The sequence below is a fragment of the Hyperolius riggenbachi genome, chromosome 5, assembly GCF_040937935.1.
Source record: "Hyperolius riggenbachi isolate aHypRig1 chromosome 5, aHypRig1.pri, whole genome shotgun sequence".
Classification (NCBI taxonomy): Eukaryota; Metazoa; Chordata; class Amphibia; order Anura; family Hyperoliidae; genus Hyperolius; species Hyperolius riggenbachi.
In genome coordinates, this window is record NC_090650.1 from 130223145 (window position 1) to 130295233 (window position 72089).

Below are 72089 nucleotides of genomic sequence, written 5' to 3' on the forward strand. Positions count from 1 at the left end.
TACCAATATATTTCAAAATACTGTGTATAGATATAGGAAGTGATTTGATGCGAAAAGCAAAATAATTATGGTAAACGTGAGTATCCTGAATCATTTACAACGTGTCAGTTTGGTGCCTCTTTAGGGGCTGATGCTCTAAAATCTGGTGAAGTTGCCGTGTGCTCCCTGCAATATTACCACGGTAACGCACAAGGCGCTAATGGATTAATGGGCGGTCCTTCTACTGCGCTCCTAATGGTAAAATTGCTGTGCGCTCCCTGCACAATTACCTCTGAGCTCAGATCACACTGCTGTCCATGCACCTAACCCTGCCATAGGAATGATCCAGTCCTGTGCTGCTGGAGCTATGAAGTCTACCCCACACACTTTCCATGACATGAGGTGTACACATGGGGGATAGAATTGCACCTCTGTTCTCTTTTTTGCTGGAGTAATGTGAAGGACTGGGATGGTCGTAGTCAGCCAACTTAGCTACGCTAGAACTACGCGTAGTTTTACGCAATCATGCTTCGCCAAACTATGGCTTTGAAATCAAATATTCGCTTCGTATGCATTTCGTAGACTACGTGTTAAAATTCGCAATTACGCGTAGTGCGAAGCGTAGTGTATGTGGATGCTTATGCCCGTATGCAGAAAATGTTACGCATTAATTCCACTTGAAATGCTTATACTGGTAACTCTTCTATGCGTACATTACCCTTTCCAATGCGTAAATTTGTAAGCATACAATCGCACGCGGAAAATTAGATGCGAGTAACGCAATACACATGTTAACTACGCATAGAGGGCATAAGCCACGCGTAGCAGTACTGCGCTACGCGTAAATTTGTAAGCGTAGTTTTGAAACTTCACCTACGAACTACGATGCGTAGATGCGAACTACGATGCGTAAATTCGCACTGGCGTCGTTTCTGCTAATCCGCGGTGAAGGATACATCAGTTGTCATGCTTTGTCATGTGATGTGAAGCTCCACGACCCCTTAATGGACAACTGAAGTAAGAGGTATACGGAGGCTGTCATGTTTATTTCCTTTTAAACAATACCAGTTGCCTGGCAGCCCTGCTGGTCTGTTTGGCTGCAGAAGTGTCTGAATAACACCAGAAACAAGCATGCAGCTAATCTGTCAGATCTGATAATAGTGTCACCTGATCTGCTGCATGCTTGTTCAGGGTCTATGGATGAAATTATTAGAGGCCAAGGGTCAGCAAGGCTGCCAGGCAACTGGTATTGCTTAAAAGGAAATAAACATGGCAGCCTCCATATACCTCGCTCTTCAGTTGTCCTTTAAAAAGACCACTATTACGAAACTCGTAAAATGTAAAATCTATGTCAACACATACAAATAAGAAGTACGTTTCTCCCAAATTAAAATGAGCCATTAAAAAATCCTTTTCAGGGAGTGTCTTTATAAAGGCAATGCTGAGAATCCTCCATAAGGATATGGACTAGTCCAAATCATGTCAGTTCTGTCAGATTTCTGCTACTAACCGTAAGTGACAGCAACATAGTAGAAAAGTAATTTATAGCTCATCGTGCTTCTTATTTATGTGTTTACATGTATTTTACATTTTCAAATTGTATTGTGAGAATGGTCCTTTAAGAAGAATCAGAGGATAGCTGTCATGTTCCATCTCCCTGTTGTGTGAAGAGGAATGTGTGTGAAGAGGAATGTGCAGTGTGTGTGGATCCACAGACCGAAGATGAATGAAATTTATATTGTTCTGAGCTACATGATAATTGTGGGACTGAGGGCTGGAACCCACAGGAGCGCTTTTGGCAGCGTTTTGGCAGCACTGCGATACGCTAGCAGTTTGCCAAAACGCTGGGCTAATGTTAATGGATGGGGCAACTTTCACAGGAGCGTTTGCGTTTCCCAGAAACGCAAACGCAGGACCTGCAGCATTTTGGGAGCGTTAGCGCTTCAATGTAAAGTATTGAAACGCTAGCAGAAACGCTCAGCAAAACCTAAACTGAGCGGTTTTGCTAGCGTTTTGCGGCTAAGCACACTGTAACAAAATGAAAAATAATTCACAGGACCAATCAGGATAAAAACGCAAAACGCAAAACGCTAGGCACCCGCTGGGGAAAAAAATACAATGTTGCAAAACACGACCAAAAACGCGCATGAATCCGCTTGCAAACCGCTCAGACAAAACGCTAGCGGTTGCGTTTGCGGTTTTCAGTGGGTTCCAGGCCTCACAGTGGAAGGTGACTGCAAGGCGTAATGAGCAGCAGCTGCTGACAGTTTGCGGCCATATTGTGTGTGCCGGGTTCGGTTGGGCCTTACCATCGAATGACTCGCCTCACCCTCAAGGGATTATGGGACTGGTCAGTGGACATCATAGGAACAGTGCTAGAAGGTTTATTTACACGGGATGTTTCTGATATTGTATTGTGGAGCGCCAACCAAAAAAGAACAGCTGTAACCTGCTATAAAAAAAAGTAAGATACTCCCCTCAGAAGAGGGAAGACTCTGGATCCCTAATAGCCTTCACGCCCCTCTGTATCCCCTCGTTCCACTGCCGGGGCCTTGGTCAAATCTCCCGCTGGCTGCTGCTTCAGGTCTTCTAGTACGGAGCTGCTTGTCTTTGGAAGTACTTGGAGACCTGAGTACTTCAGTGGCCCTCCGAGGATACCCAAAGGCCTCGTCCACATTAAAGTTGAAAACTGGAACGGAGGGCGGCGGCAGTGGAACGAGGGGACATAGAGAGGAGCGGGAAGGCTCTAAGGCAGGGGTGGCAAACTCCAGTACAAAGTGCGCAGAATTAAACACTGGGACCAAGTTGTGGGCCAACTTCAATGTCTAATGGCCACTGCTTTAGCCGTGTCCGTGTTCTACGTTCTCCCCATGTCTGTGTGAGTTTCCTCCAGGCACTCTGGTTTTTGCCCACATCCCAAAAACATACAGGATTAATAAATTGGCTTCCCCCTAAATTGGTCCAGGACTACGATACAGGCACTACACGAATAATACATACTAGCCGACCCGCGTCGTAGCATACGCCGCATCTTCGATCTATCTAATAGAGTACGTGCCTCAACCTTGAAGCAAGAAGAATAAAGGTGGGTACACACATCAGATAAAAGTGCAAAAAAATGTCCACAATAATCCGCATGGAAATTCAGTCTATGCAGACGTTTATACGGAAAAATATCCGCAATAATGCGCAAGAAACTTCTCTGAATGCAGACGCTAATGCCCTTATGCGGAAGATGTCGGCAATAATACGCAAGTAACGCGAAAATGACTGGCATGAGGCGAAAATTAACGCGAAAAAATTAGATGGAAAATTTGCCTGTCAAAACGAAATTAGGCGAAAATTCTGTAAAAATTTTCGCTCATCACTGGAATGCAGCAGGGCGACCGCTTTATTGTTTTTTTGACCCTGCATATAGTTTGGAATGCAAAAGCAAATTTGCGTGAGCATTGCCTCATGAATAGCCAATTAGGCCAGATTTGCAAAGCCAGACTTGCTAGGGTAGGTCTCTTTTCCACGGACAGTTGATAGGCAGTAAAATGCCTCTCAAACTCTTACAACTGCTCACTACTGCCTGGTAACAGCTTGCTGCTGCCTGGTAACAGCTTGCTGCTGCCTGGTAACAGCTTGCTGCTGCCTGGTAACAGCTTGCTGCTGCCTGGTAACAGCTTGCTGCTGCCTGGTAACAGCTTGCTGCTGCCTGGTAACAGCTTGCTGCTGCCTGGTAACAGCTTGCTGCTGCCTGGTAACAGCTTGCTGCTGCCTGGTAACAGCTTGCTGCTGCCTGGTAACAGCTTGCTGCTGCCTGGTAACAGCTTGCTGCTGCCTGGTAACAGCTTGCTGCTGCCTGGTAACAGCTTGCTGCTGCCTGGTAACAGCTTGCTGCTGCCTGGTAACAGCTTGCTGCTGCCTGGTAACAGCTTGCTGCTGCCTGGTAACAGCTTGCTGCTGCCTGGTAACAGCTTGCTGCTGCCTGGTAACTGCTTGCTGCTGCCTGGTAACTGCTTGCTGCTGCCTGGTAACTGCTTGCTGCTGCCTGGTAACTGCTTGCTGCTGCCTGGTAACTGCTTACTGCTGCCTGGTAACTGCTTACTGCTGCCTGGTAACTGCAGACTGCTGCCTGGTAACTGCTTACTGCTGCCTGGTAACTGCTTACTGCTGCCTGGTAACTGCTTACTGCTGCCTGGTAACTGCTTACTGCTGCCTGGTAACTGCTTACTGCTGCCTGGTAACTGCTTACTGCTGCCTGGTAACTGCTTACTGCTGCCTGGTAACTGCTTACTGCTGCCTGGTAACTGCTTACTGCTGCCTGGTAACTGCTCACTGCTGCCTGGTAACTGCTCACTGCTGCCTGGTAACTGCTTGCTGAGCACACAGCTCAACAGTCCGTGGAAAATAGGCCTTAAACTTGGTGTTTGATCACGCATAAATTTTCTCATGCAAAGTACTTCTTCTTCTTGCTCGAAGGTTGAGGCACTTACTCTATTATATATATACATATACATAGACAGTGAGCTCCTCTGAGGGACAGTTAAGTGACAAGATCATATACTCTGTACAGCGCTGTGAAACATGTCGGTGCTATATAAACACTAATGCCTTAGAATTATGCCGTCTCTACCCAGCAGTTACCTTGTTTTGATGATTAAACCCCCTATTGTATTGTGATTACTTAGCTAGACTGTCATTAGCTTAGACTTCAGTATTCCCCACTAGTGGTGTAGCTAAAGAGCTGTGGGCCCCGATGCAAGTTTTACATGGGGCCCCCCCAAACACTCTATACGTAACAATTGATATGTCACACCATTTTACTGCAGTGTTTTACTTCAGCTTACATCTGGAAATATGCCTGAAGAAGGGGACTAGATCCCAGAAAGCTTGCATCATTTAACTCTATTAGTTAGCCATTAAAAGGTATTATTTCTTACAAACCGTTGTTTTTTTTCTACCTATATAATTTGTTTGGCTAACACGGTACAGAAACTTTTTTGCTACTATGTCACACCAAAACCCGCCAATGGACACTACAGTGTCAGAGGTGCAAGAAGGGAATGGTAAGCAGTGTGTTTATGATTACTACTATTTAAAGTATCCATAGAAGTGATTATTACGAGCACAAGACCAATAGAGAGCTAATACTGCAGTTGAGGGAGGGCCCCTCTTGCCCAAGGGCCCCGATGCGGTAGCAACCTCTGCACCCCCTATTGCTACGCCCCTGTTCCCCACACTCAGATTATACACACGCTTTCTCACAGCCCCCTCCGATAGAACCGTCTCCTGGTATTTACAGTATTTACATGTGCAAAAACTAACATTCTCACAGTACGGCCACACGAGGAGCGCCGCACACAAGTTCAATGGACATTCTGACAGTACGGCCACAAGGGGGAGCTCCGCACACAAGTTCACTGGACATTTTCCCAGTAACGTCCACAAGGGGGAGCTCCGCACACAATGCTGCCTGCTTACATACCATTCCAGGATACTCGGTGGGATGCTCCTAGTCTCGTCCCCCTCGGCTGTGTACAGCAGAGACACACCGACCTCCTCCAGCCTTTTGTCGCTTGAGCGCTGCTTCCTGTGCCCGCGGAGATCGTGTTTCCGTCCCGCAGGTGATGCAGATGCCTCGCGCTGGTGACGTGGAGCTATGCGATTAAGCACACCTTGCCAGTGCTGTATATACTATACTGTAATATATATGTTATATCTATTAATAAAAGATTAAATCTAGGCACAGCATATACTGTCAGGCTGTATAACGGTAAGCACAGCTTTAATACAAGGTTTTCACACTGGTTTCTTCAACTAGATGTTCAAGTATTACTGTACATGTTTGCTAGCCTTGCAACACATAGCTGTCTCTTGCAGCATTTCATAGCTCCCGCCTCCCAACTATCCCTGTTTTGGAGGGACAGTACCTCTTTGGAGGACTCTGTCCCTCTTTCTTCCTCATTTGTCCCTCTTTCATGACTGATGTATACATCTACAGTGGGTTGCAAAAGTATTCGGCCCCCTTGAAGGTTTTCCACATTTTGTCATATTTCTGCAACAAACATATATCAATTTTATTGGAATTCTATGCGAAAGACCAATACAAAGTGGTGTACACGTGAGAAGTGGAACGAAAATCATATATGATTCCAAACATTTTTTACAAATAAAAAACTGCAAAGTGAGGTGTGCGTAATTATTCAGCCCCCTTTTGGTCTGAGTGCAGTCAGTTGCCCATAGACATTGCCTGTGCTAATGACTAAACAGAGTGCACCTGTGTGTAATCTAATGTCAGTAAAAATACAGCTGCTCTGTGACGGCCTCAGAGGTTGTCTAAGGGCTGGAACCCACAAGAGCGTTTTTTTGAGCATTTTGGCAGCGCTGCGATATGCTAGCGTTTTGCCAAAACGCTCAGCTGATGTTAATGGATGGGGCAACTTCCACAGGAGCGTTTGCGTTTCCCAGAAACGCAAACGCAGGACATGCAGCATTTTGGGAGCGTTAGCGCTTCAATGTAAAGTATTGAAACGCTAGCAGAAACGCTCAGCAAAACTTAAACTGAGCGGTTTTGCTAGCGTTTTGCGGTTCAGCACACTGTAACAAAATTAAAAATAATTCACAGGACCAATCAGGATAAAAACGCAAAACGCAAAACGCTACACAACCGCTGAGCAAAAAAATACAATGTTGCAAAACGCGACCGCAAACGCGCATGAATCCGCTTGCAAACCGCTCAGACAAAACTCTAGCGGTAGCGTTTTGCGTTTGCTGTTTTCAGTGGGTTCAAGGCCTTAGAGAATATTTGGAGCAACAACACCATGAAGTCCAAAGAACACACCAGACAGGTCAGGTATAAAGTTATTGAGAAATGTATAGCAGGCTTAGGCTACAAAAATATTTCCAAAGCCTTGAACATCCCACAGTGCACTGTTCAAGCAATCATTCAGAAATAGAAGGAGTATAGCACAACTGTAAACCTACCAAGACAAGGCCATCCACCTAAACTCACAGGTCGAACAAGGAGAGCGCTGATCAGAAATGCAGTCAAGAGGCCCATGGTGACTCTGGACGAGTTGCAGAGATCTACAGCTTAGATGGGGGAATCTGTCCATAGGACAACTATTAGTCGTGCACTGTACAAAGTTGGCCTTTATGGAAGAGTGGCAAGAAGAAAGCCATTGTTAACAGAAAAGCATAAGGGCTTGACTCCACTAGTGCGGCGTGCGTCTCGCAAACGCACGCCGCACTGAGCCGGTGGGCGGGATCGCAGGCGAATCCCATGAGCTGTGCCATGCACGGCTATGGGATTCGCAGCCTCCGCGGCGAATTCTACGGGGGGTTCCGGGCGAATCGCTCCCGCAAGCGATTCCACCGCGGCGCCGTCATCCCCTATGGCAGAGTTTCCCCGTGCGAATCATGTGCGGGGAAACTGCAGAATCGCCGGCGAAACCGCCCTAGTGGAAACGGGCCCTAAGAAGTCCTGTTTGCAGTTTGCCACAAGCCATGTGGGGGACACAGCAAACATGTGGAAGACGGTGCTCTGGTCAGATGAGACCAAAATGGAACTTTTTGGCCAAAATGCAAATCAGAACGCCAGGCAGGTTAAAACAAAACATATCTATGTGTTAGAATGGCCCAGTCAAAGTCCAGATCTAAATCCAGTCGAGAATCTGTGGCAAGATCTGAAAACTGCTGTTCACAAACGCTGTCCATCTTATCTGACTGAGCTGGAGCTGTTTTGCAAAGTAGAATGGGCAAGGATTTCAGTCTCTAGATGTGCAAAGCTGGTAGAAACATACCCTAAAAGACTGGCAGCTGTAATTGCAGCAAAGGGTGGTTCTACAAAGTATTGACTCAGGGGGCTGAATAATTACGCACACCCCACTTTGCAGTTATTTTTTTTTTTTTTTTAATGTTTGGAATCATGTATGATTTTCATTCCACTTCTCACCACTTTGTATTGGTCTTTCATGTGGAATTCCAATAAAATTGATTCATGTTTGTGGCAGTAATATGACAAAATGTGGAAAACTTCAAGGGGGTCAAATACTTTTGCAAACCGCTGTATGTAATCATACTTCTTATTTTCAAATGTTAATATGAAGGAAAATGAACCAGGATAGAAAGTACCAGTGTGGTTTAAATCAGGGGTCCCCAACCTTTTCCGGCCCGGGGACCACTTTCTGACCAAATTTTTCTCCGGGGACCAGGTGGGGGTGTGGGGTAAATGTGCGCGAGCTAGTGGACGGGGGGGGGGGGGGGGGCTGGGGGCGGCGGCATAGCTAGCATAGTTGCCCCAGTATAGGGAGTTTAGTTGCCCCAGTATGGCTAGTATAGTGCCCCAGTATAGCTAGTATAGTGCCCCAGTATAACTACGATAGTGACCAGTACAGCGAGTATAGTACCCAGTATAGCTAATATAGTGCACAGTATATAGCTAGTATAGTGCCCAGTATAGCTAGTATAGTGCCTAGTATGGGTAGGTAGTGCCCACCCCCCGGATCCAACCCCCCCCCCCTCCCCCGTCCACCCGCGGCTGCCGCTCCTGTTACCTTATGAACTGGCGGCCGCTTGTTCTCTTAGATTCCCCGTAGCCGCTCTCCTCTTAGCAGCATCTTGTATTACAGCAGCGCGTATTGCGGCTGCTGTAAGGAAGGGAAGGAAGCGGGGCAGTGGCTTCCTGTAGCCGCGATATGCATCGCTGTTAATATGGGAACCGCCGTGCCACTTCCCTCCTTACAGCATAATAATACGAGATGCTGCTAAGAGGAGAGCGGCTACGGGGGAATATAAGAGAACAAGCGGCCCCCAGCTCATAAGGTAACATTAGCGGCGGCTGCGGGGGGAGAGGGGCAAGATGACAGACCCGCCGCAGCCCGGTGCAAAACTGCCAACGGACCAGCAGTGGGTGGTTGGGGACCCCTGGTTTAAATTATAAAATAACATATTTTTCTTTTTAAATCGATATAGTATGATCGACTAGGGGTGTGCCTAGGGCGTGATTAAGGGTGTGGCAGGGGTGTGGCTTTAGTGTCCCTATTTCTTATCTCAAAAAGTTGGAAGGTATGGCCAGGGCCTGTTCGTGGGGCCGGTTACAATTTCTGGGGCACCAACACAGGTGTCCATTTAAATATCTGAATGGTCGCCTATGGCAGCACCCAAATGTCCTATTTCAGTCTCCCACATAGGTAGCCAGAGAGCCCTGTTTATGTGGCAAGAGAGAGCCCTGAATACACCGCACAGCCAGTGGCGTACCTAGGGCATTTGACACCCGGTACTGGGTATTACAAGACCCCCCCCCCCAAAAAAAAGTAAAGGGGCAAAAAACGGGTGGGGATGTAACAAAAAACAATGGGCGTGGCCGTGACCGGATGAGGGCGGAGCTAACTGTAATTTAACGTGAACCCAGGGTGAGAGTGATATGGAGGCTGCTATATTTATTTCCTTTTGCCTGCCAGCCCTGCTGATCTATTTGGCTGCAGTAGTGAACTGAATCACACCAGAAACAAGCATGCTTGTTCAGGGTCTTGAAAGAATTAGAGGCAGAGGACCAGCACGGCAGCCAGGCAACTGGTATTGTTTAAAAGGAGATAAATATGGCAGCCTCACTATTATTCTCACCTCGGGTTCCCTTTAAAAGTGCAACGCAAAGACAGTGGACCCAAGTTTTGGTGACCCTTTCCCTAGAAAATTCACATACTTGTCCAGGTTTTCTCAAGAAAATACACGTAATGTGTGCAGATTTGCCCAGAAAATACATGCAATCACGTCGGCAGATTTGCCCAGAAAATACATGCAATCATGTCGGCAGATTTGCCCAGAAAATACATGCAATCATGTCGGCAGATTTGCCCAGAAAATACCCCCCCCCCCCCCCCCCCGGACACCAGAAAATAAACGCAATGGGCAACATGTCAGCACAAAATAAACGCAATGCGGGCAACATGTCAGTATAAAATAAATGCAATGCGGGCAACATGTCAGTACAAAATTAACGCAATGCGGGCAAACATTTCACCAGAAAAGAAACACAATGCGAGCAAACATTTCACCAGAAAATTTACGCAATGCGGGCAAACATTTCACCTGGAAAAGAAACGCAATGCGGGCAACCATTTCACCAGAAAATTTACGCAATGCGGGCAAACATTTCACCTGGAAAAGAAACGCAATGCGGGCAACCATTTCACCAGAAAATTTACGCAATGCGGGCAACCATTTCACCAAAAAATTTACGCAATGCGGGCAAACATTTCACCTGGAAAAGAAACGCAATGCGGGCAACCATTTCACCAGAAAATTTACGCAATGCGGGCAACCATTTCACCAGAAAATTTACGCAATGCGGGCAACCATTTCACCAGAAAAGAAACGCAATGCGGGCAAACATTTCACCAGAAAAGAAACGCAATGCGGGCAAACATTTCACCAGAAAAGAAACGCAATGCGGGCAAACATTTCACCAGAAAAGAAACGCAATGCAGGCAAACATGTCAGTACTAAATAAACGCAATGCGGGCAACATGTCAGTATAAAATAAATGCAATGCGGGCAACATGTCAGTACAAAATAAACGCAATGCGGGCAAACATGTCAGTACAAAATAAACGCAATGCGGGCAAACATGTCAGTAGAAAATAAACGCAATGCGGGCAAACATTTCACCCGGAAAAGAAACGCAAAGCGGGCAAACATTTCAACTGGAAAAAAAACGCAATGCGGGCAAACATTTCACCTGGAAAAAAAACGCAATGCGGGCAAACATTTCACCTGGAAAAGAAACGCAATGCGGGCAAACATTTCACCAGAAAATTTACGCAATGCGGGCAACCATTTCACCAGAAAATTTACGCAATGCGGGCAACCATTTCACCAGAAAAGAAACGCAATGCGGGCAAACATTTCACCAGAAAAGAAACGCAATGCGGACGAACATGTCAGTACAAAATAAACGCAATGCGGGCAACATGTCAGTACAAAATTAATGCAATGCGGGCAAACATTTCACCAGAAAATAAACGCAATGCGGGCAAACATTTCACCAGAAAAGAAACACAATGCGGGCAAACATTTCACCAGAAAACATGTCAGTACAAAGAAAAGAAAGCATTTACTCACCTGGCAGAAGTCTCTGGCCTCTGGCGCGCTGCTCCCGGTACCATCTTGCTCCTGATCTTCTCTCCCACGCTGACAGGGCTACGGCAAGATGGCGCCCGAAGCCCTGTACTGGAGACACAAATAGTTTCCAGTACAGGGCTCCGGCAGCCATCTTGCCGTAGCCCTGCTCGCCTGCCGGTGTCGGAACTCCGGAAGACAGTTAGGCTGGAGCGGGGCTGCGGGTAATGAACTGGCACGGCGTCTATAGACGCCGCTGCCAGTTCATGAGTATAGAGTGGCCAGATTCCCGAGGCCGGGACGTCCCGCTAGTGAAAGCGGGACGTTTCCCGGGACCTCATGCAGCCTGGGACAGCGGACCCCAAATCCTGGACGTGTCCCGGGCAGTCCGGGACGTCTGGTCACTCTAAATCTAATTGTATCGTCTCCATCCTACCTCACTGTGTAATTCCTGCTACCGGCCGCTAGGGGGAGCTCCGGGATATAACTGCTTGTTCCTTTCCGGAGCTTCTGCCGAAGAATGTCGGGGCTGGGAGCTCCTGCCCATCGGGGATACAGAGAGAGAGACGCCGCACGTCTGTCGCTGCTGCTGCCGCCGCTCCGTCTGTGACAAGAATGAGTGCAGGGGTGACATCATAGAAGAGCTATTGTGACGCAGGTGGGCAGCTCGAGCACCGCTGAGGAAGGCACCTGCAGTGACACGTGACCACGCCCCTCTGCTGTTGCTGTGCCATGCTAGTGGATGGAGGTGACGTCATGGCAGCTATTGTGACGTGCGTGTGCAGGTGGGCAGCTCGAGTCGAGCACCGCTGAGGATGGCACCTGCAGTGACACGTGACCACGCCCCTCTGCTATTGCTATGCCATGCTAGTGGATGGAGGTGAGGCATTATGTGCAATATGGAAAGGTGAGGGAGCGTGTGCTGCGCTGTATATACTGCTGTGCATGCATCATGCAGTTATGTACTCAGTGACCTGCATATGCCTATCCACACATTTAAGCTTGGGACACATCCAATTTTGATTGGCCAATTTTATCACTGCCATGTCGTATGAGAGGCTTACTTGCACAAGCTGGTCTCAGTATTTAAAGTCTCACTCTACATTGAGGTGGTAACAGTCTCTAGCAATTGGCCAATCAATGTTGGATGTGTGTCTGCACCCTAAGTTACTTTCCCTCTATCTGCAATGCTGGGGTTATGTGATATACAGGGCTCGGCTGTCTAGAGTACTCTGGCCCGCCCCTTAGCATGTGGCTGCTCCTCCCCTCCTTAGTGCTGTCACACTGGGCAGCTCCGCCCCCTGATCTACCATGCAATAGAGCAGAAGCTGTCACCATGTTAGCCACAGCTTGGCACTGAAACACTGGCCTGCCCGTCAATATGTCGCTGCTCCTCCCCTCCTCAATGCTGCTGGTGCACCCAGAGAAGCATATAGTAACGTCTGTAGATGTAAGGCCTGTACACACTGAAAATCACCATCTGCTCAGCCTGCCATGTGCTGCAGCAGCGCCCCTGATCACATGCAGCTCTGTTTGTAGCCACCTGCATCTATATACAGCCGCTCTGTCCTTACTGTGATCTTCTGGGCTGTGTATAACCTGAGGTCTGTGTATGGGGCGATGCTGAACAATATTATGGTGCCGTTAGGGAAGATGAGGAGTGTTGCTGGCAGTGTGTAGGGCTGGATCATATTCCACAAGGTGACTGCTATGACTTCTATACACTGAAGCTACATACACACATGCGAGAATTGTTGTGATGACGGAAGGGCTTTAATTGGTGGGTGGGCTAGTAGAAAGCATTGCGAATGGTCGTGCTTGGGTATCGGGGGTCGTACGGATCTTTAACGATGCCCGAGCAATAGCGATCTGCAGCCTCTGTACACACATAATGATCGGCAGTTGAAACCGTCATTATCGGCTGTTTCAGATGCATGTGTGTACGTGTAAACCCAGCCATAAAGTGACCCTAAGGGCTGGGACCCACTGGCGTTTTTGGCAGTGTTTTGGGATCACTGACAATCGACAGCGATTCCAAAAAAACTTTGTCACTGTACCTAAATGGGGCTGAACCCACTAATGCGATTGTGATAAGAGTTAATCGCAATCGCAGGGCAGGCAGCATTTTGAGTGTGTTTGAGCTCAGTGCTAAGTATAGAAACACTGCAAAATCGCTTTGAAAATGAATTTTGCAGCAATTTGGGGGCGAGCATTTGTAAATTTAAATAAAAGGCTTTCCTCCGTAGCCCTGCCCCCTAATGGAAGAGGTCATAGGTGTTTCTCTAGGACCAATCAGAGAAGCTTCTGTGACATCTTCTGCTAGGGGGCGGGGCTATGGGTGGAAGCTGGACATCGAGACACCCAGTAAGTATAATTAACTTTATTTAAATTATAAACGCTCAGCCCCCAAATCGCTGTAAAATTTCTTTTTGAAAACTGTTTTGCAGCACTTCTATACATAACATCAGGGCAGTTTCTAGGCTAAAATGCACCCAGGGCGAGAGTCTAAAAATTGTGCCCCCCATCTGCCGTGGATCCAGGTATAGGTGTCAACAGTATAGGTTAGCCAGGTCTAGTTGCCCTCAGTATAGGTAGCCAACTATAGGTCCCCCCCAGTGTAGGTAGCCAGGCATAGGTGCTCCAGTATAATTGCCCCCAGTATAGGTTAGCCAGGTATGTGCCTCCGGTATAGGTATCCAGTATAGTTGCCCCATTATAGGTTAGATAGGCAGTTGCCCCTGGTATAGGTTAGATAAGTAGGTGCCCCAGTACAGGTTAGCTAGGTGGGTGCCTCTAATATACATAGCCATAATAGTTGCCCCCAGCATAGGTTAGATAGGTAGGTGACCCCAGTATAGGTTAGTTAGGTATGTGCCTCCAATATAGGTAGCCAGTATAGTTGCCACCAGTATAGGCTAGCTAGGTAGGTGCCCCCAGTATAGGCTAGCTAGGTAGGTGCCCGCAGTATAGGCTAGCTAGGTAGGTGCCCGCAGTATAGGTTAGATAAGTAGGTGTCCCCAGTATAGGTTATATAGGTAGGTGCCCCAGTATAGTTTAGATAGGTAGCTTCCCCCAGTATACATTAGATAGGTAGGTTCCCCCAGTATGGGTTGAATAGGAAGGTTCCCCCAGTATAGGTAGGTGCCCCAGTGTAGGTTAGATAGGTAGGTTCCCCCAGTATAGGTTAGATAGGTAGGTTCCCCCTAGTATAGGTTATATAGGTAGGTGCCCCAAGTGTATAGTCTAGATAGGTAGCTGCCCCCCAGTATAGGTAGGTAGGTGCCCCCCTCATAATGGGGGAGCCGCAGCCGTGTGGAGGGCAGCCCGACCTCTCCCTCCCTTCCTCACCCCGGGCCGCCCTCCGTGCACCCCCTTCGACTGCAGAGTAATTAGCGCAGGAAAACGCTGTATACAGCTACTCACCTCCCTGGTTCCAAGCGCCTGCTCACTCACAGTTGGTCTTCTCCTCTCTGCACAGACACTGATACACCCGCTGAACAGGAAGCAGCGTGTGTATCAGCGTCTATGCAGAAAGGAGAAGACCGGCGGTGAGTGAGAGGCGATTGGAACCAGGGAGGTGAGTAGTTGTATACAGCGCTTCCCTGCGCATTACTCTGCAGTCTGGAGGGGGAGCACGGAGGGCGGCCCAGGGAGAGGAAGGGAGGGAGATGTCGAGCTGCCCTCCCCACGGCTGCGGCTCCCCCCTCCATTACAGCGCCCCCCTCCCTCTGCGCTCAGAGCTGCCGCACGGCCCCTAGAAACGGACCTGCATAGCATTGATTGCCCAAAATGCTGCATGTCATGCGATTGTGATTAATCGCAATCGCACTAGTGGGTTCCCCACCATTTAAATACATTGGCAAATGTTTTTTTTTTTTTTTTTCAATCGTCAGCGATCTAAAAACGCTGCCAATATCGCCCTAGTGGGTTCTAGCCGTAGACATGGTCCAAAAGCCTTGTGCACACACCTAATTTTCAATTTATCATCCACCCTCTAATAGGATTAGCACTGTCCAAAGTTCTCATTGAGGTTTGGGAACACACTAGGCGATGCGTGAAAGGTTGCGTTTTGCTGCATATGCGTTAGTGTGTTTTATTAGTGTTTTGAGTGCATTAGCGTTTTGCACATGAGTTTTTCTTGCGTTTTACTTTGCTTACATAGAAAAGCGCGTAACTAACTGCGGGTGTCCTGTGAAGTATTGTTATCGAGATAATTCACTTGCGGCCGCTACGCTGTTCATTTACATAGTTGTAACTATGTAAGTTAACATAGTAGCGGCTGCAAATGAAGTATCGCGGTAACGATACTGCACAAGACCACCTGCAGTTAGTTACGGGCCCTAGGCAAAGCGGGCGCTCCTTCACATTAACCTCCCTAGCGGTATGGACAGATATATCCGTCCATAAAAACATGCTGTGAACAGTATAAACGTGCATACACATCAATACTCTCCTGCACTGCCTACTATTCCCTTGCTTGACACATTTTTGCACGTTACAGGAAAAAAAAAGTTTTAAAAATAAATGTTATCACTTTTTTGCACAGAAATCCTGGGAAAAATTGAACGCCAGGGTTAAAGAAAATCTGTAATGAAAAAAATTCCACTGGGGGGTATTCACCTCAGTAGGGGGAAGCCTCCGGATCCTATTGAGGCTTCCCCCGTCCTCCTCGGCCCTACGGCGGCGGCGAAATTCTCCTGGAGCGGCGGCGATGTAAATATTTACCTCTTGGCTCCAGCGCAGGCGCAGTATCCGCTCTTCCCACGGAGATAGGCGGAAATAGCTGATCTCCGTCGGACCGCTCTCCTGCGCCTGCGCAGTACAGCGGACCCAAAGGAGATTGGCTATTTCCGCCTATCTCCGTCAGAAGAGCCGCAACAGCGCCCCCGCTGGAGCCAGAAAAGGTAAATATTGCGCAGCAGGACAAATTATCGCCTGTGCGTTCCAGGGGCTGCAACGAGACCGCTGTGGGACACAGGAGGATGGGGTAAGCCTCTATAGAGCCCAGAGGCTTCCCCCTACTGAGGTGAGTACCCCCAGGGGAACTTTTTTCGTACAGGTTTTCTTTAAGCTGCACTGCTAAGGAGCGCAGCTTGATGAATCCGGCCCAAGGGTACACAGAGCTTGTGCCACAGTAAGCGCTTAGCTTCTGATTGGAGGAAGCTAGCGGAGGCTGGGAGCGGCGGGGGGAGCCTGTAATGGAGGAGAACAATGATGGACAAGCTACAGGTGAATACAGGTCCTATTTAGAATTAAAAATTCCGCCTTGGGTTCTCTGTAAAAACAGATTTTGAAAATCTAGTTCCACTTTCATGCTTTCCTTTGCACTGACTGATATAACTGTCTGGTTGCTATGGGCAGCATCTCTGCACTGACTGACATAACTGACACGGTTGCTATGGGCACCATCTCTGCACTGACTGATGTAACTGATGCAGCTGCTATGGGCAGCATCTCTGCACTGTCACTGACTGATATAACTGACACGGTTGCTATGGGCAGCATCTCTGCACTGACTGATATAACTGACACGGTTGCTATGGGCAGCATCTCTGCACTGGCACTGACTGATATAACTGATGCGGTTGCTATGGGCAGCATCTCTGCACTGGCTGATATAACTGACACGGTTGCTATGGGCAGCATCTCTGCATTGGCACTGACTGATATAACTGATGCGGTTGCTATGGGCAGCATCTTACCTTGCATTTGCTGCACCGCCACTGCACCGCATGCATCATGTTCCCATATGGTAGATTAGATAAAGTAGCAGTATGGGCTGCTGGCTGGCGGGGAGAGCACACCTGTCTGCTCAGTGAGAGGTGCCCTGCAGCCATACTACAGAGGCAGTATCGGGAAGCTTGGAAGGCTCCCACCTGTAGTGTCGGGGTTGGTGTGAGCAGCACAGGCAGCTTGCTGTGGACAGTACTTCTTCCCTGCAGTGACCTGCGCCACCAACACAGGCCTACCCTGCAGTCACTGATGTACCCAGCAGTCAACTTGCTTTGATGATAAAACCCCCTATTGTACTGTGTTTACCTAAGCAGCCTGCCATGTGCAGCAGCAGAGCCCCCTGATCACGTGCAGCTCTGTCTGCAGCCACCTGTATCCATATACAGCAGCCCTGTCCCTTCCAGCAGCCTAACTACTGTATTCCCCAGACTCACAATATACACACAGGCTCTCACAGCCCCAGGGCCGGTTTAAGCAACATGGGGCCCCGGGGCAAAGGAAAATTAGGGGCCTCCTACCCCCCTTGCCCTTCCCAGCATAGTCAGCCCCCAGGCTTGTAGTAAACTACACCCACGCTATTTGGCCAATCACATCGCTTAGTGCTGTAAGAGAGTACTGTGATTGGAGAACTGCTCCCCATGAGGAATTGTGCTGGGTTCCCTGAAGTAGACTAGAGCCAAGGATTGTAGTTAGCCAATAAATAGTATCATCCTGATTCAAAGCATAACCACACCTCCCAACTTTTTGAGATGGGAAAGAGGGACACTTAAGCCACGCCCCTGCCACACCCTTCATCACGCCCAAATCACACCCCCTAGTCATGCATACCCTAAAGATTTCATGAGAAAAATAGGTTGTTTTATAATTCAAACCCCGCCCCACCCCCGATTTGGAATGATCACACAGCACCCGACAATTTACTCTGCTTCATTTAATGTTCTCACATGACATGCTGCAGCTCAACACAATAGCACACTGGCTGGCTGGGAGTCTGTGCCAAACAGACTGCTAGCCACTCCATTCCTCCTCAGGAAGGTACACACAGTACAAAAATGCTGCCCCTGAAATCTCTGCGCTTGATGCAAATGTTTCACCTTGCTTCATGAAAGAACCGGCCCTGGGTATGGCATTTAATGTGTAAAACCTCCAGTCCTTCGCAGACTGATAGAGCAGATAGGATAACTGTAACAGTTCCTAGTGAGAGTCGTAATGGAGCAAGAGAGACAATGTGGACTCTCTGTGCAAACTGGTGTTCTGTGTGCTAAACTGCGAACAATCAGCATGTGTCCTGCTACAGCGAAGTGGGTAAAAAGGGCACCCGCTGTGCCGTGAAGTACAGGGCACCTTTATACGCGGCAATGATAAAATAGCAACTAGCCCCAAATTTCCAGCTATTGCGGCTAATCGCAGCTTGGCGGCAGGGGTGGGAGGGTGTTAAGGATTAGGCTCCGCTAGGGGAGGTGGTTAATGGTTAGGCACCAGGGTAAAGGGTTAAGGGTACAGGGCACCCCTATGGGTGGGGATGGGTACACAAGATAGGCTGCTGTCATTGGAATGTATCGATAAATAACGGCTCGGTCGAGAATTGTGTATACAAAGTGTCCTAATCATGGTAAAAAAGAGATTATTGTCCATGTAGACCGATCTGTCCCGGAGGATTGGTTTAGACGGGTGTGGCAAATGTCACACTTCTGGGTCCTCATCTTCGCACTTCTGGTAATGATCCAATTGGCAGACCATTGTCATGCCGTTACTGAATTAAAATGTGCGTCAACAACATTCACTCATCACTAACCGTCGGGGATTGCTCGTTTTCCGCACACATGCTAGACTGTGTCCTTTGGGAAACTAGCTTTAGAGTACAGCAACATTAAAAGGAACTGTACTGAAAATATTGTAATTAAGGTGCCCATAAACGGTACAATTTTTTCACCCAATGCAATCTTTTGATGTGATTTTATTGATCGAGTTGTATAGAAAAGTCGCCGTTTATGAAGGCAATCAATAAGGAACGATTCTTTGGTTGATTGTTGAGTAGGATAAAATTCGATCCAAAAGTTGGATTTTATGATCGAATTTTAAAACAGAATCGTTCAGTAAATGTGAACAATCGATAATTAATTCGTTAAAATCGCATTGAAATATTGTATTTGGTGAAAAAATTGTACCGTTAATGGGTACCTTTAGTAAAATAGCTTATTACGTACAATATAACTTTATAAATTATCTGGTCAGTGTTTGCCCATTTTAAAAATCTTTCCTCAGCCCTATTTGCATTCTGAAATGTATCACAGGTAGAGACATCTTTACTGCTGTCAGGTGCTTCTCTGCAGAATGCTTGTTTACCGACAGTCCCATCAGTGAAAATGATACTTAAGGAGAGTCTGAAGAGAGAATAAATCTTGCTTCAGACCTCATAGATAGCAGGGGCACATGTGCCCCTGCTAAACCGCCGCTATCGCGCCGCTAAACAGGGGTTCCTTCACCCCCAAATCCCCTAGTTTCAGCGGAGGAGCGCTTCCTGGTTGGGGCAGGGCTAACCGCCGCAGCCCTGCCCCACGCACGTCTGTCAGCGCGTATCTCCGCCTCTCCCCCGCCCCTCTCAGTCTTCCTTCACTGAGAGGGGCGGGGGAGAGGCGGCGATGCGCCGCTGATAGACGCGACTGGAGGCAGGGCTGCAGCCGTTAGCCCTGCCTCCAGGAGCGACCAAGTGTCGTAGTGGGGGGTTTGGGGGTGAAGGGACCCCCGTTTAGCGGCGCTATAGCGGAGGTTTAGCAGGGGCACACGTGCCCCTGCTAACTATGAGCTCTGAAGCGAGATTTATTCTCGCTTCAGAGTCTCTTTAAGTGGGAGGAGAATTCTGTATCTGCCTCCCTGGGAGTAGAATTCTGCATATTTAAATAGACTAGGCTGTGACATCATTGGGAGGGCAGGGCTACATACCAATATACTGCAAAATATACAGATATAGGAAGTGAGTCTGATGCTGAAATCAGGATAATGAATGTAAACGTGACTGTCCTGAATAATTGACGTGTCACACTGCTGTCCATGCACCTGACCCTGCCATAGGAATGAATCAGCCCTGTGCTGCTGGAGCCATATAGTCTAATCCCCCCCACCCCACCCCATACACTTTCCTTGCACATGGAGAATAGAATTCTCTTCCCTTTGATGCTGGAGAAATGTGAAGGATACATCAGTTTCCATGCTTTGTTATGTGATGTGCAGCTCCACGACCCCTTAAAGGACCACTATCGCGAAAATCGTAATATTTAAAATACATGTCAACACATACAAATATGAAGTACGTTTCTCCAAAATTAAAATGAGCTATAAAAAAATCCTTTTCAGGGAGTGTCTTTATAAAGGCCATGCTAAGAATCCTCCATGAGGATATGGACTAGTCCAAAAGCTGTCAGTTCTGTCAGATTTCTGCTACTAACTTTAAGTGACAGCAACATAGTAGAAATGTAATTTATAGTTCATTTTACTCTGGGAGAAACATGCTTTTTATTTATGTGTTTACATGTATTTTACATTTTACATTTTTTTTGCGATAATGATCCTTTAACTGCTTGCCGACCGCATCACACCGATGGGCGTGGCCGCAGCGGCAGCCCCAGGACCACCTAACGCCAATCAGCGTAAAGTCCTGGGGCAGCAGTTTGCAGGAGATCGCGCTCAGGCTGCGCGTGCATCTCCTGCTCGGGGGGCGGAGCTCCGCCCCTCCTTCAGTCTCCGAGCGGCGATCGCCACTCAGGAGACTATTAGACGGCGAAACCACTGTCTAACTACACGCACAGCGCTGCATTCTGCAGCAGCTCTGTACTGGGGACAGCTGTGTGACATGTCTGTCCCCTCCAGGGGATCAGAGGTGATCAGCTGACATAGGCTGAAGCCTATGACAGCTGATCACAGTGATTGGCTGGCGGGGAGAGGGAGGGTGGGCCTAGGGTAATACAAATGAAAAAAATTAGTAAAATGTATTTAAAAAATAATGAACAATAATATATATATATATATACATATATATATATATATATATATATATATATATATATATATATATATATATATATATATATATATAAATTAAACACACGGGGAGAGATCAGTCCCCACCAACAGAGAGCTTTGTTGGTGGGGAGAAAAGGGGGAGGAATCACCTGTGTGGGGTGTTGTGTGGCCCTGCAGCTTGGCCTTAAAGCTGCAGTGGCCCATTTTACATAAAATGGCCTGGTCACTAGGGGGGTTTAACACTGCAGTCCTCAAGAGGTTAAGAAGAATCAGAGGATAGCTGTCATGTTCCATCTCCCTGTTGGGCCTGTGTGTGAAGAGGAATGTGCAGCGTGTGTTGATCCACAGACCGAAGATGAATACAATTTATATTGTTCTGAGCTACATAATAATTGTGGATTTGACAGCGGGAGGTGACTGCAAGGCATAATGAGCAGCAGCTGCTGACAGTTTGTGGCCATATTGTGTGTACCGGGTTTGGTTGGGCCTTACTATCGAACGACTCGCCTCACCCTTAAGGGATTATGGGACTGGTCAGTGGACATCATAGGAACAGTGCTAGAAGGTTTATTTACACAGAATGTTTCTGATATTGTATTGTGGAGCGCCAACCAAAAAAGGACAGCTGTAACCTGCTATAAAAAAAGTAAGATACTCCCCTCAGAAGAGGGAAGACTCTGGATCCCTAATAGCCTTCCTGTTCCTCTCGGTGTCCCCTCGTTCCACTGCCGAGGCCCGTGTTAAAATCTCCCGTCGGCTGCTTCTTCAGTTCTTCTAGTACGGAGCTGCCCGTCTTTGGAAGTACTTGGAGAACCGAGCATTTCAGTGGCCTTAGAGGATGCCCAAAGGCCTCTTCGACATTAAAGTTGAAGACTGGAACGGGGGCCAGCGTCAGTGGAACAAGGGGAAGTAGAGATGAACGGGAAGGCTCCAAGGCAGCGGTGGCAAACTCAAATACAAAGTGGGACAAAATTAAACACTGGGACCAAGTTGTGGGCCAACCTCAATGTCTAGTGGCCACCTTCCTGCCTTATAAAGTTACTTGGTGTCTAGTGGCCCCCTCCCTTTTCAAGCCGGAAGGAGGAAGTGCGGTAATGAGTCGTGCAACGCGTCCCATAGGTCGCGTGCAAGTGGTGGAAGACGCATAGAGGCCGACGGACTTCTGGGTAAGTAACCCCCGTCTCTTGTGGTCACACCTGAGGCAATCGAGCCTCATTTTAATTTCAAATTCAAGTAGTTGAATACATGAAAGCCCCTCCCTGCTTACCAGGGCTGTGGATTTGGTACAAAAATCATCTGACTTTATGAAACCACCAACTTTGACACCAACTCTGAATGCAGGTACCCAAAATTGCTCCGACTCCACGGCCCTGGTTCTTTCTGTGTTCCTCTTTGTTCTAAGTAAACTTGTACTACCTGATGGTGGTGTATGATTTGTCTCTGCACGTTTTCTTCAGTAAAGAGCTCTAACTTGTTATACTGGGTGCCTATCTGTATGTACCGACCACTCTGCTCCATCATACAAATGGTAGCCAGCAGGAGTGGGGCATATGGCGTTAAGACTAGGTAGTCCGGTCTTGATGATCATGTCCTGTCTCCTTTTCCTGTTCGAATCTCTGAAAACTGAGGGTAATCTATTGGTCACTTTTGGTCTACTAAATAAGAAGATGTCTGTATGCATGCAGCTAGATAAGTCATTAGTGGTAGCATACATCCAGCACCAAGGTGACATTTATGGCCTGATACAAAAACTAAACCTTTTTATTGGGTTAATTCAGATCTATTTTTCACCTTTTTGCTACTTTTCCTATTGCAAAGTGCTAAAATGTTCATTAAAGAAGAGATGAAAAAGGATATTCTAGGAAAAAAAATCAGGAGAAAAAAATGAATTGAATTAATGTTAATAATAATCTGGATCTTTACAGGTGTGGCTAGATTTGGACCTTGGACTCAATACACAGAAGGTACAAGTATCTACTTTGTCCACTCTCACCGACGTCTGTCCAGTGTCCACTTAGGTAAGTATAGTAAGCTGTTAAGTGTGATTTTTGCAAGTGCGGCCACACCTGTGAAGTAGCATGAAGAGGAGTATAGCCCAGAACTTCAATCCAAAAAGCTCTTGTCGTATTTCTTTGGGGGTTACTGATCGACAACAGGGGTCTGGAGGACCTCTTCTTTGTTAAGTTTGTGTTTTTTGACCCAAGGTTAGCTTTAGGTGCACACCATAGAAATTCCTGTCAGATCAAATCGATCGTTTCTGTCATGTATGATCTGCTTCCAATCTAGAACAGGATCGATTTTGTGCACTAATGAAATTAAATTTGAGAAAATAAATAAAATAACAGACTGCGCTAAAAAGATTATTTAATAAGATCAGAAATATAAAAATTATTCAGTTGATCAATATTTGATTGCCTGAAAAATTATGTGTATATATATATATACAAGGTAATAAATGTCCATAAAAACAAATAAAACAAAATCAAGTGCACCCCTTAAGGATTGAAAGTGCAGAGAGCAAGCTGATTTTCACTGGCCAATGAAATATTCACAGTAGGTTACTTGTAATAGATCCAAGGAATAGTTTCCAGTTGCATAAACTAATAGTGAAGCTTAGTATTGCACTGATAATGGGTTCTGGGACTGATATCCCATACGAAGTGATAGCAGGCTGCTTGATACAAATGTTAATGCATCCTCATGCGAATGTCTCAAATGTTATAAGTGACGTAGAAACAAACATTGTATATCATGATACGTCTCACCGTTCCAATTCCGTATGCGTGTAGTGGAATGCTGTTGCGGGGAGCCGCTCAATCTCACCCGCCCCGGCCGGCAGCTAAGTGAGAGAGTCTGGACGAATGTTAGCGTCGGGCTGGATTAGCCCGGCTCCCTTATCTGGCGAAGGCAGTGTTGGGTGAGACCTTTGTCCGGAGATGAAGCTTCCGTGTAGTCCAAGCGGTGCTAGCAGCCGCGTAGTTTCACCACGCCTCCTTCCCCTCTAGTGTGTGACGTCACAATTGCAGCCACTGCTGACGTTTCGGGAGGAACGCCTCCCTTTCTCAAAGCTGGGCTGCAGAGGGGATCGGAGACTCTTCTTATGTAGCTTTCCCCGCATACTGTTCTTAATCAAATGCATATAGATCCAAATCCTTATTCAGTCCATGAGGTATCAAGGAATTAAGATTAAATATCCACATAGTCTCTCTCCGGGACATTTCTAATAGGTAGTCCCCACCTATCCAGGGTTTACTGACTTGTTCTATTGCGCAATATTTCGTTCCCTTAAAGGAACATCCATGTGATATCCTATAGTGCTCTGAGAGGGGATGTTTTTTATTCCCTTTTATAATATTTGTACAGTGCTCACTGAGTCTTTCTTTCAGAGCACGCTTTGTTCTTCCCACGTAGTGTTTTTGGCAGGGACAGGTTAGCAAATAGATGACTCCCTTTGTGTCGCAGTTAGTGACATCTTTAATCTTGAAAATTTCTTTATTTGTCATTGCTGTAATGTCATAGACCCTTTCCACAGGTAAATTCGACTCCCGACAGGCCCTACAGAATCCACATTTCTTAAAGTACCCATTGTTCTTCCTCATTCTAATTGGTTTTATAGTGGGCGCTAATATATTGCCCAGATTTTTTGTTCTCCTAAAAATCATTCTAGGGTTCTCAGGTAAAATGGAGGTCAGTAAAGGATCCTCCCGTAACAGGTTCCAGTACTTCCCCACTATATTCCTGACTTTAGGGGCCTGTGAGGAGTACTGCATTATTAGATTGGGTTGTTGGCCAATTAAATCAGGTTGTTTGACTTTATTTTCTAATAATTTACATCTCTCTGTGTTTTTGGCCCTTTCCATAGCCTCCACAATCAGTTCCTCAGGATATCCTTTGAGTTCAAACCTATCTTGTAGAGTCTCTGCTTCTACTTCAAAGTCTGTTATCTTAGAGCAGTTCCTCCTGAGCCTTTTTATATTTCTGATCTTATTAAATAATCTTTTTAGCGCAGTCTGTTATTTTATTTATTTTCTTCAATACTAAGGAAGTGGGATCCCTTAACAGAATTTGCAGCATAGTGGGTAGGCGCAGCACTATTTGACTTTTTGTTTTTCTAATCTTATCCCCTATTAGTGTATGCAGCCTACTATGGAGATAGAAGTACCCACCAGCAGCAATCTGTGGCAGTACAGAGAAGATAGATTGCAGCGACTAGAAAAGTTTTTTAATCATGACACAACTAAGCCTGTTAATCCTTTTGAAAACGATGTTATTAAATCGCACTGTCGATCGCTGGAAAAAAAGCTCACTCAGGAAACAAAGAACCTATGGGAGATATATACTCTCGAAAGATATAGACTACATGATAAATGTCCACCTGGCTTGGAGGTCAAAAAAGCATTGTCCTTTGATTTACAATCCGAATCAGCACAATTAGAATGGGACCGGATGTTTCATGGCTTCTCCATACAGGTCATGGAGTTTATAATGGAATTAAGAAAAATTGATGTAATGAAAAGTGGAGAGGACATCAGACAATTGTACAATAAGCTGGAACCCTTTCGAAACAATGATTTCTATAAGAACTTAGAGACTAACATACAAGTGAGATTAACAAATATGGAGGATGATATAATTAAACGAAAAATAAGGAAATTCGAAAGGGATGGCCTATATGGGGAAAAGAATCAATTGCCCAAACGAACATATCCCGATGATGACATAATATTAGGTCTGGAAGAGGTATCCTCTATTGAGAATTTGTCACTAGAAGTCTTAGACCAAAGTCCACCCGCGGTAACATCTGACAATTCTAATCCCTCTTCTACTGAGAATATAGTCCCCACCATTTCAACTGTATCTAACGGGGTCCCCTCTAACTATAGCACCATCTCATCACCACCCAAATCTTCCAATGAGGCTCCTGGGACCAATTATAGGGCAGAATTAGATGATAGACCAAACAACCCCCAGGTGGGTGGGCAGATTGACACAGGCTCAGTGACAGTCCTAGTCAAGGAGTCTGTGACTATCAGATCAGCAGACACCATCATTTCCAGATCCCCCACCCACGATCCCCTCGTGTCCTCTAGGGAAGATACTATAGAAACAATCCTTCATAACAAGAGTGAGACCCCCGTATCCAAAACGATTAATTTAACTAATCCAAGGACAACTGGGATACCTTCTATAGCCACTGCAGCAACAAGCAGTCAATCTAATATAGCTTCTTCTGACCCCCCTGATCAATATAGGACAGCCATGCATTTTGGTGTTAATACACCAATATGTACCATAGAAACTAATGAAGATCAGAGGAGGCAAGAGGAGGTAGGATCCTGTATAGATATTCCTACATCAAATAGATTTAATGTACTGGGGGCCAACCCAAAATCCAATGTGCATTTTTTAGACTACCGTACAGCATTAACCTTTGGGATGCCAAATTTTCAAAGGGAAACAAGAAGTGCAACAAAACAACAGTGACAGAAAAAAAACCCGCCAGACAAATTACAACAACAGAGGATAGAGCATTATATCAAGGACAAAAGACAAAGTGCAGGCCAAGAGGGCGGAGGGGAAGGGGGCTATCCAAGAAATCGCAAAAAATAGAGAACCCCACTCACGTTGCTTTACCCATGGGGGAGGGGGGAATATTCAATCTCAGTCACAGACCCCTCTCCTTAGTGGAGCATGGGGTATTATCAAGGGGCATCAAGTTTGCCCCAGGCAGCAAGCTCAACAAATTTGAGGCCTTCATAAGCGTTAAGAAGTTTATGAGGAAATTATGTCTCAAAAAACACTTCTTGAAGAAAACAGAAAAACAGTTAATTGAAAATTCCACACAAATAGATATCTATAAACACTCAGGGCTGAAATGCAAGTCTAAATTCAACCCAATCCAGGAAGCTAGTAAAGCAATGAATTCCTTTGAGACTCTGGTCTTGGAAGATATTAAAAAACTTAAAACTCATTTCGTAGACAATTTATCCCCACAAGAAAGACAGGCAATGAGAAATTTACAGAATGACAATACTATTGTTATTAGGCCGGCTGATAAGGGGGGAGGTGTAGTTTTACAGGACATTGAGCAGTATCATCGTGAAGCAACACGACAATTACATAATGTGGATACCTATCTACCATTATCGATGGACCCCACTCAAAAATTTCTTAAAAGATTAAAGGTCATGTTGGAGGAGGCTAAAACCATAGGGATCATCAATGAGGATGAATATGCCTACCTATATGAGATGAATCCCAGAATCCCTGTGTATTACCATCTTCCGAAAATACACAAGGGACTGGTAGATCCACCAGGGAGACCAATCATATCGGGGATCGGCTCCATAACATCAAATTTATCCCATTATGTCGATATATACCTGCAAGAGTTAGTTAAGAATACTCCAAGTTACATTAAGGATACAGGTCATTTCTTAAGGATACTTGATAATTACACCTGGAAGGATGGAGATTGGCTTTGTACGATTGATGTGAGTTCCCTATACACTGTGATTCCTCATGACAAGGGAATTGAAGCTGTAAAGTTTTTTATGCAGGAAGCGCAGAGTTTATTGGAAGACCAGATTCATTTTGTTCTAGAGAGTATACACTTCATTTTGAAGCATAACTATTTCAATTATGAGGGTCAGTACTTCCTCCAGAGCACCGGGACGGCGATGGGGACACGGTTTGCCCCCTCCTTTGCAAACCTGTATATGTCCCACTGGGAACATTTCCAATTATATGGCCCAGTGGGCCCCGGGGCCTCCTTGGTGCTCTGGAGGAGATTTATAGATGACGCCTTTTTTATATGGCGGGGGAGTAAATCTAGCCTTGACACATTTATTGGGTGGATCAATAATAATAATTATAATTTGAAATTCACAAGTGAGTACAGTCAGCAACAAGTCAATTTCCTGGATTTGACAATATATAGGGAAGAAGGGCGGTTATTAACAAAAACCTATCTGAAACCAGTGGACACTAACAGCTTCATCAATGTGGATAGCTGTCACCACTTTAGATGGCTCATGAATATCCCAGGTGGCCAATTTTTAAGGCTCAGGAGGAACTGCTCTAAGATAACAGACTTTGAAGTAGAAGCAGAGACTCTACAAGATAGGTTTGAACTCAAAGGATATCCTGAGGAACTGATTGTGGAGGCTATGGAAAGGGCCAAAAACACAGAGAGATGTAAATTATTAGAAAATAAAGTCAAACAACCTGATTTAATTGGCCAACAACCCAATCTAATAATGCAGTACTCCTCACAGGCCCCTAAAGTCAGGAATATAGTGGGGAAGTACTGGAACCTGTTACGGGAGGATCCTTTACTGACCTCCATTTTACCTGAGAACCCTAGAATGATTTTTAGGAGAACAAAAAATCTGGGCAATATATTAGCGCCCACTATAAAACCAATTAGAATGAGGAAGAACAATGGGTACTTTAAGAAATGTGGATTCTGTAGGGCCTGTCGGGAGTCGAATTTACCTGTGGAAAGGGTCTATGACATTACAGCAATGACAAATAAAGAAATTTTCAAGATTAAAGATGTCACTAACTGCGACACAAAGGGAGTCATCTATTTGCTAACCTGTCCCTGCCAAAAACACTACGTGGGAAGAACAAAGCGTGCTCTGAAAGAAAGACTCAGTGAGCACTGTACAAATATTATAAAAGGGAATAAAAAACATCCCCTCTCAGAGCACTATAGGATATCACATGGATGTTCCTTTAAGGGAACGAAATATTGCGCAATAGAACAAGTCAGTAAACCCTGGATAGGTGGGGACTACCTATTAGAAATGTCCCGGAGAGAGACTATGTGGATATTTAATCTTAATTCCTTGATACCTCATGGACTGAATAAGGATTTGGATCTATATGCATTTGATTAAGAACAGTATGCGGGGAAAGCTACATAAGAAGAGTCTCCGATCCCCTCTGCAGCCCAGCTTTGAGAAAGGGAGGCGTTCCTCCCGAAACGTCAGCAGTGGCTGCAATTGTGACGTCACACACTAGAGGGGAAGGAGGCGTGGTGAAACTACGCGGCTGCTAGCACCGCTTGGACTACACGGAAGCTTCATCTCCGGACAAAGGTCTCACCCAACACTGCCTTCGCCAGATAAGGGAGCCGGGCTAATCCAGCCCGACGCTAACATTCGTCCAGACTCTCTCACTTAGCTGCCGGCCGGGGCGGGTGAGATTGAGCGGCTCCCCGCAACAGCATTCCACTACACGCATACGGAATTGGAACGGTGAGACGTATCATGATATACAATGTTTGTTTCTACGTCACTTATAACATTTGAGACATTCGCATGAGGATGCATTAACATTTGTATCAAGCAGCCTGCTATCACTTCGTATGGGATATCAGTCCCAGAACCCATTATCAGTGCAATACTAAGCTTCACTATTAGTTTATGCAACTGGAAACTATTCCTTGGATCTATTACAAGTAACCTACTGTGAATATTTCATTGGCCAGTGAAAATCAGCTTGCTCTCTGCACTTTCAATCCTTAAGGGGTGCACTTGATTTTGTTTTATTTGTTTTTATGGACATTTATTACCTTGTATATATATATATACACATAATTTTTCAGGCAATCAAATATTGATCAACTGAATAATTTTTATATTTCTGATCTTATTAAATAATCTTTTTAGCGCAGTCTGTTATTTTATTTATTTTCTTCAATACTAAGGAAGTGGGATCCCTTAACAGAATTTGCAGCATAGTGGGTAGGCGCAGCACTATTTGACTTTTTGTTTTTCTAAAATTAAATTTGATACTGTTGTCGATTGGGAGCAGATCGGATATGACAGAAATTATCAATTCGACACATCGATCTAATGGGAAATTGCATGTTGTGTAATAATAATAATTCCAACATTTGTATAGTGCTTTCCTCCTGTGAGGCTCAAAGCGCTTGAGAGGCGCTCAAGAGGCCACCCTGCAGTGTTAGGGAGTCTTGTGCCTAAGAACTCCCTACTGAATAGGCGCTGGCTTACTAAATAGAAAGAGCCGAGATTTGAAGCCAGGTCTTTTATGTCAGAGGCAGAGCCCTTAACTACTTCACCTTCAAGGGGTTTTCCCCTTAAAAAAAACCAGAGCAATTTTCACCTGTTAGTGCTCATTTGGCTATAACTTTATTACTACTTATCACAACGAAACAATCCATATCTTAAAGTTTTTTCTATAGTGCAATGTATGGCGCCAATATTTTATTTGGAAATAAAGGTGCATTTTTTTTTCAGTTTTGGGTCCATTACAAATTATAAGCCCATAATTTACAAAGTAACAGAAATAAACCTTCTTGACATACAGTACATATTAAAAAAAAGTTCAGTCCCTAAAGTAACTATTTATGTTTTGTTTTTTTTATTGTATAGTGTTGTATTTATTTTTTTACAACATTTTTTTTTGGGGGTAACTATTGGGGACTGTGGGAGGTAAGGGGTTCATTTTAAATGTTAGAGAGAACCTGAGGCGGGGTTCTGAGAATAAAATCCCCATACAGAGGCTGGGTCTGTCTATAGAGCCCAGCCTCTGTTGCTATATAGTTTGCCCCTAAGCTCCCCCTGCGCTACGCAATACCCCCCTAAAACACAGCCGTGCTGCTGACACGAAGCTTGTCAGAGCACGCTGTGTTTTCCTCTCTCCTGTCAGTCTCGCCGCTCCCCGCCTCCTGCATCGCTCCAGTCCCCGCCCGCATCCCTTCCCTCCCCGCCGATGCAGGAGGCGAGGGGAGCGGCGAGAGAGACAGGAGCGAGGTAAACACAGCGCGGCTGTGATTTACGTGGTATTGTAGAGTGCAGGGGGCGATTAGGGGCAATCTATATAGCAACAGAGGCTGGGCTCTATAGACAGACCCAGCCTCTGTATGGGGATTTTATTCCCAGAACCCTGCCTAGGGTGCTCTTTAAAAAAAAATGTCTTAATTAAAAAAAAAAATTTTGTAGATGTAATTTTACTTTTTGGTCACAAGATGTCCCCATGCATCACTTTCCTATGCGTAGTCTTACTACACAAAGTAATGCATGGACGTGTAAGTATTTTTTGTGAATGACGGCACCATCTCATTGTGGTCATTCACATGGGGACTTAGATCAATGAATGGGAACTGTGTTGGTGCCTGAATCACACCTGAAGCAAGCATGCAGCTAATCTTGTCAGAAACCACAATCGGTCTTTTAGGCTGCTTCCACACAGGGACGTTACAGGCACACGTTAGTGCAGCCTGTAACGCTCCCCAACTCACAGCAATACAAAGTCAATGGGGCTGTTCACACTGCCCACGTTGCGTTACATGTAACGCTGCACGTTATTCAGAACGTGCAGCATACTATAGCATTCCATAGGCTTAAGCCGCGTTAGACTGTTTGCACATGTTCAGTGTTGGGGCGGAGAGGAGGCGGGGAGAGGCTGCTATGTAGCCGCGCACATGGCTACTCAATATGCACTGCACTGGTGGCCGCTGATTGGCTGGCGGTACCACGTGAAAACACTCCACATCACGTGGTACCGCCGGCCAATCAGCGCCACTCTCACTGCCCTAATGCAGAAAGAGGCGCTTAACGCGGCTCACTCAACATCCTCTACCGGCAGGCATTGCGTTAGGGGACGTTATGCGACCATAACGTCCACTATAACGCAACGTCCCGGTGTGTAACTAGCCTAAAGATATGAAACAAAGCAAAGATAATGACCTTTTGAACTGTCCTGCAGTAAAACCTTATCTCACGTTGTCTCTCACTGTTTCTTGGTTTTCTATGTGCTTCACAAAAACAGGACTGTATTCAACCTAGTGGGTCGAATAGCTCAGAAAAGCTCTTTTGCATAGATAACTGACTTGTTTAACTCTTCCTTAACTGGAAAACAACATGAGACCTTTTTCTATGCTACTAATGTTCTATTTCTTAGCTGTACTACACATACAATTTGTGATCTCATAAGTTTATTTTCTCTTCAGGTTAATTTTAATCAGGGAAAGGGTTACAGTTGGGAGCAGATATGGAGCAAATTATCTTGGCTAGGGATGGTCAATGAAATTCAAATAATTCGGAGTTGATGCAAATGTTATGGCCATTTTGTATAGCTTGAAAATGAAGCAATCCAATTCCACCTTGGCAGGATTCATTTCGTCCATCTTCAAACTGCATACATTTACATATAGCATTAGCATTATACGGAATTATTATCTCATAGACCAGTGCTGTCCAACTTCGCGGGCATGGAGGGCCGTTTTGTTTTCAGACCACATGGTGGAGGGCCGGCAGTCCGACACAGTCCCCTCACCCCCCGGGAAAAAGAAATATATATATATATATATATATATATATATATATATATATATATATATATCAGCAGATTTCACCACAAAATGCAAATGGAGTGATAGCAGATTCCCCACAAAATGCACTCAGATTGGCTGCAGATTTACCCACAAAATACATTCAGATTGGCTGCAGATTTACCCACAAAATACATTGAAATTGGCTGCAGATTTACCCACAAAATACATTCAGATTGGCTTCAGATTTACCCATAAAATACATTCAGATTGGCTGCAGATTTGCCCATAAAATACATTCAGATTGGCTGCAGATTTACCCACAAAATACATTCAGATTGGCTGCAGATTTACCCACAAAATATATTCAGATTGGCTGCAGATGTACCCACAAAAGACATTCAGATTGGCTGCAGATGTACCCACAAAATACATTCAGATACCCACAAAATACATTCAGATTGGCTGCAGATGTACCCACTAAATACATTCAGATTGGCTGCAGATTTACCCAGGGCTGTGGAGTCGGTACAAAAATCTTCCAACTCCGACTCCTCAGTTTATGAAACCACGACTCCAACTCCCACTCCGGGTAACCAAAATGGCCCGACTCCTCGACCACAAAATTCACTCAGATGTGCCCACAAAAATGCACTGATTGGCTGCAGTTGTGCCCACAAAATTCACTCAGATGTGCCCACAAAATGCACTGATTGGCCGCAGTTGTGCCCACAAAATTCACTCGGAGTGGCCGTAGAGCTAAAATATTTACACCCCCTCGTTGTCCCCGTGCTGCCGCCTGTTTTTAAAACCCTTTCCCCCATGCTGCGGCCTATAAATATTTACAGCCTCCCCCCTCTTTGTCCCCCGTGCTACCGCCTCTAATTCACCTCAGATCGGCAGCGGCGGGCAGGAGATCAGAGCCAGTCAGACCGGCGTATAGCAGCCGCGCGGTGAATTTGAATGGAGGATGTGACATCATCGGTCACGTCCAGCACTTAAAGTCCCTCGTGCGGCTGCCATGCGCTGGTGTGGCTGGTCCCTATCTTCTGCCGCCTCCGATCTGAGGGGTGTTAGAGGTGGCAGCACGGGGGACAAAGAGGGGGGGGGGGGCTGTAAATGATTATAGGCTGCAGCATGGGGGAAAGGGTTTAAAAAAAAAATAAATAAAAGTTGCGCTGCCACAGCATGGAGCAGGAGGCCTGGCGGGCTGACAGCACTGTCATAGACCATCCATAGTCTCGACACGGATTGACCAATGAAATTGAGCGGCTACATGAAATGACCATTACATTTGAATTCAACATGTAAACTGATTAACAGTGCCAGCAATGATGGCCTTGTAGCTTTTTTTGTGCAGAGCAGAAGATTGGAGATGAGGTTGGGTAACGTGGCCATCTTTGGGGCAGTCCTGTTCTGCCTGCTGTGGACGGAGGAGGTCCAGGCTGGGTCCAGCAGACATGCAGAAGAATGCGGTAAGAACTTCACTTATATATTACTATTTTTCTAATGACAGAAATTCCAAAGTAGAGGTCTCGCATATATGCTCAGTATTAGGGGCCCTTGTCCGCAGGCGGCTGACCTGCAAGCTCAGTGAGCAGTTGCCAGGCAGCAGTGAGAACCACCCTTTTTTAAAATCGCTCCATAAATCACTCAGCGCTTGCGATTGTAATGTGAACAAGGCCTAAGGGAATATCGCCTACAGCCAGGCAGAAGTCCTGAGCCTTCAGTCCAGCTATTTCCAGTAACCAGTAAGGACAGAGGATAGGTCAGTGCAATCCTCCCCAGGGCTGAATGTGTACCAGGAATGGCCAGTGAGTTTCTTAACCACCTCGGCGTTCTGATTCCCAAGGATTTCTGTGCAAAAAGCGGTACATTTAATTTTCAGCACCTTTTTTCCTGTAACTTACCAAAATGAGCCAAGCAAGAGTTTAGTATACATTCTGAGTATAATAAAAGTGTCAAACACTAATTCTTGTCAAAAATAAAATAAAATGTATTAATAACTAACTGAAATACCTTGCATTTTTCCTCAATGCAGAAATATAAAGAAAATGCAGAAATAAATAAATCAATGCAGAAATAAATAAATGAAGGCAGAAACAAAATTATACAGGGTTCAAGTGTACCTTAGAACACTTCTTTAGTGTGGTAGATCTTGAAGCATGGTAATGCGCAAAGTGGCACGTCACAATCTGGGCAGTAAGTGCGGGTCTCCTTCCGCATCTTTTTGCCATCCTTGTCCTTCTTATTGCAGCAAACAACGCACCTTCTTGTAGGGTTTGCTTTCTGTGGGGTCGGTGGCAAGTACTCCACAAAGTGTCTCCCTGAAAGCCGTGCCGGATTCACGACATATGATGCCCTGCGCCCCGGTCTAGATGTTGACTCTGGTGGGGGGTACTTCGTGCAGATTGCTTCCGTCAGCTGCCAGACAAAGTCATGGTGGGGTACAGGCCTTACACAGCTTTTCTTGTAGAGCACATAGCCATTCCACAAACACTGCTCAAGTAAGTGGCGGAAATTTTTTTTATAATATTTCCGCTGCTGCTTGCGGACAGCCGGATAGAAAGTCATGGCTCCATCAGCCCTGTCCACACCCCCCATAGTGTTATTGTAATCCAGTATGGCTTTGGGTTTATCCACCTCCTGTTTACTCCTGTTGGTGGTGCGGACAGTCTCGGCATTATGAATAGTGCTGAGGACACAGACATCACGTTTGTCCTTCCACCTTAGAGCCATCATTTTGCCTTTCTGCCAGGCAACGACCTCCCCCTTTTTCAGCTTCCTGGCAGAAAAGGCCGGCGGCAGATTCCGACGGTTAGCCCTCAAGGTACCATAGGCATCGGTTTTATGCTGGACCAGGTAATCAAAAAGTTCAGGGGAGCTGTAGAAATTGTCTGTCGTCAGGCAGTACCCCTGATCCAGCAATGGCTCAATTAGGGTTAGGACAGAGGAGGTGGCACACCCAAACTGGCTGAACTGAGGGGCAAATTTGGTGCCTTTGCCCGTGTAAATTACAGAGTTCCAGATGTACCCGGAGTTGGCCTCACAGAGCATATACGACTTCACCCCAAAGCGTACCCTTTTTGAGGCAATAAATTGCACCCAGCTCAGTCTCCCCTTATATGCCATGAGGCTTTCGTCAACCGTGATGTCGCGATCTGGAACATACACAGCCTTGAAGTTCGCAACAATCATCTGGTATATGTCCCAAATTTTTTTCAGCTTGGGTGCGGGATGGGTGGCCTCATCAAACTCCTCGTTGTTTCCGAAGTGCAAATACTTCATGATGAGGGTATACCGTGGCTCGGACATAACAGATCCAAAGAAGGGCGTACTGAGGATCTTATTAGTGGTCCAGTACCACTTCTGCAGCGGCTTACCAACAACTCCCTGGAGGATGACGAGCCCCAGGAACACCCAGATGTCGTTGGTGGTCACAGGTTCCCACTTCCTGCTCCGCGAGAACCTGGGTAGAGAAGATCCCTGCTGATGTTGCGCTGCATAGCGATTCGTCTCCTCAACGATCTTGCGGATGACGTCATCAGTCAGGAAGAGCTCCAGAAAGGACAGCGGACTCTCGTCGCACGCGATCTTCTGCCCGGGTGCCCCTGTGAAGGGGAACCTGGGTGGCGGAGCTTGAGTGGGGCTCCCCAGCTCACACCAGGTGCGTGCGACCGTCACTGGCTCCTCGGCTTCCTCATCACTGGTCTCCGTCTCCGAAGACAGGTTACCGGGAACCTCGCTGTCTGTCGATTCCTCTAGGAGCTCGTCTTCGCTGTCGCTTGCCTCGAGGACATCCAACAACTCCTCGTCACGCACACGCCTCCGGGAGGACGAGGCCATGACCCCAAGCAGGGTACGGGGTCACGAGCAGCGACAAAAAAAAAAAAAAAAAACAGCAAAAGCAAACGCACAGGGATCACAGCGTCTTGAAAAAGACGGAAAGCAATACGCAATCTGACAGTAATATGAACGAAGCTAAGGCTGGAAAAAAGCAGTAATCGCACAGAAATCGCACAGAAATCACAGATGATAGCTGAAAACAGACTAACACTGGACGCTGAGGACTCTGAAAGAGGGAGAGCCAGTAACTGTTCAGGGCTTTTATTGAGAGCTGACAGGTGTTTGTGTTTGTGCAAACAACTTTTTGAAATACAGTAGCATGATTGGATTACATAGAGTTTGTTTCCCTATGTAATCCAATGATGCAGTCGCCGCGACGGACACTAGGGGGCGCAGGAGCCGACGTCAAAGGAAGTGGCTGGGCTACGCCATCTTCCCTGACTGCTGCCGGATCTCCGTAGGCTTGCGGAGAGAAGAGGGGAGCGGGGCCCGGAGGATCGGGGGAGCCTGGGGAGCCTTGGACAGCGATCAGAGCCCAGCAGGAGGGAGAGGGAGCCCCGCAGCAGCCGCAGCAGCACAGAGGAGGCGGCTGAAATCACGTGCTGCACAGCGGTGAGTGGGGACAGCGCTGGACGAGCTGAGCTCGTCCTAAACACTAGCAGCAACTTTTTCTTGGACGAGCTCAGCTCGTCCAGAACGCTAGGGTGGTTAAGCTAAGTACACACATCCAATCCTAATTACCCAATTTTACTACTTTCATGTTGTATGGAAGGCTCTGGATAGAATAGAGCCTTCCCTTTCCAATGCCATACTGCGTGTGCGCAATTCGAACTTGCGCATGCGCTGTAATGATGCGCTCTTCCTCGGAACTACTTGGGGTGCAGTCCCAATGAGCTATTGGACTGCGCAGGTCAAATAGCTACACAGGGGGACAGAACTGAAATGACGAACCAGAGGAAAGTGAATAATCTATGGCAGAGCTGTCCAACTGGCGGCCTGCAGGCCGGATGTGACCCCTGAGCTGCACTCGCCTATCAGGGCCACCTCTTGTTTGCACTTGGCTCCACACCCCCAATGGCAGGACATTGATGCTCTTGCTCTGCCACCTCTGGCTGAATAATCCGGTGCTAGTCGCACCCAGACCATGAAGTTGGGCAGCACTGATATATGGTATCTAGCCTTCCCTCTGCTAAGGTGAGTATCAAATCTGTCCTGAAGTGTTTCCTCACTTCAAGTTTACTTTTAAGAACCCCTGACCTAGTTTTAAATGCAATTGTTTTGAATGCTTGTTTATTTGCTGTGCTGTGACATGAGTCACAGCACCACCCTCCCCATTTAGTGCCCCCCATCCCCCACTTTGCTCAGCCATAATACAGAACGTCTAAGATGGGCAGGGAGGAAGTGTCAGTACTTCCTTCTCTCTGCCCGTCCTCAGGAATTCCCCCCTCCACTCGCCGCTAATAGTTCCTATCTGCATAGCGCGCTGGGGAGCTGCACTGTGTGCGGTCTTTGAGGTAATTTAACTCAGAACGATAGTGTACTAATACAGCTATTAGTACACTATCGTTCCAAACTAAATTACCTCAAGACCGCACACAGTGCAGCTCCCCAGCGCGCTGTGCAGATAGGAACTATTAGCGCCATTTATAGAGGACCTTCATGAGGACGGGCAGAGAGGAGGAAGTACTGACAACTGTAGTGAGAGGTATATGGAGGCTGCCATATTCATTTCCTTTTAAAAAATACTGGTTTCCTGGCAGCCCTGCTGATCTATTTGGCTGCAGTAGTGTCTGAATAACAGCAGAAACAAGCATGCAGCTAATCTTGTCAGATCTGTCAATAATGTCAGAAACACCTGATCTGCTGCATGCTTGTTCAGGGGCTATGTCTAAAAGTTTTAAAGGGCAGAGTATCAGCTGGATAGCTAGGCATCTGGTATTGATTAAAAAGAAGTAAATATGGCAGCCTCCATATAATTCTCACTACAGTTGTCCTTTAAATTGATTGGCCGTTTTCAAGCTGCATATATTTGCATATAAGTTTGCATAGACTCAGAAATATTTGCATTTCATTGATCCTCCCTAATTGCAACAGAACCAGGCTACCGGTGCATCTGCACAGCCTCAGCCATTCACTGTCACCTGGAGGGCTGGAACCCACAAGAGCGCTTTTCAGAGCATTTAGGGAGTGCTTGAAAACGCTAGCGATTTCCAAAAACGCTCAGCTATTGTTAACGGATGTGCCAACTTCCACTGGAGCGTTTGCGATTCCCAAAATCGCAAGCGCAGGACATGCAGCATTTTGTTAGCGTTAGCGCTTCAATGTAAAGTCTATAATCACTGGCGTAATCGGTCATCAAAACTTGCACGGAGCGATTTTGCTAGCGTTTTAAAGTTTAAACTGTACATTATAACAAAATTAAAAATAAATAAAAGGACCAATCAGACTTTAAAACGCTAATCGCTACACAACCGCTGACAAATTGATTACACTTTCTAAAATCGCTCCCTAAAACGCTCATGAAATCGCCTACAAACTGCTTATACACAACGCTAGCGATTGCGATTAGCGATAGTGTTTTGTGGTGGGTTCCAGGCCGGAGGATTGGGTCCCAACACTGCCAGGCAACAGTCCTCATGTGTGTACTTTAAACTGAATAAACAATAAACACTTTACAGTTCTGTCAGCTGATTGGATCATTTATGATTGTTTAGTGTGGCAGTTTAGGGATGATTACCGTTTCATTTTCATTCTTTTTTTTTACCCAGGGAAAGAAGACCCAGAAGAGGCCCTTGTACAAGGCTAATAACTGCAGGGATCTGGATGGTGAAGAGGACCTGTCTGAAGAGCAGAGCAAGGTCGGGGTTGGAATATCTTACTACTGTTGTATCTCCATTTAGCTTTATGTGATTGTTTTTTGCTTTAGGCCAGTCAATCAACCAGCATCAGCAAGTCCAATTTGCATGACAGTAGCATCAACTTGGAGTTATTAGCTTCTCATTGACCCTCATTAGATGCACATTCCTCTATCATATGTAATGATGGGACACCTGAACTGAGAGGGACATGGAGGCTGCCATATTTACTTCCTTTTAAATTGAGCCAAGCACCATTTTTAGCTTCAAATGCATCTCAATAGTACGTTAAATATGAATGCTAACATTGTGACTCATTAATACAAAAAATTACCTCCTTTTTACATTTAAATGTTTTTTTTTATCCTACTTCCTAGGCCTGCGGGAACACAGAAATTTCAGGCAGATAAGGACTGATGTAATTATTTTATTGCATACATTAGCACAGAGCAAACAAAAAGCTTTCATCAGCAGGGGGGTGGAGAGATAGGACATTGTGCTTCAAAGAGTTTACATAAGTCATCCTCACACCTTCTACTGGATAAATAATGGGCAGCTAGAGGGGGAGGGGGGACATGGCAGCTCTTATAGCTATTAGAAACCAGGAAACAAAGATTGGTGCTTGGTTCCCTTTAACCTCCTGAGCGTTACGCCGCTCAGGAGGTTTTACAGTTTTAGAATCCCCATGAATAATGTATTTGATCTAATGGCTGCAACAGCTTTAGCTAGCACTAGTCTAGCTAGTATAGGCAGCCAGCACCCCCCGATTTCCCCCGATCCAGCAACTTAATACATTACCCAGCCTGGCTCCAGTGTTCTGCGCAGCCTCCCGGTACAGCTTTAGTCTATGGAGAGGATCGTACATGACGTCACCGATGTCATGCACAGACCTGATCCTCCCCATAGAGAGACCAGAGCTGTGTGGGGAGGCTGCACCGAATGCTAGAGCCAGCCTGGGTAATAAATGGCTGGATCGGGGGCGATCCTTTACTTGCTGACTGGATCCATCTGAAAATGGCGCCTTTGGATAATGGCGCATGGTGTTGCCGCTAATCCATTTGCCGCTTATCGCTATTTAACGTTAAAGCCTTATTGTTATTTACCGTTAAAGCCTTATTGCTATTTACCGTTCACACACAGAACCCTCTTTGTACCTATCCCTAACTCCTAAACCCCCTGGTGGTGCCTAACCCTAAGACCCCCCTGGTGGTGCCTAACCCTAAGACCCCCCCAGTGGTGCCTAACCCTAACCTTGACAGTGTTACATTAAATCCATTCACCGTTTTGCAGTTAAATAACGTCTGCAGTTTGGCTTATGTAGGGCGCTATTGATAAATAACGTTACTGTGGGTAATAACGTCTGCTGTTTGGCAAATGGACGGCACTATTGATAAATAACGTTAGTGTGTGCCACTATTGTTAAATAACGTTAGTGTGTGCCGTTTTTCCTTTTTTTTCCCTGTGCGCCATTATTATGCAGTACTAACAATAAATAGCGATAAGCGTATCTTTTTAATGCGGCGCCATTTTTATGCATAGGGGCTGTGCGCCATTATTCACTGATCCGTGCTGGCTACCTATACTAGCTAGCCTAGTGCAAGCTAAAGCAGTTGCAGCCATTAGATCATATAAATTATTTATGGGGGACTCCTGAGGCTAGCGAGCGGTATGCCCGACACAGTGTCAGGCATACCGCTAAGGAGGTTAAACAAGTTTCATCAAATATACATTACTCCGGTCAAACTATCTAAATTCTCAAGTGGAGTAAGTGATGTCTGCTAGAGATTTTGGCATAGTCCAGGCAATTTTCGGCATATGACTTGGGACTGTCCAGTAGTACAGGCCTTATGGAATACATGAACCCATTTTCTGTTAAATACTCTCGATATTCCACTTATACCTTCATATAAGTCGTACCTACTAGGAATGTTAGAGGAATGTTCTTTAAGCAAACACAAATGTACTTTAGTTAGACTTTTACTTTTTTATGCTATAAAAACCATTGCTATGGAATGGATGCTCTCAACCGAACCCTCTATCACTCTATATAAGAAACTCATTAATGGTTCTCTCCCTTTATACAAACTTACCTGGATAGCAAGGGGCTCTTTGGCTAAATTTTATAATGTATGGAAAGTTTGGTTAGATTCCTTTGCAGGGGTGTAGTAATAGGGGTTGCAGAGGTTGTGACCGCATCGGGGCCCTTGGGCCAGAGGGGCCCCCAAAGGGCCCTACCTCAACTACAGTATTAGCTCTCTATTGGTCCTGTGCTCATAATAATCACTTCTATAGATAATTTGAATAGTGGTAATCATTAACAAGCTGTTCCCCATCCCCTTCTTGCACCTCTGACACTGTGGTCGCCATTGGCAAGTTTTGGTGCACCGTATCAATTGTTATGTATAGAGTGCTTGGGGGGCCCCATTGTAAAACTTGCATCGGGGCCCATAGCTCCTTAGCTACGCCACTGTTCCTCTGAAACTAATGTAGAAAACCTGGATCTTACCCCTCATGTTCTAGATATTATATCAAACTTGTTTTTTTTTTTTAAATATATTCATTAGGCTGCCATACCTTATCACTTTTCATATGCTACTAATATATGTATTCACCTCTGCATTCTAATGTTTAAAGTTTTCTGATACTTCCTCAGCAAATTGTATGTACCACCTGATTGTACATTTTGACTGCTTATTACTGTCTATGGATGCGTTTTGTCTGTTTCTTTGTTGAAAAACAATAAAAAGAGTTTAAAAAACAACAAAAAAAAAGGTTAGATAATGCAAATTGCCTGGTTGTTCCATGACACGCTCTGTTTCATGCTCTGCAGGGAGGACCTAGATAGAAAAATGAGGCTACTGAGCTGAAGTTATTCTCATCAGCACAGGGGGAAGAGGACTACTAGGGATGATTGATGACATGCTAATAATTATTTGCAGCTTGGAATTTAACCAATCTGAAACTCCGTCAGTTTTTATTGGTCCAACTTGAAGCTGCATCACATTTACATTAGTTTTTGGGGGGTTTGGAGAGAGAGGAGACAGAATGGGATACACTGGCTTTTCCAGCCGATTGCTATCAAATGTAATGCTAGGTACACACTATGAGATTTTCTGGCAGATTTACTGTCAGATCGATTATTTCCAACATGTCCGATCTGATTTTCGATCGTTTTACGATGGATTTCTGATAGAGGTCAATGGAAAACAGTCGAAAATCGATCGGAAATGAAATTGGACATGTTGAAAATAATCGATCTGACAGTAAATCTTCCAGAAAATCTCAGTGTGTACCTAGCATTATGGATGGGACCCACTTGCGCGTTTCTGGCAGCATTTTGAAATCACAGACAATCGCTGGCGATTCCCAAAAATGTTTCCCAAAATTGTGATTAGGGGCAATTGCAGGACTTGTAGCATTCTGAGCATGTTTGCACTCAATGCTAAGTATATAAGCGCTGCAAAATTGCTTTTGCAAAGCGATTTTGCAGTGCTTTGTGGGGCTGATTCTGATTGAAAAAAAGAATGATACTTACTAGGTGTCCTGATTTACTCCTTCTGTCCGTAGCCCCGCCCGCTAAAGGAAGAGGTCGCAGGCGTTTCTCTGATTGGTCCTACAGAACCACCTATAACCTTTAGGGGGTGGGGCAACAGACAGAAGTCAGACACCGGATAAGTATAATAGTTTTATTTAAAAAAAAAATAAAACACGTGACTCGCTAATCAGAAGCGCTGTACTGTTTACTGTACCTCGCTTCTAATCATCTGGGAATCACGATCCCAATTGCACTAGGAAATGCTGCGCACAGCGTTGCAGCAATTCTTAGTGGGTTCCAGGCCTAAAGCCAGGACCTCTCCATAGAGAAGCATTGCACACAAGATGCTGCTCAGCTGGGTGTGCTTGCCTGTATAGAGAATGCTTGTCACACTGTCACCTACAATGATCACAGCTGATGAAATGTATGTTTGTCTGCACAAGCTGTAGCCTCTGCCAATCGCAGGGAATTGCAGCAGCACAAGCCACTGAGAGGTGCCTTTCTGTATTGCAGGTGACGATTCCCATGGATATCAGTGTGAAGATGATGCTGGAGCAGTTCCAGAAGCAGAAGGCCGCTATACAGGACTTCCTGCACACACTCTTCTCTCCAGGCCAATCACAAGGTGACTATACTGCATGGAGTACCTGGTAGACTGAGATTATTTGCCTGATCTCTCTGTTGTAGTAACACTGCCTATAAAAATACAGACTGCAGGGCCAGTGCTTCCCTAGAGACAAATCTGGGCAGTTGCCAGAGCCGGATGACGGCCTTCCCCATGCATGCTAATAGCGCTACCTCCTGTGTCCTGTCTACATCCCCGAACACCGGCACCTGTTCTCTGTGAGCCGGCGGCATGTCAGGTGAGTAGTTACATGCCCGTGGGGTGGAAGCACACAGGAGGCATTGTGCTGGCCGGACAGGTGAGTGCGCTTCACAACAAGTACCCTGCATTAAACTGGGCCTAAAGGGAGACTAGGGGGCTGTCATTTGGCTCTGCGGCTCCATACTATAAAGGGGGAAGGGGGGACACAGAGTCCACCTAATGCTACATTTGAAAGGGGGGGGGGTGTGATTGTGGGTCAGGGTGGCTCCATGGTAACTTATGCCTGGGGACCCCAGCCCTGACTGACTGACTTTTTTGTAATACCAGTGAGGTAGGTGGTTTGGAAGTGGCACACCTTGCTATTTGAAGTAAGGTGCATAACCCGGTACAATAAGCAAAATCCAAGACTGGTTAGCACACCATTGGTAAATTTCAGAAGTAATGTTGACGCATGCATTGAGGAATAAATACTTCTGCAATTTACCAATGGTGTACTAACCACTCTTGGACTTTTGCTAGTTGTTATAACAAGTCTCCTGTTAGACTTGGGGTCCTTTCACACTGAATCCATTCTGTCACAACAGACATATTTCTACAGTAGGGGGAAGAAAAAAGGAGCGCTCTCTGGTGCATTAACTTTTAATATGCTTCCTTTGAGGCAAGTAAAATAACACGTACAGTGTAAGAATAAACAAGTGCACTTATCACACTAGAGATGCGTATCACCACGTCCTCTGGATGTTTACTCCGTCCTGCACGCCTCCTCACTATGGCCAGTAGCGGGGGAACCAATGGGATTCTAGCGATGGCGGGTCAGAGAACGCGGAGAAGCTAATGGCAGCTGCTTTGCACCTATTACGTCATGACGCGTTTCGGCGTTCCACGCCTTCGTCAGATCATATTTCTACAGTATGTACACAATAGGTGTGGTTGGGTCCGTCAGAGTCATGTGCACATTTGCAGTGAAGTGTACTTTCATTGTACTGTATGATCATATCACACTTTTGTGCAACTTGCAAAGTGTGAGGGCTGGAACCCACAGGAGCGCTTTTGGCAGCGTTTTGGCAGCACTGCGATACGCTAGCAGTTTGCCAAAACGCTGGGCTAATGTTAATGGATGGGGCAACTTCCACAGGAGCGTTTGCGTTTCTCAGAAACGCAAACGCAGGACATGCAGCATTTTGGGAGCGTTAGCGCTTCAATGTAAAGTATTGAAACGCTAGCAGAAACGCTCAGCAAAACCTAAACTGAGCGGTTTTGCTAGCGTTTTGCGGTTCAGCACACTGTAACAAAATTAAAAATTATTCACAGGACCAATCAGGATAAAAACGCAAAACGCAAAACGCTAGGCACCCGCTGGGGAAAAAAATACACTGTTGCAAAACGCGACCGAAAACTCGCATGAATCAGCTTGCAAACCGCTCAGGCAAAACGCTAGCGGTTGCGTTTAGCGTTTGCGGTTTGCAGTGGGTTCCAGGCCTTAAAGGATCCCAATTCCCCTGGAGCAAGTACTCATAGGGCTCTATTCATAAAAGGTTACCGCAGGTTTGCCGCTCAAAACAGCGGACTTTCCCGACCATTTAGCAAAGTGGGCATTCATAAAATCTGTTCCCGCATGAAAATCTACAATCCCCCAGCAGAGCGAGAAATTTCCGCCTTCTGCAGTGTTTTTCTAGATTTATCTAGAAAAAAAGTAACAAAATGGCCATTCAAAAAGATTAGAGGAAGCGGTAAGTGGACGGGAAATACCGCTTCCTCTGATTTAGCAAGAAGCCTGCGGATTACATACAAGTGAGACAGACCTCCCAGAGAGAGCAGTGCACGGAGGGACTCTGCCGGCTTAAGTGTTTCCGCATGCCTTCCGACAGCTTACCGCCAGCTTTCAGCGGGAGATCTCCGCTCTTGCATCGCAGCTGGCAAGATTTTTATGCATGACCACCCAGAAGTCTAAAATACCGCTGCGGTATTTTACCTCCCCGATTTTTTCCGACTCAAATGTTTTATGAATAGAGCCCATAATGGGAAACATCAGGCTACCTCATCAGCAGACTAGTTCTAGTTGAGGCTTAGAACACACTAGGCATTGCGTGTTGCATTCTGCTGCAAATGCATTTGTTCATTTTATGTGCGTTTCCATTTCACACAAGCGTTTTTCTTGCGTTTTTAATGTGTTCGCATTTTGCACATATAAATCACAAATGCGTTTTGTATGTGTTTTTATATGCATTTTATGCCATTCACTAGGAAGTCAACAGGAAGCAGAAATACATCAAACTTTTTTTTTTTAATGCATACAAAACGCTACACCTCTGCGTCACCATTGACATACATTAGGTGCGTTTTAAATGTATTTTGGAAAAATATGCAGCAAGTTCAGTGTTTTCTAAAACACACACTGCAGAACGTGAACATATGCGGTTTTTCATGTGTCCCATTGACTACACGTATTAACGCTAGTGTTTCTGCCTAGTGTGTTCCTACCCTCAGCAATTCGGAAAGCATTACATTTAAATGCCCTGCATTTATCTTCTGAACACTGATAGTCCCCACATTTCGGCCAAGACAGTTATTCTTAATGGTAGGTACACACAATACAATTTTCTGGCAGATTTACCTGCCAGATCAACTATTTCCAGCAGGTCTGATCTGATTTCCGATCAAATTTTCATAGAAGTGAATGAAAAATCGATCAGATATCAGATCAGACCTGTTGGAAATAGTCGATCTGGCAGGTAAATCTGCCAGAAAATTGTATCATGTGTACCTAGCATTAGAAGCATTTTCTTTATCTGTAGGTTATAAAGGAGTTTGGTAAAGGCTCCAGATCCTGCAGGACGCAGTGTTTCATGTTCTCACACTGGGCTCGATTCTCACACTGGGCTCGATTCACAAAAAAGTGCTAACTGTTAGCATGCCCGTGCTAAGCAGTTAGCACGCGAGGTGCTGTGTGTGCATCTTTGCATGCACAAAGTTTTGCGCCCGCGCCCTAATGTTTTCGCGCGATAACGCGGACGTTAGCACTTTTTTGTGAATCGAGCCCACTGTGACTGAGACCCCATTGCACACAGTGATCATGATGTTATCTCTGACATCCCAGGAACAAAAATTAAATCTGTGTATTTAGTCCTGATTTTAACTACTTTGGGATATCTCTTGCAAAACTTAACTTCAGACTAAAGGTAAAGGCCATACATCTAGCAATTTGGCTGTATGGTCGAATATTTGATTTGATCATTTTATAGAATCGAGTGTTCCAGAATTCCCAATCGATGAAAAGTGGCTGATTTCACGTTGAATCAACCAGCTTAGTCAATCAAGCAGGATGCAAGATATCAATCATTCGCACAGGAATCGGCTACTGTTCACATCAATCAATTGACTGAATCGATTTTTTCATTCAGAGCATAGAGACATAACCTCGGTCAAATCGAATGTGAAGGTGAATCACATAGGATATCGTTTGTAGTGTGTGGGGTACTAGTCAAGCGACTTTCAATCAACCATACTAAAGTTGATTCCTATAAAGTCGATCGCTTTGTCAATTGAATCAGAATCGCTAGATGTATGGCTACCTTTAGGCTGCTTACACAATAAGACGTTACAGGCGCACGTTAGTGCAGCCTGTAACGCTCCCCCAACGCACAGCAATGTAACACAAGTGGGCTGTTCACACTGCCCACGTTGCGTTACATGTAACGCTGCACGTTCTTCCGAAAGTGCAGCATACTGTAGCATTACAGCGGCTTAAGCCACGTTAGACTGTTTGCACATGCTCAGCCATGTTGGGGAGGAGCGGAGAGCGGCCAGGCACATGGCTAATTAATATTCACTGCACGTTGTGATGTGCAGTGTTTACTTCCTGGTGCGGCCGCTCTGTGCGGTCGATTGGCCGGCGGGACCATGTGATGCCGCATGCGTCCAAGAGTACGCATCACGGACGCCAGAGTGAGCTGCACAACGCGGCTCACTCTGACGTCCACATCGAAGAGCACCAGGCCTTGCGTTAGGTGCACGTTATGCGACCTTAACGTAGTACCTAACGCAACGTCTTGGTGTGCAAGTAGCCTAAGGGATCCAGAGACAAGTAAAAACAAAAAATGTATACATACCTGGGGCATCCTCCTGCCCCCTCCGCCCTGATCACTCCCACGCCGCCGTCCTCAGCCTTCTGGATCTTTGGCAACAGGTCCTGTCATTGCGGCTAGTCAGCACATGTGCTCCTTGGTCTCGCTCCCGTGGCTGAGCGCATTCTGCGCCTATGCAGTACTACTACACCGGCGCATAATACTCCCAGCTACATGAGTGAGACTGAGGATCACACTGCATGCACCGACTGGCTGCAATGACGGGACCTGTTACCAAAGATCCAGAAGGCTGAGGACGGTGGCGTGGGAGTGATCAGGCCAGAGCGGGCTGGAGGAAGCCCCAGGTATGTATACATTTTTTGTTTTTACTTGTCTCTGGTATACTTTAAAACCTAAATAAACAACAGGCTGCGCCACCTCACATACACAGTCAACAATACTCAAAAGTTACTTCCTATAAAAATCTACGTGAGTTCGCTGTGATAAGTCCCATCCAGAGTAAAATTGATTCAAAAGTCCACTGCCCCATCTTGTGGTGAACATTATTAATAGTTCCCCAATTTTTTCCGTAATCCTTCATAGAAATACATTGTAATTTACCACCTCCAACCTGAAGTGACATTAACCCTTTCTGTTGACCCCATAATCCTAGTGAATATCCTGCCATACCCTAGTGTACAGTGTATCTCTATATATAACTACAGTAAACCTCAGATTAATAATAATTACCAACCCACCCCCCAATTAATTCACAACTTCCCCTCAAACTGAACCCACCCCCCAATTAATCATTAGTGATAAAACAATTTAAATCGAACTATATAGAGTTCGATTTAAATTGTTTGCAATGCACCATTTTGTTGCACTGCAGTAGGTGTCGGCTGCAAACAGAAAAAAGTTGCATTGCTTTAGTGCATCAGTTTCAATGCAATTTAACACTACTTGACGCATTTGATGTATAAGAAGGGCCCTAAACTGGAAAATGTTGTAATGACTTCTGGCCTATCAGGTGTGATCAAAGAATCCACTCTTGTCTGTGCAGTGATCCTAGTACAGCAGGGGTCTCAAACTCAATTTACCTGGGGGCCGCAGGAGGCAAAGTCAGGATGAGGCTGGGCCGCATAAGGAATTTCACAATCACGGCGCATCGCCGCCTCTGCCCGCCCCTCTCACTCTTTCTTCACAGAGAGGGGCGGGGAGAGGCGGCGATCCGTGCGGCGATTGACGTCAGGAGAAGCAGAGCTGAAGCTGAAAGCTCTGCCCCTTCCAGGAAATGCCGGTGGATTGCCCCCCGGGCAATTTGGGGGCTCTGCAGCCCTCGTTTAGCGGCGGGGATGCGGCGGATTACTTGGGAGCACTGAAGCGAACTATGAGGAAACTTTTGCCGGCGAGGGCCACAAAATATTGTATCAAGGGCCGCAAATGGCTCGCGGGCCGCGAGTTTGAGACCCCTGTAGTACAGAGTTGGGCTATGATGAGCAGGAAGTACTGTTCTATGGAGTGGGAAGATGAAAAGCATGCACCGCTGCACTATGGGGAGGACAAGACGAAAAGCATGCATCGCTGCTCTATGGGGAGGGGAAGAGGAAAAGCATGCGCTACTGCTCTATGGGGATGGGAAGAGAAAAAGCATGCAGCACTGCACTATGGGGAGGGGGAAGAGGAAAAGCATGCACTGATGCACTATGGGGAGGGGAAGAGGAAAAGCATGCACAGCTGCACTATGGGGAGGGGAAGAGGAAAAGCATGCATTGCTGCACTATGGGGAGGGGAAGATGAAAAGCATGCATTGCTGCACTATGGGGAGGGGAAGAGGAAAAGCATGCACCGCTGCACTATGGGGAGGGGAAGACGAAAAGCATGCATCGCTGCTCTATGGGGATGGGAAGAGAAAAAGCATGCAGCGCTGCACTATGGGGAGGGGGAAGAGGAAAAGCATGCACTGATGCACTATGGGGAGGGGAAGAGGAAAAGCATGCACAGCTGCACTATGGGGAGAGGAAGAGGAAAAGCATGCACTGCTGCACTATGGGGAGGGGAAGAGGAAAAGCATGCATCGCTGCACTATGGGGAGGGGGAAGATGAAAAGCATGCACTGCTGCACTATGGGGAGGGGGAAGAGGAAAAGCATGCACCGCTGCACTATGGGGAGGGGAAGAGTAAAAGCAATGCATCCCTGCTCTATGGGGAGGGGAAGAGTAAAAACAATGCACCACTGCTCTATGGGGAGGGAAAGAGGAAAAGCATGCACCGCTGCACTATGGGGAGGGGAAGAGGAAAAGCATGCACCGCTGCACTATGGGGAGGACAAGACGAAAAGCATGCATCGCTGCTCTATGGGGAGGGGAAGAGGAAAAGCATGCGCTACTGCTCTATGGGGATGGGAAGAGAAAAAGCATGCAGCACTGCACTATGGGGAGGGGGAAGAGGAAAAGCATGCACTGATGCACTATGGGGAGGGGAAGAGGAAAAGCATGCACAGCTGCACTATGGGGAGGGGAAGAGGAAAAGCATGCATTGCTGCACTATGGGGAGGGGAAGATGAAAAGCATGCACTGCTGCACTATGGGGAGGGGAAGAGGAAAAGCATGCACCGCTGCACTATGGGGAGGGGAAGACGAAAAGCATGCATCGCTGCTCTATGGGGATGGGAAGAGAAAAAGCATGCAGCGCTGCACTATGGGGAGGGGGAAGAGGAAAAGCATGCACTGATGCACTATGGGGAGGGGAAGAGGAAAAGCATGCACAGCTGCACTATGGGGAGAGGAAGAGGAAAAGCATGCACTGCTGCACTATGGGGAGGGGAAGAGGAAAAGCATGCATCGCTGCACTATGGGGAGGGGGAAGATGAAAAGCATGCACTGCTGCACTATGGGGAGGGGGAAGAGGAAAAGCATGCACCGCTGCACTATGGGGAGGGGAAGAGTAAAAGCAATGCATCCCTGCTCTATGGGGAGGGGAAGAGTAAAAACAATGCACCACTGCTCTATGGGGAGGGAAAGAGGAAAAGCATGCACCGCTGCACTATGGGGAGGGGAAGAGGAAAAGCATGCACCGCTGCACTATGGGGAGGGGAAGAGTAAAAGCAATGCACCCCTGCTCTATGGGGAGGGGAAGAGTAAAAACAATGCACCGCTGCTCTATGGGGAGGGAAAGAGGAAAAGCAATGCACCCCTGCTCTATGGGGAGGGGAAGAGGAAAAGCATGCACTGCTGCTCTATGGGCAGCAGGAGAGAAGCACTGTGTACTATGGGGAGAGGAGGAGTATGCACTGTATACAGGTATTCCTCAGTTAACAAACGCTCCACAAGTCGTAATGCTGTGCCATCTGTCCTCTGCACATACAAAAAATGCACCTGAAAAAAGGGCGCAGACAATTGCCTCTAGTAGAATATCAGTAAAATTGCAGATATTCTACTATGTAATTCCAATTGTAGCCAATTACAGGAGAGGCAGCAACAGGGGACTTATGTGAAATCAACTGACAGGATCATGAGCCACTCTTTTATTGTTCCATAGAACAAGTAGAGACTGCACTCAGAAGGCTTCTTAAACACTGTATTAACAGCAGACAGAGCACAACAAGGTACACGACATGTTTCGGGCGGAGCCCTTCCTCAACTTTTATTGTTCCGTGCTGCAAGTAACAAACCGAGGGGTAGGTAGGTGTAGGTGTTGTGTGTGTGTTATGTTATACCCGCTCACTTACATCCTTTATGACGATGTGGCCATGGGACTGTAGGCAGCACTCTCCGCCCTTAATAAACAATCACTATTCCTGAGGCACTGAACTCCAAGCTGGCTTTTAAAGGCCGTGGCCAGCTACTTGCACAGCTAAGTAGAAATTGTATTAAAAAGGTCAACCAATATTACTTAAGAAAGTCATCCAATCACCACGATCCAGATGACCATAAATTGAAAACACCATTAAAATACCCCACCTAGCTGCCCGAATTAAAAGATGAGCCCGTCGATGAAGTTGACCACGACAAATTTGACAAGGGGGGGGGGCTCAATGTCAGCTGCTCAAGACTGATGGCCAACTGCCCCGACGGACCCTTAACTATCTAATGACCGCCCCATGCCAATGGCCGTGATTGCAGCGGCAGCCCCAGGACCGCCTAACGGCAATTGGTGTCAAGTCCTGGGGCGGGGTTTATCCGGGGATCGCGCGCGCCGAATGACAGAGCTTTGCGATCACCGCTAGGAGACTTTTAGACAGCAAAGCCGTCATTTTTTTACTCTGTACAGCGCTGCGATCTACAGCTGCGCTGTACTGGGAACAGCCGTGTCACACGGCTGTTTCCCTGGGAGGCAGGAGAGCAATCCGCTCTCATAGGCTGAAGTCTATGACAGCCGATCGCTGTCATAGGCTGGCTAGGGGAGGGAGGGAGGTTAGGTAAAAGAAATTATTAAATAAATAGTCATATTTATTTCAAAAATAAGCAAATATTCATTTAAAAATAAACAAACACCACAGCACCAATCAGAGCCCACTAACAGGGGTGCTCGGATACCCCTTTTTAAAATTCGAATTGATCCGGATACCCATATATCCGCTATCTGCATTCGAACGCATAGGTATTCGCGTTCATGCGGATATCCGAACGCATTATCCGGCCGGATTCGGATATCCGGATAGAAAACCGGTCGTGCCCTTCAAATTGCTTTAAAAAACTTTTTTTTTATGGTATATGAGGCATGTAGCATCATTATTTTTTAAAGGGGAACACTAATTGATGATGTGGGGACTTAAAATACCCCCCCCCCCCAAAAAAAAGGCTGCGAATTAACATCAGGACTAGGTTTCAGCAGCGGTCGTCCAGCCCACATTGTGTCCAAAGTCCAACCGCACAACTGGGACATGGCAGTTTTCAGCCCAGAAACCTCCAAAAAATTACGCAGCAATTGTGTTTTGGGTTAAATATAGATGGTATCAGTGGCCTGTGCCACCCTGGCCTGGCAGTGGGAGCTGCACAGGCAGCAGGAGCAGGGCAATGCAGCAGCAGCAGGTGTAACGTGTGCCAGGAGCATGCCGGACGTGGCACGTGTCACTTGGCACGTGTCACGTGGCAGTTGCCACGTGGTACTTGTCAAGTGCCATGTGGCACGTGCCATGTGAAACATGTCAAGTGACACGTGCCAAGTGGCAAGTGCCATGTGGCAAGTGACACGTGCCGAGTGACAGTCAGACAGCAGAGGAGAAGACACTAGTGCACACTGGCACTGCTCACAGCACAGCACTTCTGTAGAAAGCTAACACAGTACTACTACTACTCTAACAACTACTAGTACTAACACTGCCTGCAGTACTAACTCACAATAACACAGTAATCCTAATCCCTAACCTATACCTATTACCTAAGACTAATAGCTGGTCAGCAGGCAGCAGCTGGCCTGGTCGGTGCACAGACAGCGCACACACAGACACATAGCAGCTGCCTGCCACTCTGACTGTCAGACAATGACATCAAGCTAATTAATGAATTACAAATAGTGTAGTGTGATAGTGAAGGGGTTAATCACTGAACATCTTTATATTTATCACTGTGTAAGCACTAGGCCAGCCCAGCAGCACTGCAGCATGTCTCTCTGTGAGCATTCAGCAAGCTAAGGACGATATGTCTCATCATGGCAGCCCTCCTTATTATACAGAGGGGCTGGCCAGTGTTCCTTTCTGTGATTGGGTGCCTGCGCTTAGGCTGGGAGGCCTCTGATTGGCCCAATGAGGTCAGGTAGGGCTGGCCAGGGTTCCCTTCTGTGATTGGTTGCTAGGGCTTATGCTGGGTGGCTGGGAGCCCTCTGATTAGCTCCAGGACGTCATCTCCTTAGTTACAGTATTCGGATCCAGATATCCGGGTATGCGTCCAACTATCCGCATAGAGATATGCGGATTTGGGCCCAAGGATCCGGATCCATCCGGATAGCGTAAAAACGGTCAGATATCCGGGTTACCCGGATATCCGAATCCGGATGAGCATCACTGCCCACTAACAGAAAGCTCTGTTGGTGGGCAGAAAAGAGGGAGGGAATAAAGTGTGTGCTGAGTTGTATAGCCACTGCAGCAAGGCCTTAAAGCTGCAGTGACCTACATTGAAAAAAATAGCCTGGTCACTAGTGTAAGCCTACGGTTCTTAAGAGGTTAATATATACTGACCAGTATCACCTGATTGGCTGATGCGATGGCTACTCTGCACAGCAACACCTGGGCATTAGCATACCCTACCTGTCTTGACCAATCAGCTGAAACTGACAGCTGACATAGATCCTGACAGAAACTTCCAGAACAGCCAAAGCCACAGCCAATCAGGTGACACTTTACCTCACGAAGGGAAAATTCACCTCAGAGTCTGCCACCGACCCATATGGTGTCTGTTCTATTCTATTCGGCACCTTACATTCCCTCTTTCCCTTTCTAGATACACAAGAAGAGAGCGGACAGTTAGATGACCAGTGAAGCTCTGCATCTGTCTATCTGGGGTGTGCCTCCATGACTATCCTCTCTAATGATGGTTATGTCTAGGAGAACTCAGGAAGAAGCATGTGATTTGTTTGATCAGCTGATAGATTTGCAGAGCTCTGATTTGCTGTGATCACATCATGCTTTAGCACATGATCATGACTAGCTAATCAGAGACTTACATATCACCTGACCAAACTGATCACATGCTTCTCCATGAGCTCTCCTAGACATGACCATCACTACTCCTGTCTTTATAATCTCTTATAATACTAATTGATTTAATAAACTAGATGTTTACTCGCTGCAGATCTGTGTGTTGTGGTATCTTAAAGCGGACCTGAACTCAGATCTTCCTCTCTGCTCTAAACGATAAGCAACAGCATAATAACCTTTAAAGAAAAAAAACATTTCTTTGTTGCAGCTTACAGAAATCCTGCAATAACTCTAAAGTGTTTCTACTTCCTGCTTTCCTGGAAGCAGACAAAGGGTTAACACCCTGTGTTTACCGAGGTGCGTCAAATTTCTGTGCTGGCAGCTGAGAGATCAAATTACACTTGTGATAACTTACAGATGAGGGGGAATTAGACAGGCTCTTCTCTCTAAAACACACATGGTGCATTTCTCTGATTTCCCTGTGTCCAGTTCAGGCCCGGAGGGTTCACGGAGAAATAAAAATACTATTCCACTTACCTGGGGCTTCCTCTAGCCCGTGGTAGGCAGGATGTGCCCTCGACGCCGCTCCGGAGGCTCCCGGTCTTCTCCGGTGGCTCACCCGACCTGGCCAGGCCGGCTTCTAGGTCGGGCCCTTGTGCGCTCCATCGTGCGTCTCACGTGGTCACGCTGATGCCATTGGACAACCTCCAGGCTGTACTGCGCAGGCGCAGTACAGTCTGTAGGACGTCCGATGACGTCAGCGCGACCGCGTGAGACGCACGTTGGAGCGCAAGGAGAAGCCCGACCAGGAAGCCGGCCTGGCCAGGTCGGGTGAGCCACCGGAGAAGACTGGGAGCCTCCGGAGCCGCGTCGAGGGTGCGTCCTGCCTGCCACAAGCTGGAGGAAGCCCCAGGTAAGTGCATTAGTATGTTTGTTTTAATCAGGGAAAGGGTTAGGGCCCGTTTCCACTAGAGCGAATCTGTATGCGTTTTCCGCATGCAGATTCACATAACCAATACAAGTGGATGGGGCTGTTTCCACTTGTCAGGAATTCTGTACGGTCTGCTGTGCAGAAAAAATCTGCACGGTAGAACCGTCAGAATTCGCATGCCGCACACCAGTACCCGAATCGCCGGTAATTTAATAGGAAAACCGCAATCGGTTTTGTTTTGCGCTTTTCCATGCGTTTTTGCGTGTTTCCGCTGAAAAACCCATGTCAATGCTTGCCAACATTGACATGGTTAAAATTGCATAGCCCAAACCTCGAGCGATTTCGTGTGAAAATCCGCATGGAAACGCGAACGAATCCGCACCCGCATGTAGATTCGTTGACGCGTTTTCCGTGACAGAATCGCAACACACAAGTGGAAACGTACCCTTACAGTTGGGAGCAGGTATGGAGCGAGTGAGCTTGACTAGGGATGGTCAATGAAATTCAAATAATTCAGAGTTGATGCATATTTTATGGCCATTTTGTATAACTTGAATATGAACCAATCCGAGTCCACAATGGCAGGATTCAATTGGTCCATTTTCAAACTGCATATATATACATAGAGCATTTGCATAATACGGAATTATTATTATCTCATGGACCATCCATAATCTCGACACAGGGATTGAGCAATGAAATGGAGCCGCTACATAAAATAACCATTACAATTGCATTCACCATGTACACTGATTAACAGTGCCAGCAATGATGGCCTTGTAGCTTTCTTGTGCAGAGCAGAAGATTGGAGGTGAGGTTGGGTAACGTGGCCATCTTCGGGGCGTTCTGCCTGCTGTGGACAGAGGAAGTCCAGGCTGGCTCCAGCTTCTTGAGTCCAGCAGACATAAAGAAGAATGCGGTAAGAACTTTACTTATATATTACTAGATTTCTAATGACATATTTTCCTTCTCAGACAGCACACATGTCCCGCCTTGGTAGCCGTGCTCGGTCTAGTCCAGGCATGGGCAAACTTGGCCCTCCAGCTATTAAGGAACTACAAATCCCACAATGCATTTGCCTTTATGAGTCATGACTGTGGCTGTCAGACTCATGCAATGCATTGTGGGACTTGTAGTTCCTCAACAGCTGGAGGGCCAAGTTTGCCCATGCCTGGTCTAGTCAGTGTGGCTAGCATTGACTTGGTGTATTCCAGCAAAGAAGATGATGACCAGCACCGGCTGTTTTTTTTTTTTAAATGCAGGATTTTATTCACGTTAACAACTGTGAATAAACATAGCTCTGGTCTTCCGGCAACTTCCAGGATGTAACTATAGCTCTGAGTATAATAAGCTCTTTGACGCACGCAGGTATTCATGGACCTCAAAAAGCAGTAGGATGAGTCTCCATTGCAGCCAGGTCTGCCCACACAACGGACGCCGTTTCGAACCGTTCTTTGTCAAGTGAATAGCATGCATCAAAGAGCTTATAATACTCAGAGCTATAGTTACATCCTGGAAGTTGCCAGATGTCCAGAGCTATGTTTATTCACAGTTATTAACATGAATAAAATCCTGCATTTAAAAAAAAAAACAGCCGGTGCTGGTCATCATCTTCTTTGCTGGTATATTTCTAATGACAAAAATTCCAGTGGAGGTTTCACAAATATGCTCCGTACAGCAAAGTCCCCGTTATCTGGGACTTCGGCATCCGGAAGTCTCAACTGCTGCCTAGTACACACAATGAGATTGTCAGGCAGATTTCCTGCTAGATTGATTATTTTCAACATTTCTGATCTGATTTCGATCAATTTTCCGTAGAAGTGAACGGAAAATCGATCGAAATTAGATCGGACATGTTGGAAATAATCGATCTGGTAGGACATCTGCCTGAAAATCTCATTGTGTGTACTAGGCATAACCGGCATGCCTGAAGGGATAACAGGGACTGTGTTTTGGGGGTTTTGCATGGATTAAAATACTTAATGAGCCCCCAGCACCATCTTCTAACCTTCCAGTAGCCTCTAGCGGTTTTCCAGCGTTTGTGCACGGTTGCCGGTGTGTCACATGATCCGATGTGGGTCAGGTGACATATCGGGAGCTGTACACGGAGGACGTCCGAAAGCCACTAGGAGCTACAGGAGGCTAGAAGATGTGTTGGACACAGGTATTTAAGCGTCCATCTAAAAATGGCGCAGGGAGAAAAATGGTGCACCGTTCTGCCGATAAATGGATCATAAAATGCAATTTACCGTTTTTAATGTAAGTTAAAACGGTAAATAGCGTTTTATAATACATTTATTGCAGAACGGTGCGCCATTAAAGAATGCAGGGGGCTGGCTAGTACAGGCAGCGGGGGTTGGGGGTAGAGAGGCAGCGGACACAGGAGGGAATAGGCATCGGGGAGGATGTGTGTAATATGCATACATTACCTTGTCCCGGCCGCCGATCGCTCCTTCTCTCCGCTCCTTCACTTCCTAGTTTGTTTGCTGTAGTCCTGCAGCCAGACAATCACGATACGGGACTGAAACCACATGGTGATTGGCCGACTACAGCAAACTAATGGAAGAAGTGCAGGAGCGGAGGGAAGGAGCGATCAGTGGCCGGACAAGGTAATGTATGCATATTACACACATCCTCCCCGGATGCCTATTTCCTCCCGTGCTCCGCTGCCTCTCTACCCACCGACCCCTTTGGCCTGTAAATTTTTTAAGGTTTATAACGCTATTTAGCATTATAAGTGTAAGGCACACTGCCTGCGCCATTTTTTAACACTTATAACGCTAAATAGCGTTATATAATGTAAGTCTATACGGCGCTGTTTTCGTTCCCCTGTCGCTATGCGCCATTTTTAACTGTCACGGGTATTTAATGCTACATGGTGGGGGAGAGGGGGAGGTTTGTGCTTTTTTGACCGGTTGCTCAAGCAACAGGCAAGCACATTTATCCGTGATCAGGCAGGAACAGGGTTGCCACCTCCATCCCTTTAAATATAGACACATCTAAGTTATACAGGTTCTGGGGCTTCACACATAATCAGTGTGTAAACTGCAAAGTGTAAACTACATCTAACTAGCCACACATAATGCTTGTATAATTCATATGTGTCAGTATTTAAAGGGAAGAGGTGGCCACCTTGGGCAGAGACTTTGCTGTATTAGGCTGGAAGCACACTAGGCAGTGCAGAAAACCATGCTTTTTCTGCATTGTGCGTTTTTTTTTTGCTGTGTGTTTTGGTAGACTTGTGATTGCATTTCGTTTTTAATGTGTTTTTAATTTTTTTGGGCAGCATTTTGTTTGCTTTTCTATTAATCACCATTAAATAGAATAACATATTTTAAAAACAAAAGTGCATGTATAACCAAATTCCTCTGTGTCTCTTGATTGAGATATATTATGTGCGTTCTATATGCATTTTTGAAAACTGTGCATAGTAGCAAAATTAAGTTTGTGTACCGTGTTAGCCAAACAAATTATATAGGTAGAAAAACAACGTTTTGTAAAAAATAATACCTTTTAATGGCTAACTGATACGAGTTAAATTATGCAAGCTTTCTGGGATCTAGTCCCCTTCTTCAGGCATATTTTCAGATGTTAGCTGAAGTAAAACACTGATGCAGGTAAAAAGTAAACACGAAGATGACAGCTGTGCTGGTTACTGTTTAGCAACCAGCCCAACTGTCATGTTCATGTTTACTATTTACCTGCATCAGTGTTTTACTTCCACTGAAGATGAAGTAACCAGCACAGCTGTCATCTTCGTGTTTACTATTTACCTGCATCAGTGTTTTACTTCAGCTAACATCTGGAAATATGCCTGAAGAAGGGGACTAGATCCCAGAAAGCTTGCATAATGTAACTCTATCAGTTAGCCATTAAAAGATATTATTTTTTACAAAATGTTGTTTTTTCTACCTATATGAAAACTGTGCAGCAAGTTGTGCATTTTCAAAAACGCACAGTGTAAAATGCACATACATGCGTTTTTCTCATGCTGCCCATAGACTTTTATTAGCGGCAAAAATGCTAATGTTTTCTGCAACACTAGCATAGTGTGGTTCTAGCCTGAAGCTGTGATTTGTTGTAAAGACATCAGGCTAGGATGACAGTGTTGTGTTGCGGCATAATGACTGCTTTGTAACGTGGCTTTCCGCACTGCAATGGACCACCTATGCAACTCTCACAGAGTGTCAGGTGCGTAGCGGTATAACGGCATGCAGCACCATAACGCACTGCATGCAGTGCGTTACCGAAAAATGCATGTCAACAGTAACAGTGAAACATACCTTTTATTGACTGTTTGCTTTACTGTATGTGATGTAAAGTGCGGATTACGTGTGGTGCCATTTTCCCGTTCCATTGTATTCCTGCTGTTGCAAGGAATACAACACAACTCCCACTGCGAGCCAAGGGCTGGAACCCACTATAGCGTTTTTGGCAGCATTTTGGAAACGCCGACAATCGCCAGTGAGTCCCAAAAATGCTTTCCCAATGTACCGTATATACTCGCATATAAGCCGACCCGCATATAAGCCGACCCCCCAACTTTTCCCTGAAAAACCAGGGAAAAATGATTGACCCCCATATAAGCCGGGGGTAGGAAATGCTGGCCGCCTTATTCCCCGAGTGTGTCCCAGTATAGCTAGTAAAGTGTCCAGTATGGGTAGGTAGTGCCCCAGTATGGCTAGCATAGTGCCCAGTTTAGCTAGTATAGTGCTCAGTATAGCTAGTATAGTGCTCAGTATAGCTAGTAAAGTGTCCCAGTTTAGCTAGTATAGTGCTCAGTATAGCTAGTAAAGTGTCCCAGTTTAGCTAGTATAGTGCTCAGTATAGCTAGTATAGTGCTCAGTATAGCTAGTATTGTGCCCAGTATAGCTAGTATAGTGCCCCAGTTTAGCTAGTATAGTGCTCAGTATAGCTAGTAAAGTGCCCCAGGATAGCTAGTATAGTGCTCAGTATAGCTAGTATAGTGCCCCAGTTTAGCTAGTATAGTGCTCAGTATAGCTAGTATAGTGCTCAGTATAGCTAGTAAAGTGTCCCAGTTTAGCTAGTATAGTGCTCAGTATAGCTAGTATAGTGCCCCAGTTTAGCGCTCAGTATAGCTAGTAAAGTGCCCCAGTTTAGCCAGTACAGTCCCCCGCTCCCCCCATGGCCGCCGCCGCCGCCGCTATTACCTGGCGCATCTTCTATTTCCCTCTCCGTGCTTGTAAACATGCACAGCAGCGCGCCCGGCGCTGCTACTGTGACGAGCGGCGAGCCAGGAAAGAGCGGTTCCCATAGTAACAGGAAGCCGTGCTCTTTCCTGCCTCCTGCCTCGTCACAGTAGCAGCGCCGGGCGCGCTGCTGTGCATGTTTACAAGCACGGAGAGGGAAATAGAAGATGCGGACAGGTAATAGCAGCGGCGGCGGCCATGGGGGGAGCGGGGACCCGCGGAACAGCGGAGGGGGGGGGGGGACCCGCAGACCAACATGACTCGCATACAAGCCGAACCCCCATCTTTTGGCCCCCTTTTTGGGGGTCAAAAATTCGGCTTGTATGCGAGTATATACGGTAAGTGAGTGAGGGGGGAACCCAATAGTGCAATTGCGATTAGGGGTAATCACAATCACAGGACATGCAGCATTTTGAGCGTGTTTGCACTCAATGCAAAGTAAATAAGCGCTGCATAAATCACTTATAAAAGCGATTGTGCAGTGCTTTGGGTGGGCCAAGCGATTACCTTTAAATAAAACTTTATTATACTTACCGGGTCTCTGTAGTTCATTCTTCCATCCGTAGCCCCGTCCCCTAAAGCAGTGGTTCCCAACCTTTTCCGGGCCGGGGAACACTTTCTGACCATATTTTTCTCTGGGGAACTGCGGTGGGGGGGGGAGGGTTGGGGCGCGCGGGTGTTTGCGCGACCTAGTGGACAGTGTGCCGTGCGCAGCAGGCTATGGGGGGGGGGCTGGGGTGCGGCTGCATAGCTAGCATAGTTGCCCCAGTATAGGGAGTGTGGTTAGTATGGTTACCCCAGTATAGTGCCCCAGTATAGCTAGTATAGTGCCCCAGTATAGCTAGTATAGTCCCAGTATGGATAGGTAGTGCCCCTGTATAGTGCCCAGTATGGGTAGGTAGTGCCCCAGTATAGCCAGTAAAGTGCCCAGTATAGCTAGTATAGTGCCCAGTATAGCTAGTTTAGTTGCCCCCAGTGTAGGTAGTTTAGTTGCCCCCAGTGTAGGTAGTTTAGTTGCCCCCAGTGTAGGTAGTTTAGTTGCCCCCAGTATAGCTAGTTTAGTTGCCCCCAGTGTAGGTAGTTTAGTTGCCCCCAGTATAGCTAGTTTAGTTGCCCCCAGTGTAGGTAGTTTAGTTGCCCCCAGTATAGCTAGTTTAGTTGCCCCCAGTATAGCTAGTACAGTTCCCCCCAGTATAGATGCCCAGGAGGGGGGAAGCTTCTCGCCAGACCTGTACCTACTGTAGGGCGCAGGAGGGGGGAAGCAGCGCTAGGAGGGGCAGTGGAGGCAGCGGTGGGGAGGAGGGAAATATCCCCCCCCCCCTCCCTCACCTGGGACCCCTCCTTCTGCCTCTCTCCCCCTCCATTTAGCGGTGGCAAGTGCGGGCTCGGCGGCGGGGAGGCATGCGGAGAATTACTCACCACTTCCGCGTTCCAAGCGCCGGCAGCGTCATGTCGTCACAGATCTCCGCCTTCAATGCCGCCCACTGTGCTTCCACTAATCAGGAAGCACAGTGGGTGGCATTGAAGGCGGAGATCTGACGACATGACGCTGCCGGCGCTTGGAACGCGGAAGTGGTGAGTAATTCTCCGCATGCCTCCCCGCCGCCGAGCCCGCACTTGCCACCGCTAAATGGAGGGGGAGAGAGGCAGAAGGAGGGGTCCCAGGTGAGGGAGGGAGGGATATTTCCCCCCTCCCCACCGCTGCCTCCACTGCCCCTCCTAGCGCTGCTTCCCCCCTCCTGCGCCCTACAGTCGGTACAGGTCTGGCGAGAAGCCAGACCTGTACGGCACACCAGGAAACATCCGGCGGCACACTAGTGTGCCGCGGCACAGCGGTTGAAAAACGCTGCCCTAAAGGAAGAGATCACCAGCGCTTCTCTGATTGGTCATAGAGAGGCACCTATAACATCTTCCATTAGAGGGTGGGGCTAGGGATGGAAGAAGGACGCTGGGTAAGTATAATAATAAAGTTTTATTATTAAAAAAAAAAAGAATTGCAAATCGGAAGCGCTGCTTACAAGTGCGTCCTAGGAATCACAGCACATAGCGCTGTGGTGATTTTAGATTCTTAGTGGGTTCCAGGCCTAAGGGTATATCACCTACAGCCAGGCAGACGTCTTGAGCCTTCAGTCCAGTTACTTCCAGTAACCAGTGAGAACAGAGGATGGGTCAGTACAATCCTCCCCAGGGCTGGATGTGTACCAGGGAAGGTTAGTGAGTTAGTCTTATGGTTAGTCTTAAAGGGAAGGTCCTAGCAACCTAAAAATTAAAAATCCACTTACCTCGGGCTTCCTCCAGCCCTTGGCAGCTGTCCTGTGCCCTCACCGCACCTCTGGTAGCTCCCGGTCCCCTCCGGTGCAGATGCTGACCTCGCCAGGTCGGCATCTTCCTGCGTTCCAGCGTGCGGCTCACTGAGACGCAATGACTTCATCCGGGTTGTACTGTGCAGGCGTAGAACTACTGCGCCTGCACAGTACAGTCCAGATTACATCAGCGCGACTCTGAGAGCCGCTCGCGCAGGCACTGTGGAAATCTTGCGTGGGAGGGGAGCCCAGGCCACCAGTGGGGAGCGGAGCTGCGGCGAGGGCACAAGATGCCTGGCAGGGGCTGTTGGAAGCACCAGGTAAGGGATTTTTTTTATTTTTAGGTTGCTCGGATGTCTTTTAATTACTCAATTAGGTCAAAGCTTACAAAATTAGATCATTACCTAAAGAAGGGATCCTATTGACTCTTCCATTCCAACTCTGATGGTCCCCCGTTGCTGAACGCAGCCCCCCAGAAGATTAGCGACAATGCAGGGTGGCCACACAATAGCTGACCCAGCCCACCCGCACATGCACAGTAAGCCGGAGCAGCGGGCTCCAGCGTGGCCACGCAATAGCTGACCAAGCCCACCCGCACATGCACAGGAAGCCGGAGCAGTGGGCTCCGTGGTACTATACACATGCGTGGTTGGGCTCACGTGGCTATTGCACGGCCACGCTTCAGGAGGAAGAGCTGCACAGCCCCGATGTGGAGGGGTCTGCAATCAGCAATTGAGGGCTTGAGATCAGAGAGGGAAGCCTTAATAGAATCCTGATGCTTCCCTCTCTTATGGTAACTATCTGATTTTGATCCGATCACTTTAGAGAACCCGAGGTGGCATGAAAAATGTAAAAAAGGAAAAAAAAAAAGCATACTACCTGCTCCCGGATGAATCTGCTCAGCTCCACGCCACTCTCTGTGGCCTCTTTCATCTTTCACAGCCGGTGTAATGTCTGATCATCGGCAGAAGAAATCCAAGATGGCTGCGACCCGGAAGTACTTCCTGGATCACGGCTTAGCGCTGATTGTAGAAAGCTGCTGGAGGCGGGGAAGTGAGGTCAGTGATGGCTGGAAGGGGCAAAAGGGGGACAATCCGATTGTCGCTAGCTTTGAGCGGGGACAGCAGAGCCCAGAGGGGACTGACAGCAGCACCAGAAGGGTACACAGGCATGTGATTCAGCAGAGAACATGCCTCTGTGTCTTGTAACCTATATAACTATCCGCCTTGGGTACACTTTAAGGATTGAGTTGATGCAAGTTTTGCAAGTTGGGAAGTGACCAGATCAAATGCAACAGCTGATTACTTTGGTGCAGTGCCGGGTTGCATAAATTTGCATCAACATGAAGCTTGTTACTGACCATCCCTAGTGTATACACTCAGCCAGTTAGTGGTATTTAGAATTTCTATGATGCCAGCGTCCAGGGCCGGGCCGAGGCATAGGCTGGAGAGGCTCCAGCCTTAGGGTGCAGTGTAAGAGGGGGCGCACAATTCATTCAGCTGTCATTCCTAATTGTGTTTGAAGCAGAAATAAATAAGAAAAGGGGATACATAGCAGTGACTGCAAGCCAGATAACTAGATATTAAGGTGTTGGGGACCTTGTGGGCCCTGTGGCCCTCTTAGTCTAATAGCAATCAGTGTGTGACAGCTGGGGTGGAAGGGATAGAGGGGCGCAATTTGGTGTCTCAGCCTTGGGTGCTGGAGGAGCTTGTCCTAGCTCTGCCAGCGTCCTACCCGGCACGTATTATGTTTAGATGAGGCCTCTGGACAGGACATTTGTGCTTTATATAGAGATTGTGGAAGAGATGCTAAGGGCCCTTTTACACGCAATGAGGTGCAGCGCGATTTGGATAATAGCACCGTTGCGAAGCTAAAAAAAAAAAAAAAGTAACATGGAACTTCCGGTGCACTTCCGGGATTACTACGGAAGTCGCACGGTAACGCTTTGCAGCTTCTGCGTTATCAGGAGCATTCCTGTCACAGCGCAGCCTGTGTGTCGTGTCCCATTGCCACGTGCTGCTGTAAGATAGAGTACTGAATGCAGCAAGTGTGAAAGGGCCCTTAAACGTCTGCTTGCATGAAAACTGTACAGAGCTTGGAACTGGACCAATCAGATGCCTTTCCTGTCAATTTGAGATGACCCCACATCAGCCAGAATTTTGAGCATGTTATTGACTGTCTCTTCTGTCCTTACTCCCACTGGAATCTGCTAATGACTATAGTCAGAGCAGGATCATCCACAAGGCAAACCTAGGCAGTTGCCTAGGACCTGGAGAGAGTCTAGGGGCCTGGAGGACACTAGCCCCCACCAGATCTTACTAATAAATGCAGGTGATCATTAGCGGTAGGCAAAAACTGTCATCTTGCCTAGAGCACTATTATATCTTAATCCTTTGGTATGCTATTATTATTGAGTATTTATATAGCACTGACATCTTCTGCAGTGCTGCACAGAGTATATTATCTTGTCACTGACTGTCCCTCAGATGGGCTCACAATCTAGTCCCTACCATAGTCATATGTCTATGCATGTAGTGTGTATTGTGTGTATCGAAGTCGAGGGCCAATTTTTTAGGGGAAGCCAATTAACGTATCTGTATGTTTTTGGGATGTGGGAGGAAACTTGCGCAGACACAAGGAGAACATACAAACTCCATGCAGATAGTGCCCTAGCTGGTATTTGAACCGCGCGCTGGTATTTGAACCACTACGCCACTGTGCTGCCCATAGCAGAAGCAAGCTGCTATAGCAGAAGCAAGGAATTGCGGCAGTGTTTTTAGCCATGCATAGAAAATTATAACTAACATCTGATACGCATCTAAGTAACTGAAACTGAAACTCGCACTGGTAACTAAAGCCTTGTACACATGTAAGATTAAACTCGGTAAAAACGACCGCCTCTGCCGAGTATTTAGCCTGTGTACAGCAGCGGCCCCCTGATACTCAGCCAAGCACTGGCCAAGGGTAATGTTCTCCCGACTCTACCTGCCTATTCTGCACTGCTCCATCAGAACTTCTCCCTCCCCGACACAGCAACAGAACCAGGCTACCGATGCCTCTGTACAGCCTCAGCCATTCACTGGCACCTGAAAAATGGAGACCCGAAACTGACAGGCAACAGCCCTAAAGAAAACCTAAAGCAAATAGAAAAAAAACCCTTTCACTTACCCAGGGCTTCTACCAGCTCCTGCAGCCGCCGTGTGCCCACGCCGTCACTCAATGATCTCCCGCAGCAGCTACGTTTTCTCGGAAATCTCGTACTGCGCCTGCACAGGATGCCCCGGCGACGGGAGTGTGATCAAGGTGCAGTGGCCAGTTAGTGAAAAACGAAACTTACAGTGGGTTGCAAAAGTATTCGGCCCCCTTGAAGTTTTCCACATTTTGTCACATTACTGCCACAAACATGCATCAATTTTATTGGAATTCCATATGAAAGACCAATTAAAAGTGGTGTACATGTGAGAAGTGAATCGAAAATCATACATGATTCCAAATTTTTTTTACAAATAAATAACTGCAAAGTGGGGTGTGCGTAATTATTCACCCCCCTCCCTCCCTCCTAGAGTCAATACTTTGTATAACCACCTTTTGCTGCAATTACAGCTGCCAGTCTTTTAGGGTATGTCTCTACCAGCTTTGCACATCTAGAGACTGAAATCCTTGCCCATTCTTCTTTGCAAAACAGCTCCAACTCAGTCAGATTAGATGGACAGCGTTTGTGAACAGAAGTTTTCAGATCTTGCCACAAATTCTCGATTAGATTTAGATCTGGACTTTGACTAGGCCATTCTAACACATAGATATGTTTTGTTTTAAACCATTCCATTGTTGCCCTGGATTTTTGTTTAGGGTCGTTGTCCTGCTGGAAGGTGAACCTCCGCCCCAGTCTCAAGTCTTTTGCAGTCTCCAAGAGGTTTTCTTCCAAGTTTGCCCTGTATTTGGCTCCATCCATCTTCCCATCAACTCTGACCAGCTTTGCTGTCCCTGCTGAAGAGATGAACCTCCCGAGCATGATGCTGCCACCACCATATTTGACAGTGGGGATGGTGTGTTCAGAGTGATGTGCAGTGTTAGTTTTCTGCCACACATAGCGTTTTGCATTTTGGCCAAAAAGTTCCATTTTGGTCTCATCTGACCAGAGCAACTTCTTCCACATGGTTGCTGTGTCCCCCACATGGCTTGTGGCAAACTGCAAACGGGACTTCTTATGCTTTCTGTTAACAATGCTTTTCTTCTTGCCTCTCTTCCATAAAGGTAGAGTGACCAGATTTTTGTGGGTCCAACCTGGGACGGGGAGGGGGGGAGGGCGGGGAAAAGTGGGGAGGACTGAGGAGCGCACAGCGACGAAGACTGGGGGGGGCTGCGGCGCGCGTGGGGGGCTGCGCGCTGAAAAATGGGCGTGACCATGACATTGTGTGGGCGGAGCTAACGTAATGATGTAACAGCGAGGTATAAGAAAGCAGTGTTTACGCCATGATGTGGACAAACGAGACTTTGCATCATGGGTGTGCAGAAACTGTGTGATGCTAAAAGTATACCGTAACCACAAAGCAGCAAACATAGCCATCTATGACCATTAAATAATAAATGCAGTAACAGTTACCCCGGACACCAGAAAATAAACGCAATGGGCAACATGTCAGCACAAAATGCGAGCAACATGTCAGTATAAAATAAACGCAATGCGAACAAACATGTCAGTACAAAAAAAAAAGCCAATGCGGGCAAACATGTCAGTACAAAATAAACGCAATGCGGGCAAACATGTCAGTACAAAATAAACGCAATGCGGGCAACATGTCAGTACAAAATAAAGGCAATGCGGGCAAACATGTCAGTACAAAATAAACGCAATGCGGGCAACATGTCAGTACAAAATAAAACGCAATGCGGGCAAACATGTCAGTACAAAATAAATGCAATGCGGGCAAACATGTCAGTACAAAATAAGCGCAATGCAGGCAAACATGTCAGTACAAAATAAACGCAATGCGGGCAACATGTCAATACAAAATGAACGCAATGCGGGCAAACATTTCACCAGAAAATGAACGCAATGCGGGCAAACATTTCACCAGGAAATAAACGCAATGCGGGCAAACATGTCAGTACAAAATAAACATAATGCGGGCAAACTTGTCAGTACAAAATAAACGCAATGCGGGGACACATGTCAGTAACAAATAAACGCAATGCGGGCAAACATGTCAGTACAAAATAAACGCAATGTGGGCAAACATGTCAGTACAAAATAAACGCAATGCGGGCAAACATTTCATCAGAAAATTAACGCAATGCGGGCAAACATTTCACCAGAAAAGAAACGCAATGCAGGCAAACATTTCACCAGAAAAGAAATGCAATGCGGGCAAACATTTCACCAGAAAAGAAACGCAATGCTGGCAAACATTTCACCAGAAAAGAAACGCAATTCGGGCAAATATTTCACCAGAAAAGAAACGCAATGCAGGCAAACATTTCACCTGGAAAAAAACGCAATGCGGGCAAACATTTCACCTGGAAAAAAAACGCAATGCGGGCAAACATTTCACCTGGAAAAAAAAACGCAATGCGGGCAAACATTTCACCTGGAAAAAAAAACGCAATGCGGGCAAACATTTCACCTGGAAAAGAAAAGCAATGCGGGCAAACATTTCACCAGAAAATTAACGCAATGCGGGCAACCATTTCACCAGAAAAGAAACGCAATGCGGGCAAACATTTCACCAGAAAAAAAACGCAATGCGGGCAAACATTTCACCAGAAAAGAAACGCAATGCGGGCAAACATTTCACCAGAAAAGAAACGCAATGCTGGCAAACATTTCACCAGAAAAGAAACGCAATGCGGGCAAACATTTCACCAGAAAAGAAACGCAATGCGGGCAAACATTTCACCTGGAAAAAAACGCAATGCGGGCAAACATTTCACCTGGAAAAAAAAACACAATGCGGGCAAACATTTCACCTGGAAAAAAAAACGCAATGCGGGCAAACATTTCACCTGGAAAAAAAACGCAATGCGGGCAAACATTTCACCTGGAAAAGAAAGCATTTACTCACCTGGCAGAAGTCTCCGGCCTCTGGCGCGCTGCTCCCGGGACCACCTTCCTCCTGCTCGTCTCCCGCGCTGACAGGGCTACGGTAAGATGGCGCCCGAAGCCCTGTACTGGAGACACAAATAGTCTCCAGTACAGGGCTTCGGCAGCCATCTTGCCGTAGCCCTGCTCGCCTGCCGATGTCGGAACAGACACTGGAAGAGGAGGCTGGAGCGGGGCTGCGGGCAATGAACTGGCACGGCGTCTATAGACGCCGCTGCCAGTTCATAAGGATAGAGTGGCCAGAGTCCCGAGGCCGAGACGTCCGGCTGCTGAAAGCGGGACGTTTCCAGGGACCTCATGCTGCCTGGGACAGCGGACCCCGAATCCGGGACGCGTCCCGGGCAATCCGGGATGTATGGTCACTCTACTTCTTGTCATACAGGAAAGCTAAATAAAAGTGCAATCCTGGTGAGGCAAATATCTTCTTCCCTCCCTTTCAGCTTTTCTCTCCTCACCATTTCCCCCCTTCTCGGCATAAAGGCTCAGACACCCTATAAGCGCTTTTCTGAGCGGTTTTAGCGCAATCGTGATTTAACCGTGATTTTAATGTAAGTCAATGGGAGCATTTTTTAAAAAGCTCTCAGAAAGCTCTGATGGCTAAAAAGTGCTCAGAAAAGCGCTTATAGTGTGTCTGAGCCCTTACACTATAAGGGCCCTTTTCCACTAGCAATCGCTAGCGTTTGCGCTAAACACTAGCGATTGCGATTCAGCAAGTTCCAAATTTTCTTAGCGATTGCGATTTTGCTATGCAGTGCATAGCACAACCGCAGGAAAAAACGCTCCGAGGCGCGATCGTGCTTTGGTAAAAAACGAATCACGGTAGTGGAAATTACCTACCGCAATTACTATGTTAAACCCTAGCAATTTTAAAATCGCTAGCGGTTTGCGATTTTGCAATTCAGCATGGCAATCGCCTCAAGTGGAAAAGGGCCCTAAGTGCTTTTCTGAGCGATTTTACCGCTTTTCTGAGCGATTTTTAAAAAGCTCTCAGAAAGTCCTGATGGCTAAAAGGTACTCATAAAAGCGCTTATAGTGTGTCTGAGCCCTTAGTATTTGTACACTGCAGGTGAGCTGAGCGCCGAATGACGGCTCTTCCTGCTGCCACTAAACTACCTGGCGGTGTTAAATACTATTCCCCTGTCACGTGAGCCATGACCAAATGGATTGGGGGACATTTGGGGTTCCCCAAAATATACAGCGTTCCTCTGATGCACCGGCCAGCCCATGCATTTGAGAAGCATGCATGGGTTGGAAAGAAGCAGGCTTCTACATTACAGACTGAATTATAGACTGTGTCCTCACTTAAACACTGGCTCCGGGCTGTCTCGGACTTGCTTAGCCCTGTGATGTCATAGGCACATGGAGGGTGAGGTAACCGGTTTAACACCTGGTCCTAATCTAATGGGGCTGACATGGATGGAGACATTTGCCACCTTGAGAGACAGTGTGTCTTCAAAAGACTATCAGTCCAGGAATATCATCACCTGATTTAATTATCTCTGTGGGGAGCCATTGTAAAGGTGCGTACACACGCCTGACTGCAGGCAACGACGGGTCCGTCGTCAACTGCAGGTATAAATTACCTGCAGTGACACAGGAAGTTATACACGGATGCCGGATGCCGTGATGCGGAAGGTGATGCGGAGAAGATGCCAGCCGGGAGGTGATGCGGAGAAGAGGCCAAGAGCCAGCTTCAGGTAATGTATACCTGCCTCGATTGTACGCCGCTAGCGATGTGCTCCCTACCCGCGGGCGATCGACAGTAATTTCCCACACGGAGCGATCGACGGGACCGATCTAATTTGGGACAAAATCGATAAAAATTTAGTGTTTAGTGTGAACGATTTGACAGCAGATTCGATCCCAGTGATCGAATCTGCTGTCGATCGGCGGGTAATCGGCCTAGTGTATGGCCAGCTTTACTGTTTTTGAGACACAGAGTGCTGTCTCTTGCTTCTGTGCGGGCTTGCTTAGCGACATTGATTCTGCCCAATGCACGGGTTTATTCCAATACCGCCCTGCAGCTGAGTTGGTTTCTGAGGTTCTGGAAGCATTGACTTGACGGAGCGGCCCGGGTCGGGGTCTAGCAAGCGGTTCTGTCACATCCCCCTTCCAAGTCGTTACAACTTGGAGGGAGGAGTAATTTGGGGTACGGCGATAACCTGAGCCCCGAATTACCCTTACGCGCCCTGCACAGCTTATTATTGCTGCTATGGGACTCCTTGTTTGGCTAACCGGTGCTGAGCGCCGTACACCAAAACCACCTTTGCCGTCTTCCTCCTCTCTCTAATCTTGTTATTAGAAACCATAATCGCATTGCCTCTGAAGACGCTCAGGAGAGCGAAACGGTCGTAAGGCGACCCCCACCGCTCCCACCTCACCCCACAGCCATCTAAGTATCGGGTAGGATCAATTATATATGGACATGTATGCTTAGCAATTTGCATGAAGCCAAATGGAATAAAGCTTTTTTATGCTGTAACACTGCATGTGCCAACTGCTTCCCTACTGCTTGCTATATTAGAAACCATAATCTATAGCTGCCCATACATGCATCATTTGTCACTATGATCGAATCACCTATTCAGTAAGGAGTTAATTGGGCAAGTCTCCCTAACACTGCTACTTCCTACTGAGTGCGCTCTTGTGGCTGCCTCGCAAGCGCTTTGAGTCCGACAGGAGAAAGGCGCTATACAAAAAAAGGAATTATTATTATTATAATGGCTTTTCCACCTGTCAGTACCGAGTATGGATGTGGCCTATAGGGTTTCATACTATAATAAAGAGGATTGTGTGCAGGCAGTGATGCACTGCCACTGACCACCAATAAAAAGCAGGTAAGCAAGGCATGCATGTTGGGGGGGGAGGGGGGGGGGGAGAGTTAAAACTGTGATGGAAGGAGGGGTACTGAAACCTCGGAAATTAGCATTAACAGGGCAGGGATCATGGTGCCAGGAGGGAGGTCAGTAAAGATTTGTTATCTGACTGAGGGAGATGGTGTTCTGGTAAAGGGGGAGGGGATATCCAAAATGGAAGAGGGGTATATTTGAGGCATTAGTAGAGATGGTGGCGAAGGGAAGGACATAAGTGGGGGAGGGGGGGAGGAATGAGCCTTGAGGAATTAAAGTGGTCATACATCTGTTGACTGCACAGTCGATCGACCAACCGTTTTGATATTAACGAATTGGATAAAAATGTGGGGTGGAAATTGGTTGAATGTATCGATCTGAGATGTTGGGAAATCTCGGGCCAATGTGGTTGCGATAAGGTGCGATAATCGCAGCATGCGATAGCCGTGAATGATAGACACAACAGAAACCAAAGCTGTTGTCCCTCAAACAGTATTATGTACCCCCCGGTGCCTGTACTTTACCCTTCACACTGTCCCTCGAGTTTCCTTGCTGTATTTTTACATTGGCGCGCCACGTGACTACTGAAATATACGACGTGGGGTGCGTGTGTGATGTCATTTGGGTTGGGGCTGCCATGATAACAGGCCTCTAGTTTGTGTTTCCCCCTAATGGTCCAAGTTCTCCCCTGGGGGGGCAGGGGTAATGGGTGCACCGCTGTTGTGTTCAATCAATTTAAAAGATGTCTATAATTTTAAAAGTTTCTTCTGTTGCCTTGGGAAAAAAATAT

General features: G+C 46.7%; 1 protein-coding gene across 3 annotated transcripts; it reads left to right on the forward strand.

The window, feature by feature from the left end:
* The first annotated feature begins 11308 nt into the window (after nt 1–11308).
* On the forward strand, nt 11309–55707 carry LOC137517503 (ghrelin-like). 3 transcript variants are annotated; one of them, XM_068234477.1, is made up of 6 exons: nt 11309–11743; nt 22764–22856; nt 33490–33618; nt 38758–38847; nt 42893–43004; nt 55634–55707. In XM_068234477.1, exons 3-6 carry the CDS (start codon nt 33604–33606, stop codon nt 55660–55662), a joined length of 246 nt encoding a protein of 81 aa, XP_068090578.1. In that variant the 5' UTR covers nt 11309–11743; nt 22764–22856; nt 33490–33603; the 3' UTR covers nt 55663–55707. The 3 variants fall into 3 exon arrangements, with proteins under 3 accessions (XP_068090578.1, XP_068090576.1, XP_068090577.1); XM_068234475.1 differs by lacking the exon at nt 55634–55707 and adding an exon at nt 53710–53785; XM_068234476.1 differs by lacking the exon at nt 55634–55707 and adding an exon at nt 53710–53785 and having other exon boundaries at nt 33504–33618.
* The last annotated feature ends 16382 nt before the right edge of the window (nt 55708–72089 follow it).

Excerpts from the sequence above, each read along its gene's own strand:
- LOC137517503 (XM_068234475.1), top strand. Across the intron at positions 38,848-42,892 it reads TGTCTGAAGAGCAGAGCAAG|GTGACGATTCCCATGGATAT; the intron begins GTCGGGGTTGGA and ends TCTGTATTGCAG. Across the intron at positions 43,005-53,709 it reads CTCTCCAGGCCAATCACAAG|ATACACAAGAAGAGAGCGGA; the intron begins GTGACTATACTG and ends TTCCCTTTCTAG.